Genomic DNA, 72089 nt, shown 5'->3' with positions numbered 1-72089 from the left:
GTGACGTTGGGTGGATTGTTAACGCTTTGTGATGTTGGGTGGAATTGTTAATCACGTGTGACGTTGGGTGAGATTGTTAGTGCTTTGTCACGTTGGGTGGAATTGTTAATGCTATGTGACATTGTGTAAAGTTGTTAATGCTTTGTGGCGTTGGGTGGAATTGTTAATGCTTTGTGACGTTGGGTGGATTTGTTAGTGCTGTTCAACATTTGGTGGAATTGTTGATGCTTTGTGCTGTTGGGTTGAATTGTTAATGCTTTCTGACGTTTGTGGAATTGTTAATGCTTTGTGAAATTGGGTTGAATTGTTAATGCTTTCTGACCTTTGTGGAATTGTTTATGCTGTGTGACGTTTGTGGAGTTGTTAATGCTTTGTGACGTTGTGGGGAATTATTAATGCTTTGTGACGTTAGGTGGAATAGTTAATGCTGTGTGACGTTGGGTGGAATTGTTAACGCTTTGTTACTTTGGGCGGAATTGTTAATGCTTCAAAATGTTGGGTGGAATTGTTAACGCTTTGTGACGTTGGGTGGAATTGTTAATGCTGTGTGACGTTAGGTGAAATTGTTAGTGCTTTGTGACGTTGGGTAGAATTGTTAACGCTCTGTGACGTTGGTGGATTTTTTAATGGTTTGTCACGTTGGGTGGAATTGTTAACGCTGTGTGACTTTCAGCGGAATTGTTAATGATTTGTGACGTTGTGTGGAATTGTTAACGCTTCTGGCGTTTTGTGGAATTGTTAACATTCTGTGACGTTGTGTGGAATTGTTAATGCTTTGTAACGTTGGGTGGAATTGTTAATGCTTTGTGATGTTGGGTGGAATTGTTAACACTTTGTGATGCTTGGTGCAATTGTTAATGCTGTGTGATGTAGGTGGAATTGTTAACGCTGTGTGATGGGTGGAATAGTTAATGCTTTGTGATGTTGGGTGGAATTGTTAATGTTGTGTGTCATGGGTGGAATTGATTTCGCTTTGTGACGGGTGGAATTGTTAACGCTCTGTGACGTTGTGTGGAATTGTAATGCTGTGTAACGTTGGGTGGAGTTGTTAACGCTGTGTGACGTTGTGTGAAATTGTTAATGCTTTGTAACGTTGGGTGGAATTGTTAGTGCTTTGTGATGTTGGGTGGATTTGTTGAAGCTTTGTGACGTTTTTGGAATTGTTAATGCTTTGTGACTTTGGGTGGAATTGTTTACGCTGTGTGACGTTTGTGGAGTTGTTAATGCTTTGTGATTTTGGGTGGAATTGTTAATGATTTGTGACGTTGGGTGGAATTGTTAACGTTTTGTTACGTTGGGCGGAATTATTAATGCTTTGAGATTTTGGGTGGAATTGTTCATACTGTGTGATGTAGGTGGAATTGTTAACGCTGTGTGATGGGTGGAATTGTTAATGCTTTGGTATGTTGGGTGGAGTTTTTAAAGCTGTGTGTCGTTTGGTGGGATTGTTAATGCTTTGTGACATTAGGTGGAATTATTAATGCTTTCTGACGTGGGTGGAATTGTTAACGCCTTGTAACGTTGGGCGGAATTGTTAATGCTTTGTAACGTTGGGTGGAGTTGTTAATGCTTTGTGAAGTTTGGTGGAATTGTTAATGCTTTGTGACATTTGGTGGAATTATTAATGCTTTGAGATGTTGGGTGGAATTGTTAATGCTGTGTGACATTGGGTGGAATTGTTAATGTTTTGTGACATTGGGTGGATTGTTAACGCTGTGTGATGTTGGGTGGAGTTATTAACGCTTTGTGAGGTTGTGTGGAATTGTTAATGCTTTTAGATGTTGGGTGGAATTGTTAATCACGTGTGACGTTGCGTGAGATTGTTAGTGCTTTGTCACGTTGGGTGGAATTTTTAACGCTGTGTGACGTTGGCTGGAATTGTTAACGCTTTGTGACGTTGTGTGGAATTGTTAACGCTCTGTGACATTAGATCGAATTGTTATTGCTTTGTAACGTAGGGTGGAGTTGTTAACGCTTTGTGATGTTGGGTGGAATTGTTAATGCTTTGTGATGTTTCGTGCAATTGTTAATGCTGTGTGATGTGGGTGGAATTGTTAACGCTGTGAGATGGGTGGAATTGTTAATGCTTTGAGATGTTGGGTGGAATTGTTAATGATGTGTGATGTTGGGTGAAATTGTTAGTGCTTTGTGACTTTGGTGGATTTGTTAATGCTTTGTGACGTTGTGGGGAATTGTTAATGCTTTGCGACTTTGGGTGCAACTGTTAATGCTGTGTGATGTTGGGTGCAATTGTTAATGCTTTGTGACGTTGGGTGGAATTTTTAATGCTTTGTGACGTTGTGTGAAATTGTTAATGCTTTGTAACGTTGGGTGCAATTATTAATGCTTTGTGATGTTGGGTGGAATTGTTAATGCTTTGTGATGTTTGTGGAATTGTTAATGCTTTGTGATGTCGGGTGGAATTGTTAATGTTGTGTGATGCTTGAGGAGTTGTTAATGCTTTGTGATGTTGGGTGGAATTGTTAATGCTTTGTGACGTTGGATGGAATTGTTAATGCGTGGTGATTTTGGGTGGAATTGTGAATGCTGTGTGCCGTTGGGGGGAATTATTATGCCTTGTTTCGTTAGGTGGAATTCTTAATGCTTTTTGACGTTTTGTGGAATTGTTAATGCTTTGTGACGTTGGGTAGAATTGTTAACGCTCTGTGATGTTTGGTGGAATTGTTAATGCTTTGTGACGCTGGTGGAATTGTTAATGCTTTGTGATGTTGGGTGGAGTTGTTAATGCTTTGTGACGTTGTGTGTATTGTTAATGCTTTGTCATGTTGGGTGGAATTGTTAGTGCTTTGTGACGTTGGGTGGAATTGTTATTGCTTTGTGACGTTTGTGGAATTGTTAATGCTTCGTGACGTTGGGTGGATTGTTAACGCTGTGTGACGTTGGGTGGAATTGTTAACGCTTTGTGACGTTGGGTGGAATTGTTAACGCTCTGTGACGTTTGGTGGAATTGTTAATGCTTTGTAACGTAGGGTGGAATTGTTAACACTTTTTGACGTTGGCTGTAATTGTTAACACTTTGTAACGTTGGGCGGAATTTTTAATGCTTTATAACATTGGGTGGAATTGTCAATGCTTTGTGCTGTTGGGTGGAACTGTTAATGCGGTGTGACGTTTATGCAGTTGTTAATGCTTTGTGATGTTGGGTGGAATTGTTAACGCTTTGTGATGTTTCGTGCAATTGTTAATGCTTTGTGATGTGGGTGGAATTGTTAATGCTTTGAGATGTTCGGTGGAATTGTTAATGCTGTGTGATGTTGGGTGAAATTGTTAGTGCTTTGTGACGTTGGGTAGAATTGTTAACGCTGTATGACGTTGATGGATTTGTTAATGCATGTCAGGTTGGGTGGAATTGTTAACGCTGTGTGACTTCTGGTGGAATTGTTAATGATTTGTGACGTTGTGTGGAATTGTTAAGGATTTGTGATGTTGGGTGGAATTGTTAATGTTGTGTGACGTTGGTGGAATTGTTATCGCTGTGTGACGGGTGGAATTGTTAACGCTCTGCGACGCGTGTGTGGAATTGCTAATGCTTTGTAACGTTGGGTGGAGTGGTTAATGCTGTGTGGCGTTGGGTGGAATTAAAGCTTTGTGACATTGGCTGTAATTGTTATCGCTTTGTAATGTTGGGTGGAATTGTTAATGCTTTGTGACGTTGTGTGAAATTCTTAATGCTATGTAACGTTAGGTGGAATTGTTGATGCCTTGTGACGTTTGTGGAATTGTTAATACTTTGTGACGTTGGGTGGAATTGTTAATGCTTTGTGACGTTTGTGGAATTGTTAATGCTTCGTGACGTGTGTATTGTTAATGCTTTGTCATGTTGGGTGGAATTGTTATTGCTTTGTGACGTTGGGTGGAATTGTTAATGCTTCGTGACGTTGGGTGGATTGTTAACGCTGTGTGATGTTTGTGGAGTTGTTAATGCTTTGTGACATTGGGTGGAATTGTTAATCGTTTGTGACGTTAGGTGGAATTGTTAACACTTTGTAACGTTGGGCGGAATTGTTAATGCTTTGTGATGTTGGGTGGAATTGTGAATGCTGTGTGATGTTGGGTGGAATTGTGAATGCTGTGTGCCGTTGGGTGGAATTATTATGCCTTGTTACGTTAGGTGGAATTGTTAATGCTTTGTGACCTCGGGTGGAATTGTTAATGCTTTGTGACCTTGGGTGGAATTGTTAACACTTTGTGATGTTGGGTGGAATTGTTGATGCTTTGTGACGTTTGTGGAATTGTTAATGCTTTGTGACGTTGGGTGGAATTGTTAAAGGTTTGTGACGTTGGGTGGAATTGTTAATGCTGTGTGACGTTGGGTAGAATTGTTAATGCTTTCTGACGTTGGGTGGAATTGTTAATGCTTTGTGACGTTTGTGGAATTGTTAATGCTTCGTGACGTTGGGTGGATTGTTAACGCTGTGTGACGTTTGTGGAGTTGTTAATGCTTTGTGACGTTGTGTTGAATTGTTAATCGTTTGTGACGTTGGGTGGAATTGTTAATGCTTTGTACCATTGGGTGGGATTGTTAACGCTGTGTGACGTTGGGTGGAATTGTTAATGCTTTGTGATTTTGGGTGAAATTGTTAACGCTGTGTGACGTTGGGTGGAATTGTTAACGCTTTGTGACGTCGGGTTGAATTGTTAACGCTTTGTGATTTTGCATGGAATTGTTAACTCTTTGTAACGTTGGGCTGAATTGTTAATGCTTTGTGATTTTGGGTGAAATTGTTAACGCTGTGTGATGTTGGGTGGAATTGTTAATGCTTCGTGACGTTGGGTGGATTTGTTAACGCTTTGTAACATTGGGCGGAATTGTTAATGCTTTGTGATGTTGGGTGGAATTGTTAATGCTTTGTGACGTTGGGTGGAATTGTTAACGCTTTGTAACGTTGGGTGGAATTGTTAATGCTTTGTGACGGGTGGAATTGTTAATGCTTCGTGACGTTGGGTGGATTTGTTAACGCTTTGTTACGTTGGGTGGAATTGTTAATGCTTTGTGACGTTGGGTGGAATTGTTAACGCTTTGTAACGTTGGGTGGAATTGTTAATGCTTTGTGACGGGTGGAATTGTTAATGCTTTGTGATGTTGGGTGGAATTGTTAATGCTTTGTACCATTGGGTGGGATTTTTAACGCTGTGTGACGTTGGGTGGAATTGTTAACGCTTTGTGACGTCGGGTTGAATTGTTAACGCTTTGTGATCTTGCGTGGAATTGTTAACGCTTTGTAACGTTGGGCTGAATTGTTAATGCTTTGTGATGTTGGGTGGAATTGTTAATGCTGCGTGACATTGGGTGGAATTGTTAATGCTTCGTGACGTTGGGTGGATTTGTTAACGCTTTGTAACATTGGGCGGAATTGTTAATGCTTTGTGATGTTGGGTGGAATTGTTAATGTTGTGTGACTTTTGGTGGAATTGTTAATGCTTTGTTACGTTCGGTGGAATTGTTAATGCTTTGTGACGTTGGGTGGAATTGTTAACGCTTTGTAACGTTGGGTGGAATTGTTAACGCTGTGTGACATGGGTGGAATTGTCTGGTGCTTCCCTATCATTTTGAAAGTTTTGTTAAATGCACAGTGTCCTTGCCTTAACCTAGTTCACACAGTTTGCTTTGTCCTGTATCCCCTACCTACCCTAGAACCGGAAACACTTTTTTGTATTTGTTATAAATGCATCCCTTTCCCCTCCCTATCCCATCTTTCTTGCCACATTTGGTTGATTTTTTCCCAGCTTACACACTTAACCTCGGCTTTACTGATACTAATGTGCATTTCTATATTTTCTTTCTTTAACGCCCTCTTTGCCAACTCATCCCCCAATTTATTAGATGTTCTTCTGCTGATTCAAATTTCTTTTGCTGTTATAGCCACCCCAAACCCTGTCACTCCTGTTTCAGGTTCTTTAGCACCATCAGTAGAAATCTGAGTATAATCACTATATTTTTCATCACATGACAGTTAAATGCACTTACCAAATCAGTTTTATATTTTCCTTTCCTTTTTACCTGGAACAAATGCCTGTCTATGTCAGGCCATACAAGTTTCCATGGAGCTACAGGATAAACTACTGAAGGACTTATCCTTAGATCAAGCATTCTTCATTCTTTAGCAATATCATTCCCTACCCAACTACAGTTATCGCTCTGAAACCTCCCATTTTCCCAGCACTCCTGCAACACTCCTTTTGCAGGGTGAGAATCACTGTGACTCTGCAAATTAGCTCAGTAGTTTGTCATCAATTGCATCCTTCTTAGCTCCAAAGGCATTACTCCCATTTCAACCTGTAGGGCTGATACTGGTGATGTTTTAAAAGCCCCACAGCACAATCTCAAAGCCTGAGCCTGAATCACTTCCAGTTTCCTTATAAGAGACTTAGCTGCTGATCCGTATGCTATATTTCCATAGTCCAACACAGATCTTCCTGAAGCCGCATACATTCTCTTCAACGCTGAACAACTTGCTCCCCATTCCCTACCTGTCAAACATCTCATCGCATTTATTACTTTTTACATTGCTCCTCAACTTTCCTGATATGTTCTGCCCAAGTTAATCGTGAATCAAATATAACTCCCAGAAATTTAAGTGATCCAACCCTTTCTAATTCAATCCTATACATCCTTAACCGCTTCCCTACCTCAATTCTTTTCCTGGTGAAAACTACAGTTTGAGTTTTTTCTACTGAAAATCTACATCCCCAATCATAACCCCACTCCATCGCTTCATCATTTGCTCCTTGTAGATTCCTGACTATATGCTCCATGTTCCTGCCTCTTTTCCACAAGGCCCCAACATCCGAAAACAGTGACCTACCTATATCCACTGGTACCTTTGTGAAGATATCATTAATCATAATGATGAAAAGTAACGGCCTAATCCTACTCAAACAAGAGGAATTCTGCAGATGCTGGAAATTCAAGCAATACACATCAAAGTTGCTGGTGAAAGCAGCAGGCCAGGCAGCATCTCTATGAAGAGGTACCGTCCTGACGAAGGGTCTTGGCCTGAAACGTCGACTGTACCTCTTCCTAGAGATGCTGCCTGGCCTGCTGCGTTCACCAGCAACTTTGATGTGTGGGGCTAATCATACTACCTTGAAGTGTGCCATTTCCCACTATGTACTGTTTCGATAATTCTGATCCAATCCAAACTTAAATGTTTCTACCAAACAAAAGTTCTTTAATCCAATTAAAAACTCTCCCACCAACCCCCATCCTGTGCAGTTTAATTAACAATCCTTCCTTCCACATCATATCTTAGGCTTTTTCAATGTCAAAAAAACACTGCAACTACTGACTCTTTATTTGCTTGGGCCTTTCTTATTTCAGTCTCTAACCTTATCACTGAGTCCATGGAATTCCTTCCCTTCCTAAAACCACTCTGGTAGCTTGCCAGCGTTCCCCTCTTCTCAAGCTCATATGATAACCTTTCTGTTATCATCCTTTCCATTGTCTTACATATATTTGATGTTAATGCAATTGGTCTGTAGCTAGTGGGTTTTGACGGATCCTTGCCAGGTTTCCTTATTGGAATTACTACTGCTTCTTTCCATGCACTTGGTAATCTTCCCTCCTCCCACACTCTGTTATAAAAATGCAGCAATTTCAAGAGCACTCCTTCTCCTAGATTTTTAAGCATAACATAGCATATCAGATCTTTCCCTGGGGAGGTTGGTCTCGACCTCTTTATTGCTCTCACCATTTCTGCCAATGTAAATGGATCATCAATTATATTATCTGTTTCTTCCCTCCTGTTTAACACACCTAGGTGTTGATTCATTGTTCTTTCCCTTCTCCTTCTCCCTTCTTACAGACAAATTTTCTAAACTGTGTATCTGTACAAATGACTTGGCCATGATCTCAGCCTTATCCCTACTGGTGGCTGCTGTTTTCTCCTCATATTATTACTGGATATTCCCATTCCCTTCTACCTACCCCCATCCTCTTAATCATTCCCCATACCTCTCCCACAGGTGTTGTTCTTCCTATTTTGTTGCAAAAACTCCTCCAACTTGCCCTTTTAGCTTGACATATAGTTCATTTCACCACTGCCTGTGCCTTCTTATACTGAATCAAATGCTGCATATTATGGGTGATTGTAACTAGCCTGAATGCTCTATTTCTGTTTTTTACAGCCTGACAACATTCCTCTGTCCACCATGGTACCAGTTTTCTATTCATCTTATTTTTATTCCTGGGTATAGATCCTTCTGCTGTCAGCAAGACTAAGGAATTGGTTGTTGACTTCAGAAGGAGTAGCGGACCGCACGACTGCATTTACATCGGTGGTGCACAAGTGGAACAGGTCAAAAGCTTTAAGTTCCTCGGGGCCAATATCACAAATGTCCTGACTTGGTCCAACCAAGCAGAGTCCACTGCCAAGAAGGCCCACCAGCACCTTTACTTCCTGAGAAAGCTAAAGAAATTTGGCCTGTCCCCTAAAGACCTCACTAATTTTTATAGATGCACCGTAGAAAGTATTCTTCTAGGGTGCATCACAACCTGGTATGGAAGTTGTCCTGTCCAAGACCAGAAGAAATTGCAGAAGATCATGAACACAGCCCAGCACATCACACAAACTAATCTTCCATCCTTGGACTCACTTTACATCGCACACTGTCGGAGCTGTGCTGCCAGGATAATCAGAGACATGACCCACCCAGCCAACACACTTTTCGTCCCTCTTCCCTCCAGGAGAAGGCTCAGGAGCTTGAAGACTTCTACGGTCAGATTTGGGAACAGCTTATTTCCAACTGTGATAAGACTGCTGAACGGATCCTGACCCGGATCTGGGCCATACCCTCCAAATATCCAGACCTGACTCTCGTTTTTTTTGCACTACCTTACTTTTCCTTTTCTATTTTCTACTTATGATTTATAATTTAAATTTTTAATATTTGCTATCGATTTGTACTCCAGGAAGCGCGAAGCACAGAATCAAATATCGCTGTGATGATTGTATGCTCTAGTATCAATTGTTTGGCGACAATAAAGTATGAAGTATAATTGCTGAAGTCACCTGACTGTTTAATTCATCTATATTTCCAGAATGTCAACCTTTGTCAATGCCTCTTCACTCAACTTTGTGACATTGGTGGAATTGTTAATTCTGTGTGACATTGGGTGGAATTGTTAATGCTGTGTGACGTTGGGTGGAATTGTTCTTTCTTTATTAATCTTTTTCATTGATTTAAAAGAAGCATAAATACAATCAAGAGGAGAATTATCTCAAATATATATATTATATTTTATAAATATACACAAATTTAGAATTTGATGGCTGCAACACACTCAACAAAATTTGGGACAGAGTTAAAATAAGATTGAAAAGTGCACAGAATATTCAAGTAACATTGGTTTGGAAGACTCCACATTAAGCAGGCTAATTGGTAGCAGGTGAGGTATCATGACTGGGTATAAAAGTAGCGTCCATCAAAGGTTCAGTCTTTGCAAGCAAGGATGGGTCGTGGCTCACCCCTTTGTGCCAAAATTCGTGAGAGAATTGTTAGTCAGTTCAAAAGGAACATTTCTCAACACAAGGTTGCCGAGAATTTAGGTCTTTCAACATCTACAGTACATAATATTGTGAAAAGATTCAGAGAATTCAGAGACATCTCAGTGTGTAAAGGGCAAGGTCGGAAACCACTGTGGAATGCGCGTGATCTTCGAGCCCTCAGGCGGCACTGCCTAAGAAACTATCATGCTACTGTGACAATTATAGCCACCTGGGCTCAGGAGTACTTTGGAAAACCATTGTCACTCAACACAGTCCGTCGCTGCATCCAGAAATGCAACTTGAAACTGTATTACGCAAGGAGGAAGCCATACATCAACTCTATGCAGAAATGCTGGTGAGTTCTCTGGGCCTGAGCTCATCTCAAGTGGACCAAAAGACTATGGAATTGTGTGCTGTGGTCTGATGAGTCCACATTTCAGCTAGTTTTCGGAAAAAACGGGCATGGAGTTCTCCGTGCCAAAGATGAAAACGACCATCCAGATTGTTATCAGCGAAAGGTTCAAAAGCCAGCATCTGTGATGGTATGGGGGTGCATCAGTGCCCACGGCATGGGTGAGTTGCATGTATGTGAAGGTACCATTGACTCTGAGGCGTATATTAGGATTTTAGAGAGACATATGTTGCCATCAAGGCGACGTCTCTTCCCAGGACGTCCATGCTTAATTCAGCAGGACAATGCCAGACCACATTCTGCATGGCCTACAACAGCGTGGCTTTGTAGACACAGAGTGCATGTGCTTGACTGGCCTGCTGCAAGTCCAGATCTATCTCCTATTGAAAATGTATGGTGCATCATGAAGAGGAGAATCAGACAATGGAGACCACGGACTGTTGAGCAGCTGAAGTCTTATATCAAGCAAGAATGGACAAAATTTCCAATTGCAAATCTACTACAATTAGCATCCTCAGTTCCAAAATGATTAAAAACTGTTATTAAAAGGAAAGGTGATGTAACACAATGGTAAACATGCCTCTGTCCCAACTTTTGTTGAGTGTGTTGCAGCCATCAAATTCTAAATTTGTGTATGTTTACAAAATACAATTAAGTTGGTCAGTAAAACTATTGAAAATCTTTTCTTTGTACTTTTGTCAGTTAAGTAAAGGTTCACGTGTATTAACATATCACAGATTTTTTGTTTTTATTGCATTTTGGAAAATATCCCAACTTTTCTGGAGATGGGGTTTGTATATCAGTAACAGCACACACCGAGATTAAGATAGATATTGTCAAAATCATAGATATTGTTAAACTAGTATAAAATATATAATAAAAAATGAAAATAGCAATTCTCCTCTTAACAGTTTACGAAGAGAAAAGAAAAAACATTGAGTTTTAAATGAAGCAAAAAAATCCACTACACTAGATAAAAAGAAACAAAAAAAGGGACTGGGCAGTCCATTTTGAGGATACGACCAAAAAAAAAGAAAGAAAGACTTCCTGATCAAATCTAAAACTACAAAAAAAAATTGAAAGAGTAATAAATCAAATTAAATGATAACATTGAATAAAAGGTCACCAGATTTGCTCAAATTTAAAGGATGTATCAAATGTCGGACTTCTTATTTTCTCTAAACTTAAACAGGACATAATGGAGGAGAGCCAATAAAAGACCGTAGGTGGGTTAGAATCCTTCCACTTCAGTAAAATGGCTTCCTAGCCAGTAAGGTCGCATAGGCTATCATACATTGAGCGGATACAGGAATATTTCCTGCCTCCGATGGGATAATCCAAAAATTGCCGTAAGCAAATTAGGTTGTAGATCCAGATTCAAAACTTTTGATAGTATTTTAAAAACATCCCTCCAAAAGTTATCTAGTTTTATACAAGACCAGTACATATGAGTTAAAGTGGCCAGCTCAGTATTACATCTGTCACAAATAGAATTGATATTGGAGAAAGGTGGAATTGTTAATGCTGTGTGACGTTGGGAGGAATTGTTAGTGCTTTGTGACGTTGGGTGGAATTGTTAACGCTTTGTGACGTTGGTGGAATTGTTAACGCTTTGTGACATTGGGTGGAATTGTTAATGCTGTGTGATGTTGGGTGGAATTATTAATGCCTTGTGACGTTGGGTGGAATTGTTAATGCTTTGTGACATGGGGTGGAATTATTAACACTGTGTGACGTTGGGTGGAATTGTTAATGCTTTGTGACGTTGGGTGGAATTGTTAACGCTTTGTGACATTGGGTGGAATTGTTAATGCTTTGAGTTGAAACTCACATCAGGAAATGGCTGTGTTTTCTCTACGGGCTTTTGTGGGCTGACAAAGTAGATAGAACCTCCCTTCCTTGGGACTAGAGAAAGTGTTTCTTTAGTGAAGAAATAGTATATGTTTTTAGAAAAGTGAAGTTAAAAATCTGACTACAGGTACATATTACACACATGTGACAGCATTTGGGGAATTTTGTCAGAGCTTGGGGACTTTGGTGCAGCACGGATCATACAGAGTAGTGTAATGCTTTACATCGCTTGTGATCAATCGGAAGATCGGGATTCAAGATTCAAAATTGGTTAATGTCATTTCCTGTACACAAGGGTAAAGGAGAACAAACTAATAGTTAGTCTGGATCTGAGGTAGCACAAAAAAGTCACAAAAGATAAAGAACCCAATGATAATAAAAACACAATAAATATAAACATGTAAGATAGCCTATATACACACAGTGATTATGCTGAATATCAATGATTTAGATAATGGAATAGATGGCTTTGTTGCCAAGCATGCAGATGATACAAAGATTGGTGGAGGGGCAGGTAGTGTTGAGGAAACAATTTGGTTCTAGAAGGATTCAGACAGATTAGGAGAATGGGAAAGAAAATGGCGAAGGAAATACAATATTGGAAAATGCATGGTCATGCACTTTGGAAATAGGAATAAATGTGCGGACTATTTACTAACAGGAAGAAAATCCAAAAATCTGAGATGCAAAGGGACTTGGGAGTCCTTGTGCAGAATTCCCTGAAGGTTAACTTGCAGGTAGAGTCGGTGGTAAGGAAGGCAAATGCAATGTTGGCATTCATTTCAATATGTCTAGATACAAGAACAGGGATGTGATGCTGAGGCTTTAAAAGGCACTGGTGAGGCCTCACCTTGAGTATTGTGAACAGTTTTGGGCTCCTCATCTAACAACAATTTGCTGGCATTGGAGAGGGTTCAGGGAGGTTCACAAGCGTGATTCTGGAAATGAAAGGGTTATCATACAAGGAACGTTTGATAGCTCTGGGTCTGTACTCACTGGAACCTAGAAAGATGGAGGAGGGGGAATCTCATCAAACTTTTCGAATGTTGAAAGATCTAGACAGAGTAGATGGGAAAGGACGTTTCCCATGGTGGGAGATAGCCTCAGGATAGAGGGGCATCCATTTATAACAGAAATGCTGAGAAATTTCTTTAGCCAGAGGGTGATGAAGTTGTGGAATTTGTTACCACAGGCAGCTGTTCAGGCCAGGTCGTTGGGTGTAGTTAAGGTAGAACTTGATAGGTTCCTGATTGGGCACAGCACCAAAGGTTACAGGGAGAAGGCCGGGGAATGGGCTTAAAGAAGGCAAAAAATGATCAGTCATGATTGAATAGGAGAGCAGACTTGATGGGCCAAATGGCCTAATTCTGCTCCTATGTCTTATGGTCTAAAGAAAATTAAGTGATTCTCGTCTACACACAAGGTGACTGACAGGAAATAATAAAGTAGTGGTGGAGTTAGTGGGTGGAGGTATCGATCAGGCTTACTGCTCGGGGAAAGTAACTGTTTTTGAGTCTGGTGCTCCTGCCATAATTGCTATGCTGTCTCCTCCCTGCTCAGAGTGTTTCAAACAGTCTACGAGCAGGCTGGGTGGGATCCTTCATGATGTCACTGGATCTTTACTGGCACTTTTCTGTGTATATGTCCTTGATTGCAGGTAGGCTGGTGTTGGTGATGCATTGGTTAGTTTTGACTACCCATTGTAGAGCCTTCCTGTCTATCACAGTGCAGTTTACACACCAACCAGTGATGCAGCTTGTCAGGATGCTCTCTACTGTACATCTGTAGAATGATGTGACTATGGATATGCAAAGGCCAGCTCTCTTCAGCCTCCTCAGGAAGCAGAGACATTGGTGAGCCTTCTTGACTGAGTAGGCTATGTCGTGGGATTATGAGCAGTTGTGTGTGCTGTGCACTCTCAGGAGTTTGAAACTGTTTATAGTTTCCCCCGCTATGACACTGATGTCAAGAGGGATGTGAGTGAATAAGTTCTCCTGAAGTCGATAACTAGATCTTTTGACTTGATGACATTGGGGAAGAGGTTATTTGCCTAGCACCAGGCCTCAAGCTCTTCCACCTCTTCTCCCTAGGCTATCTCAACACTGCTGGTGATGAGCCCCAGCACTGACCTGTCATTGGCAAACATGACTGTGATTGTTGTCTTGTGTGAGCAGAGTGTACAGCAGTGGGCTGAGCACACAGCTCTGGCAGGGTGGGAGGACACCCATGTTGAAAATGATGGGGAGGGAGGAGCGGTTGTGCATCCTGACTATCTAGCTCTGTTTATTAGGAAGTCCAACGCCTGGTGGCACAGTGGTGTATTTCAACCAAGGAGCAGGATTTGTTTACCAAAGTCTGTGGGACAACAGTGCTGAATGCCGAACTGCAATCCAGAAACAGCATCCTGACATATAGTGAGTGTTCTTATTTCCTAGGTGTGTCAGGGCCAGGTGCACAACATATGCTGTGGTATCTGTTGTAGAGCAGTTCTGTTGGGAAACATTGAGGTGAGTGTCCAATATAGCAGGTCTGTAAGGAGATTCTACATCTCCACCCCCCCCCCCACCCCCACTGGTGACTACATGGGTTTCCTCAGAGTGCTCGGGTTTCCTGCAATATTCCAAAGACATACGGTTCAGGGTTAGTAAGTTGTGGGCATGCTATGTTGGCACGAGAAACATGGCAATACTTGCAGGCCTCCCCCAGCACACCGTGTTGGACGACGATGCAAACAAAACGTTTCACGGCATGCTTGAATGTTTCGATGTGCATGTGACAAAGTTTATCTTTAAAGATATTTAATCATTTACATTGGGGAAACAAAAATCCTGTTGCGTGTTAGGGTCAGCACAACATTGTGGGCCGAAGGGTCTGTACTGTACTGTACTATTCTATGTAATATTTTAAAAAGACTGCTCAGTATTATTTGTTTTTATTTGCTCGTTGTCTTCTCTGCAAAATTGATGTTTGTCAATGCGTCTGTTTGAATTTACAAAAATACTATTGCATTTTTTTTCTTAAAAATACTTGCAAGAAAATAAATATCAAGGTAGTATGTAGTAACATATCTGTACAATTAATTTACTTTGAACTTGAGAACAGAGGAAGTGAATTTTCTCATCAATAGTAAGACATCCAGAAATGTGCATAAAATTGCTGTAGTCTGGGTTAATTTAATCTTCAACAGCACAGCAGTCTTGTCTTTATCAGCTTTTCAAACAAGGTTGTAACCCCGGCTTTATCTGATTTTCTGGCAGGCAACACCATAATGCTTGCATCAAAGGATATCAGCTATGCAGCAGAACTTGAAAGGTACAGTCCATTTGGTTCTACGCCTATCAAACAAGCATGAAAGAGTATTGGAACAGTAACAGCAGCCAGGATTGAGTAATGAAACTTGGTCTAATCGATACTGGACTGAAAATCAAACAACATTCAGGAGTTTGGATTAACTCTGGTGGAAACACTTTTGCCTCGAAACTGGGCTTTTTGGGGTTGGGGGTGAGGGGAGCATGGTTTCCTTGGGATGAGGGTATGGATACAGAGGTTTCCAGGATTGGGAGTGTGTACGTGGGGTGGGGTGGGTTTCCTGGGCTGGAGCATGGGGTACAGAGAATTCCTGGGCTGGAGTATGTGGGCACAGAGCAAGGCTCACAGTCCCTTGACTGGTTCATCATTTGCAGTGACTATGTATTATGGAATTTGATTGTGCCAGTTCATCGTTCTGAATCACCCCACAGACTTTGGAGAGCAGAATGTTTGGTGGCCCTGCCCACTGCCCCCCCCCCACCCCCATGCTGCTATACTGGGGCAACTATGGGGAAACTTATTTAAGGCCTGACTCACCTTGCAGCAGGACTCCAATAAAACTGTTGAAGATCAACTTCGACTTTTAAATGTGAATTGAACAGTGGCCATTTTACCACACAAATTGTGCATGGCTGCAAGACATTATTAGTAATAACATTTTTGCTCAATTTTCTGAATTATTTTACAACAATATACCTACAGACAGCGCCTCAAGATTCAAGGTATCTAATGACAAGCATTTTATTTCAGTTTTCAAATTCTATTAAGCAACAAGGGTTTTGCTGGAGCCGGAGTGAGGAAATCCAACAGGTCATGCAGAGTTAGACTTGCAGCAATTAAGAAAATAACAGGGCTGATTCATAGACTTGATCTTACATGATTGCAGCATCTGCATTTCAATATAAAAACAATATTGGGTCAGATTTAATAGGGTCAGTAATGTATTTTGATCACTTAAACAAAGTTCCAATTGGTTACAGGGAGAACTGAGGAAATCAAAATTCCTCTACAACCTAGTAACAGTCATAGAATGATAGAACACTACAACACAGAAATAGGCCCTTTGGACCACTTGGTCTATGCTGAACTATTAATCTGCCTAGTCTCATCAACCAGACAAAAGCCCTCTATATCCCTCCCATTCATGTAGCTATCTAAGTTTCTCTCAAGTATAAGTTCTGTTCTATAAATATATTTTCCAAATATAGGTGTAATTAAAGGCCATGTTTTCCATGAAAATTACTTATTGTTTTTAGATCCTTCTTTCTTTTGACAGATTTAAATCAATTTAATTTTCATTGGGAGGAGATTAACTGCAGACATTCTGCCAACTTAATGTCTAGGTCCATAATTGGGAAGAGCTAGTTTCATTTCAGTGCTGTAGAATTTTCTGTAAAGATCCAATAATCTTTCTGTCTTCATCTGGTTACTTTGTCTGTATTTCTGAATTGTCCTCTTTTGTTTGATTGGTTTATGTATTCTGTTACATTAGCTTGTAATTAAATTAGCAAAATGATGAAACAGTATTGATACAAAAATAAAATACGATGGATTCTGTAAATCTGAAATCAAGACAAAGTGTTGGGAAGTACTCTGCTGGTCAAGCATTACCTGTGGAGAGAGAAGAATTGTTAACCTTCAGGCAGAGGTGAAAGTAAACAAACTGCATTGGTACACATACTGGGAGGAAAATTAAGCAGAAATAAGTAAAATTTACCATGTTCCCCTGTATGACAGTATCAGAAAGTATTCTAATTTACTTTCACTTCTGCTTTCAAATCAAAATTGGAATAGTTTTATTAAGTTGCTATTGCCCATACAGCAATACTTATTAAACTGGTGCTGTTCTGCTCTAGAAAATGTGGATTTCCAGGTGTCGGCCAACAAAAGATGGATCGTATTTCATAAAATTATCCCAAAACTTTAATTGCTAACCTATCAAGTTTTGAGTTTGGTAAATTTAACAACACAAGTACACAGAAAGACAAATCTGACTGCCATTCACATTATAATATGTAGATAAATACATATCTGGAACCAGGAAAAGCTGACTACTTGTTCCTCTTTCGGTCGATATTAAACATAAAAGTGGATCGTTTGGGCTTTTAAAATTTTAACTTTACCTGACTCTTAAGTCATCTGATTTTAAGAGTGAAGTTTCACTCCATAATTCCATGGAGTTATGTATCCAATTGATGAGCAGAGGGTGAACGTGCTCGTGGTAAAAGTGCATGGAGCTGTAAGCTAGATAGCTCCAACAAGGTTGACTGCAGCTTTGTTCAGCCAGACACATAAATACTTATGTATCAATATTATGATGACAATGAAGCAATCATTTAAAAATGGTTTCTTCAGCTTTGTAAACCAGCATTGTCTCCAATAATCCATTTATCTGAAACCACAAGAATACCATAACAAATGTTCCTTGAATGGGAGCCATCTTGTCTGATATGACGATCTGGCAACAGAGCACATCCCACGCATAAATGATTATTAATAGCGCATAATAATTCCCACAAAGTAAACCATACAGTTGTGGATGTTAAGTTAAAAGTTTTTAAAATTGTGAACTGTTTGGGAGTAATTTCTATGGGCCAAATCTTATATGTAGAAATTAAATTTCAGATAGAGCTGGCTGGGAACACAAGCCACATGGTAGAACAGAGGAAAACTTTAAAAATAAATTTTTCATGATGCTCATCAAAAGTATATTCCAGTTAAAAGAAAAGACGGTAAGGGTGGGGAGAGCTAGTCTTGGATAATGAAGGAAATACATTAAGGCATCAAACTACAAACTCATGTATACAAAGATGCCAAAAAGTATTGGAAAATGGGAAGATTGAGAAAACTTTAAAAAGCAATAAAGACCCATTAAACACCAAAGAAAGGGAAGCTAGATTACAAAAATAAACTAGTACAAAATAAAGAAATGGTAGAAGTTTTAATAATTATATAATATGAAAAAGGGTGGCTAAAGTCCCTTGGAAGATGAGAAAAGGGAATTAAATATTGAGTAATGAGGAAAAGGCTGATTGTCTAATTGGTGGCTGCTATTTGCTTTGAGTTTCATCTCAAAATAGTGCAGAAGCAACAATTATTTATAATTTTAATGCTTTCATATTCCTGGCTGTTTTAACACAATAATGACATGACCAAGAGCTACTGGGTTAACTTGATTTAGTACACTCTTGCATGATGCAGCAGAGACATGTTATCTTGATGAATGAGAATCATGGCACTGTACAAAATCATTTCTAATCACAGTTGAATTTTCCCCAGTCAGACCATTTTCACATTAGTTATTGTTCTGCATTTTGAGTATAATATTGTTTCCACTCAGCTGTCCCATCAGTTCAAACAATCCAATAACAAATGTACTGAGCCCTTCGACCTGCATTATTCCCTGTGTTAACACATATTATTGAAGGTATTTGCTACTACTAATCTGAACAACATACTTGATCTGGAAAGTGGACATAAATACTTTGTCTAGTTAATAAATATTTGGGACTAACGGAATAACAACGCAGATAAAATGATGGAGATGTATGACTTTCCCTGAAATTAATGATCTGCTAACGAAACCACATTCTGAGAAATCCATATTCTTTTCTGAAAATAGAGCATTGCTTCAGTAGACAGGGAGTGAAGCCATTATTTTAGTTAACTCAAGGAAACTGCCAGTTCTTCTCCAGAATTAATGATGTGATGCTACAAACCATCATCTGGATATTCTTTCAAAACTGCATATTCCCATGATTTTGTAAGTGGGTAACTGAGTGCAAAGAAACATTAAAAATAACAGTCTGCCATTGAATACTAAGTCATGTTCATTAGTTTCATTGTTCACTGCAAAGAAATATGATTTTTAAACTAAGAATCTCAGCTCCATGTTGCCCAAAGATTTTGGCTATAATCACCTGGTTATTTGTATTTGCTTTTGCATGTACTTTCATGGGAGAACTGTGGCAGTTTTGGTATGAACAATACTATACAAACAATGCTGGTTCTCAAACTTTGAAGATATTTTGCTATTGAGCAGAAGGCCCCTTCAGTATAGATTACAGTGAGGGATTAGTATGAGTCATAATCCAACCTGCATGATCAACTTTATCATGACTGAAGTCACATCAACAGCCAGATAAATGCTGCTGGATAATTACCTTGTGCACATTCAGTACTCCTGCCTTTCCTGGTGTATTATCAACTGTCCTTCTGGTCTCCCTCCTGGTAGCTCAATAGTTAAGTTGTTTGACTGGTAATCCAGAGAACTGAACTAAAGATCCATTGCTTGAACAGCAGAATCCATCATAGCACCAAGGATACATAAATTCATCTAATTAAATAATCTGGTGTTAAAATAGAATGCTTCTGTTTGATAATGAAATTGTTGGATTGCTGTAAATATCCACATGGTTCACTTATGCTTTTGAAGGAAGAATGTTTGTAATTTTTATCTTACTTACTACCTGTTACGCCGCTGGTGTTTAGGGTACCAATGAAGGTCCTCCACCTCAGGCAGTGTTCAGGGCTTCCTTCATCATGTCAGTAGCTTCCCCTGGTTTTCAACACTGTCAGTCATGCAAGTCCTCTGTGAGACTCAGGAATACCGTAGCACTCAGTTGTAGAAGGATTCTTCATTTGCTGTTTCCGTTACACCTCTGTTTTACCAGTCAGGGTTGTTCCCTGAGTTGAGTTGCCGAACCTGGAGGACCGGTGGACCACTCTTAGTGTAGCTTCTGACATTTGACCTTTGTGGCAAGGGTGACCCTACCAAGAGTTAAAGCACAAAATCCCAACTCCAGCTGACATTGGTGTCTGGGTCATTGAGGCATGCAAGCCTTCAAACCATGATAAGGTTGTGGTCTTCTTGGAGGATATTTATCTGGTGCCACATATAATCCAGATATTTGGAAAGTGGTTAACTGTTAACAAACCTCTGAAGCATCATTTAATTCAAAGCCAATTGCTAGTCATATCAACAACTTCCACTAACTTGTGATCAAATTTTAAAGTCTCAATGGAATTTTGCTTCTTTTATCTTTTTTAAGACTCACTCCTTTAGTCCTCTCACTCCTTGAAGTAAAATTGAGTGATCAGAGAGTTAGGAAGGAATACAAAAATATGAAAGCGAAGGCAGAAATCTTCAGCAGAAATAAGGAGAAGCTGATTTCATATGGAGTAGCTTCCATTATTGCTACTTTCTGTACCACTTTATAGGTCTATTATTATTACTAATAATAATTTCTATTATCATTATTTCCTAAATCCAGAGGGAGAGTAGGGAGAAATCATCAAATGCAATTGTATTGAGCAAGCAGAGTTTTCACGAAGGCAATTTAACAGCTTTAGTTTGCAGTTGTTTTTCGAAATTCATACATATTTCCAACAGGTCCCAATCAACATACCATAGACAATCAATGTACCATGTGTGATCAGTACACTATGCACATCAATATACAATTGCAGTCACTGTACCAAGTAGAGTCAGCATACCACGTGCAATAGATACATCACATGGAATCAGTATGCCTTATACAGTCAATGGTCCATCTGCAAACAATCCATCATTTATAATCAATCAATATATCATGTGCAATGGATATACCATGTGCAATCAATCAATATATCATGTGCAATGGATGTACCATGTGCAATTAATCAATAAATGATACAAAATTAATGCTTAAAATGAAAAAAATTCCTCTTATCTTTAAGTTCAAATGGGTTAATAATTTCAAATACAGGAAAAGAAAGAATATTTGTAAATTATTAACATAACCAACTTAATTTATTTTAAACCTTAGGAATTGCATGAAGCAGATTTTCATCATTAATCTGAAGGGTCTGTGAACCCACTACAAGTTTCAAAACATAGCTAACTAAGGCAAGAATAAAAGCACTTGAGGAAACTAAAATATTGCAGCAGAATGGGAAACATTGCCAAAAAATGCTGGTAATGGATGTTAAACTCAAAAAATTTCATTTTATTTCTTGGATTACTGTGAAATTTATGCTGTTCCCCCAGCCATACCATTTTATGGAACAGTAACAGCAACATGGAACTCTCTTTACTCCCATTTTGAATAGTGATATGAGAAAACAGGAAGAGTATAGACAATGAGATTTACAATAACAATCACATTACAATTATTTTGTGACTAACTTTTTTCATACAGGAATTTAAAAGCAAAAGAGTATGCAGATCAAATGTGCTTTTGCCGAACCAACTACAGAGCTGGGAATACTGTAAGAGTGTCATACACTGTTAATATTAAAATCATCAAATATTCATTACTACTTATCGCTTGAGACTAATCACACTGGCATTGTGAACCAAATAGGTCTCTTCAGCTAAACTCATTTTATAATAACAAAACAAACATTAGAAGTAGAAGCAGGAAAAGGCTTTTTACCTCAGCTCAAACCATATATCTGATGATCTCTCAATACGTAAAAAATATAATGATCTCAACTTAAACATACACAACAATTGAACCTCCACAGTGTTTTCGACCATCTTGTTGAGCCAGTGAGGTCTTGCGATCCAGAGTTATAGGGGAGGCTGAATAGGTTAGGACTTTGTTCCCTAGAGTGTAGATGAGCTTTTATAGAGATATACAAAATTATGAGGGGTATAGACAGGGCAAATGCAAGCAGGCTGTTTCCAAATGTTGGGTGAGACTATAACTAGACATCGTGGGTTAAGGGTGAAAGGAGAAATGTTTACAGGGAACATGAGGGGGAACTTTTTCCACTCAGAGGGTGGTGAGAGTGTGGAATGAGCTGCCAGTAGAAGTGGTGGACGCAGGTTCGATTTAAACATAAGAGAAGTCTGGATATGTACATAGATGGGAAGGATATGGAGGGCTATGGGCCTGGTGCAGGTCAATGAGATTAGGCAGAATATTAGTTCAGCATGGACTAGATGGGCCAAAGGGCCTGTTCCTGTGCTCAGGTGCTCTAAGAGTCTATATGAAGTTTCTCTTCACTTCAACCCTGAATGCTTGATTCCTCATTTTGAACAGTGACCTCTTAGAACATTTCAGCACAGTACACAATGTTGAGCTGACCTTTTAACCTACTCTAAGGTCAACCTAACCCTTTCCTCATACATAGCCCTCCATTTTCTATCCATCATATGCCTATCTTAGAACTTCTTAAATGCTCCTAATCTATCTGCCTCTACCATCAGCTCTGGCAGTGTGTTCCTGGCACCTACCACTCTGTAAAAAACCTACCTCTGACATACCCTCTGTTCTTTCCTCCAGTCCACTTACGATTATGTCTCCTTGCATCAGCCATTTTCACCCTGGAAAAAAAGTGTCTGACTGTCCACTGGATCTATGCCTCTGATTATCTTGTACACCTCTATCAAGTCACTTCCAATGCTCATTCACGCAGAAAGGAAAGGCCCTAGCTCACTCACCCTATCCTTATAAAGCATGCTCTAGTCCAGGCAGCATCCTGGTAAATCTCCTCAGCATCTTCTCTGCAGTTTCCACATCCTATAATGAGGTGACCTGAACTGAACACAATATTCCAAGTATGGTCTAACTAGAGTTTTATAGAACTGTAACATTACCCCACAGCTCTTGAACTCAATTCTGTGACTAATGAAGGCCTTCTTAACTTCCCTATCAACTTACGCAGTAACTTTAAGGGATCTATAAACATTGACCCCTAGATCCCTCTGTTCCTCCACACTGCTCAGAAGCCTGTCATTAACTCTGTATTCTACCTTCAGATTTGACTTTTTGATGTGAATCACTTCACATTTTTCTGGATGAATCTCCATCTGCCAATTTTCAGCCCCACTTCTACATCCTGTTAACCTCCAGAATATCCACAACTCCACCAACCTTCATGTCATCTGCAGACTTACGAACCCACCCTTCTACCCACACAGCACCCTCTCCAATCTCTCCTTATAAAGATACCCTGTTGCACACAGCATCCTCTGCGCCCTTTCCAGTGTAATCATGTATATTCCATACTATGGTCGCACAATATTTCAGATGTGGTCTTACCATTATTCTAGAAAGCTATATCATAACCTCTCTACTTACACATTCTGTATGTAATGAATGGGAATTAGCTAATAATGGGAATCATCACGTGTCCATTCTTCTCTGTATTTTCACTTGCACGGATCCTTGAATTTGCACTGCATGTTCCCTCTGAACTTCAGTATTCAATACAGCCCTGCTATTCATTGTGTTTCTCTGATCCTTCCCAAAATACACCATCTCATGCTTAACAGGATTAAATTTCTGCTGTTCCTCTACCAACCTTACAAACTGATCAATATCTCCTTGTAGCTCACAACTATCCTCCTCACTATCAACAACCCCACTGAACTTTATTCAATCTGACAACTTTCTAAGCATACCTCTTATATTCATATCCAAATGATGATGGCATATAGGAAACAGCAAGCACAAGGCTGGCGATTTTGATATTTATAACAGAATTGGTAAAGAAATGCATTGCTTAGGCATCGATACGATGCAAGGAGTCTTCCACCATGTGCTCAAATGCACCAAAGTCATAAACTAGTTCCTCTTAAGCAATTTCAAGGCTCTATTACAATTACACATGGAGGCATTCTGCCCCAATGATTTGTTGAATTGTAAAGGTATACTAGGTGCAGCTAGAAAATGTAAAAGATGCATCTTCAAAGCACATCTCAAAATCAGGGCAGCAGATAGCCTTAGGGATCTGCCAGTGTTGCTGCATTAATAGCAACAACCACATTTCTCTCCTTTCAGGAACCCATATGATGCTTTGTTTTGACAGGCAACCTTCCCTTCTCTGAAGTGTGTCTCTGCAGATCTCAGAAACCTGGATAGTGGGTCCAAATGGACAAACTATTGCCCTGCTACAAGTACTAAAAAAAAACTGCTGCTAGATACCTTGCCCTCACTCAGCTCTCATCAACATTTATCCACATACAGATGGCTGCATTCAGGGAGATTTCTGCTTGTGACAAAATGCGAGACTCAACTCCTCTCTGAATTTGATATGAATCCTTTCATACAGGAAAATGTCCCCTTCAGTTTATCACACTTAGAAATGTGATGCAGACCCTAATCTTCTGATCCTTTAAACTTTAGCTTTAAACTATGGTCATGTATACAGTTTATTTTTAAAACTCTAGATTATTTCAAATACATTCTTCTTCTAGTAATGTTTAATGGCGGTTGGCAGACCAACGTAAGGTGCATTACCGCCACCTACTGAGCACCATTCAAGCACACCAAATACTTTTCTTCCAGAAAGGATTGCTCCAGCTTTCCTTTTATATTTGTGTCACTACGACTGCTCATAGAACTATAAGCATTAAATCCCCTGATCATTAGCTAACCCCATCCCATTGTAGGGTTTAAAAAAAGGGGAAAGGAAAAAAATGGAAAAAAATTAACTATCTTTCTCTGACTATTAGCATTCCATTGTAAAAAAAAGTCTTAGTATTTACCCTTCCTTATAAAGCACTATTTTCTGCAGCTTTGAATACAATTTTATTTTTTTCTACCCTACTTTTAATTTGTGCTGTACAATTTATCACATCTGCCTCAAAAATAACACATTTTAGTTTATCAACAAATCCCTTGTTATAAAATCATGCACTGACTCAAATCTATGTGTATTTGGAATATCAATAGGTCCCATTGGCAGTCCACTGTACTTTCTGAAGGGACTCTGCATATGATATGCCCATTTCTACCCAGATACACCATGCAGCCACAGCTCTCTGAAATACAGGACAGCCTGCTTAAGCAGAGCTATGCTCCTCTCTACAATTGCTACAGTTTGGCCTAATGCCCTCTCCATAATCACCATAATCATATTCTCCACCACATTTACTACACAGCTTTTTATCTGTTACAGATAGCTGCTACGTGACCAAACTTCTGGCACTCAAAACATCACTGAGGGGACAACATATAGATTTGAACCATATAACTTAAATTAACCCTATCTGGCAACTTTTTTCATCAAATTTAATCAACACCAATTAGCTATCTATTCTTACTCCACCACAAAACACTTTTAAATGTTAAGACACTACAACATTTCCCCTGACTAAATTGTTTTTAACTTGATCCATGAATGTATCTAGAGGCACTCCCAAAGCCATTATCATTCAATATAATTTCTTGGTGTTATTTTCCTTCTTCCTACAGCTTTTAACACCAAAGCTTTCTCACATTACTTATCATCTTTACAAACCACTCAGAGTGTCCCATCTCTTAGAGGTCTTGCACCCACAATACCTCCTAATGCTCCCCCCCCACCAATTCCTAGTTAATCTAATTGGATTGATATCAGAAACAGGTCCACATTCAAAACTCAGCAATACCTGAAACTCTTCCTTCTTATATCTAAACCCTGTCTACAGTCTTCATCACTAACAGTAAACCACAACAAACCTCAATTCAGTGCTTATTTTTCTGTTTCCCTGAAACCTATTATTTGTCATTCTCTATACAACTTCAGTCACCCAGTACCATCTCCTATTCACTGCTTCCATTTTCTTCACACATCCTGACATCTCTACCCCCACAATCTTCAACTAAACTATTCTATGTGTCCTATATCTACCCTACATCCCTATTTCAAATAGAACTCAGCTGAAAATCATTTGGAAGCATCTATTCAGACATGCACGTGATGTTAGTAAAGTCTATTGACCTTAATCAATTAACTGGAGTGTATTAAATGCACCAGCTGCAGCTCATTGTGAACTATCTTTGACCTCTCAGCTCAGCAACCCAGAGAACACTCCCGGAGTCAATTTTGAGTTCTATAGCAGAACAAGAACTCAGAGTTACATCTGAATAAGGAGAAAGGTGTTGGAAATATTGAAAGGGACAAGTAAAATAAAAAGAGGAAATATTAAAGGGTTTAGTAATTTAAAATGTATAAATTGCAAGTCTGGGATGAAATATATTCAAGATTGTTAAAAGAATCAAAGAAGGACAATATAGAGGCTTTTGAACCACAATCCATCCCAACTACTAGTATGATGAGGGAAGATAGGTGGATAATATTATACCATGGTTCAAAAAGGGAGGAAAGCATTGACTGCATAAAAGTAAGCCATTTGATCTTTGACCACAGGCATGTTATTGGAATCAATTTGGAAGGATAGAACAAACTTCCATTTAGAGCCTAAGATATAAGCCATATGAGAAGGTATCAGCCCATTAAGTCTGCGAGTCTACGCTGCCACTTGTAAAGACGCAGATTAGTGAGTGAGTGTCAAACTGAAGTTAAGTAAAAGTCATGTGCGGCTAACTTGATTGATTACTTTCAGGCTTAAATTGGGGACAATGCATATTGTGTGATCTACATGGAGCAAGACTTTAGACAAAGTGTCAGGTGGCAGGCTAGTTAAAATGTAAATGTCATTTAAAGTAAAATTGGATAGCTATATGGACAGGAAAGGAATGGAGGGTTATGGGCTGAGTGCAGGTCGGTGGGGCTAGGTGAGAGTAAGCTTTCGGCACGGACTAGAAGGGCCGAGATGGTCTGGTTCCGTGCTGTAATTGTTGTATGGTTATATGTTAAATGGTTATATGGTCCTTGAGATGCACGAGTGAAATCTTTGGGCTCAAGGTTGATAGGAAACACCTACTGGCAGGTTTTTTTTTGTGATGGGAAGGCTTATGTGGGGTCCCTAAAGGTTTGGAGGCTGGACTCTTGATCTATGTACAATTATATTAATCTTAAACATAAGAGAAACAACAAAAAAGGTCGTGGTCAATAGTTTTAGAGAGATGGATGCTGATTTGGGCTGAAAAAATGGCAAAAGGAATTTAAACCAGAGAAATATGAAGTAATGTATTTGCAGAAGCAACACACAATAAATAGAAGAATACTGTGGGGAACAGATAGACCTTGGAGTGTATGTCCACCGATCCTTAACAGTAATGACACGATGTTAAGGAAATTAAAAACAAAACATGTGGGTGCTTTGTTATATTTACAGAGACATAGAATGTAAGAGCCAGAATGGCATTTACTTACAATAAGAGTTAGATTACAGCTTGAGTCAATGCATTGTTCTGGTCACTACATTACAGGTAATGTGATTGTGCTGACAAAGGTGCAAAGGAGATGTATATGGATGTTGCCAGGACTGGTAAACAGACTATAGCTATGAGGAAAGATCGGATGGTCTGTAGTTTTTTCCTTTGGGATACAGGAGGCCGAGGGAATTGGACCAAATCCCTTGCAGGGAAATTCAAACTTTGCTTTTAGCACTAGGGAGGGTTGGTGGCGGTGGCGGTGGCGGTGGGGTGGTGAGGGGCATTGGTACTCAAGTGCAAAGTCGGAAAGATCACATATTACATGCAGAGACACACAGCACAGAACATGAGTGCAAAGCTAGCAATAAGGATAACATGTTTACAGAAAGGGGGCAGATAGGACCACCGACTTAAATTGCATCCATTTCAATGCACATAATGTAACAGGCAAGGTGGACAAACTGAGGGCATAGATTGCCCCTAGGGACTGGGATATTGTGGCCATAATGTAAGCATGGCTGGGAGAAGGGCTAAACAGGCAGCTCAGTGTGCCAGGATACCAGTGTACTAGGCTTGACAGGAACAGGCAAGAATGGAGGGGTTGTTGCCTTTCTGATAACGGAGAACATTACAGCAGTGTTTAGAAAGTATATTCACGAGGGATCATTTAATAAGGCCATTTGGGTAGAACTTACAAATAAGGATGGGATGGTCATCTCGGTAGGCCTTTCTCCTTGGTGCTTACTGAGGAGAATATCATAAATGCCAAAGAAATTAGGGGAATAAGTAATGACAGTTTGGATCATATACCTGTTATAAAGAAGGAGGTAGTGTAAAGCACATTAAACTGAGCATATCCCTCGGGCCTGACCAAGTGCATCCCCTGACCTTACAGGAAGCAGGGGAAGAAATCACAAAGACCCTTGTAGAGATTTTTGCTGGTGAAGTTCCTGAAGATTGGAGGGTGGTTAATGTTGTTCTATTATTGAAGAAGTGTAACAAAGACAGGATAGAGAGTTACAGGCTGGCGAGGAAAGTTACTGGAGGGAATTCTGAGGGACAAGATCTACCATCACTTGGCTAGTCAAGGGTTGATCATGAATAGTCAGCATAATTTTTTTTTTGTGCAGATATTTTTTGGAGTTTTTCAAAGAGATAACCAAGGGGACTCATGAAGGTAAGGCAATGGATGTTCTCAGAATGGAACTTTGACAAGGTCCCACATGGCAAGCTGATCTGGTTAGGTTGCACGGGATTCAGTGGGAGCTAGTGAGGTGCATTCAGAATTAGCTCAATGATAGATAGCAGAAGGCCTGCGAGCATTGGGGTGCCCCAGCTGATAGTGTTGGGGCCTCTGTTATTCAATATTTATGTGAATGATTTGGATCCGAATATGCATGGGATGAATAGCAAGCTTGCTGATGAGGGAGTTTTGTTGATAGTGAAGCAGCTTACAATAAATTGTAAAGAGATCTTGATCAGTTGGGGTGATGGTCTGAGGAATGGTTTTCCATTTCACCCATATCTAAGTGTGAAGTGGTGTGTTTTGGTCAGTCAGACTAGGGCAGGATTTATATGTGAAAGGTGTGGCACAGATGTATATTGTGGAACAGAGAGATTGTCAGGAAACGTAGTGGACACTTGACCCAAATGCAGAGTAGCAGAGACAATTATCAGTAAATGATATTTTACTACTAAAATGCAAAATAACATGTCTCGAGGGGCCACATGACAAAGGAGAACAGATAGTTAACATGACCAGTCAGCAAGGTAATTGAAGGCTTGAGCAATTGGTTGAGGTTGGCTGGTTCACATAAGTGAATGTCTCAACCCACTATCAGGGGTGGATAAGCGTGCCCAACGAGGGTCACCATTTGAAAAAAACAGATGGTAAGGCACAACAGCAAGTTAGTGCAAGGGGATTTATTTAGCGCCAGGTGGAAAAAGTGCAAAAGCTGCCCAAAAGTTGTGAAGAAAATGTTTACAAGTAGACAAATGAAAAAAAAATGCATGTTCAAAAATTTACGAATATACAGAGGCTTTCTCTATAACACACTTTGTCTTTAACTTTCCAATATAACTATCCATCAGCCATCGAATACAACCTCCACACCTCTCTAGCAAAGCCAGACTGAGGGTTTAAATCTGCCTCCACCTGGCCAAGAAGGACCAGGAAATTCTACTGTTGGTCTGGGGGTGGGGTTGGTAATCATTATTTCAGATGCAGAATTGGAATATTTTAAACAGGGTTTCTAACATCTTACAGTTTTATTCCACAACAATTGCCTTAGTTAAACCCATAGATCAGTGTCCCCATGCTCAGATGAATATAAAAGAATAATACATCCCCACCATTGATGTTGCCTGTGTAGGGTATAGTGCCTCTGCTCCCACTGACTCAGGCATTATTTTAGGATCCCCCAAACTGTCCCTTGGGGCTGTCCTGCTGTCTACAATCTGATGTAGTGGTGTGAGTGAAAATAACCGAAACTGTTTGGAATCCTTATTTTTATGAGTCATAAGCCAGTAAAGCACATTAACTGAAGGGATTGTTTTGATTGGCTAAGCTAGCGATTGATTTACTGTTGGGGTGTGTAAATGGCGAACTCCCAAGACCCACAGAAAGGGAGGCCAAAGTGAGTGAACTACTGGGAAAACTAGACCAGGGCCAGAATGAGAAGGAGTGACTAACCAGGCAAAGGGGCAAGGTAAATGGGAGAATTAGCATTGCCAGCCTGTTCTGTCAGGTGTGACAAGGACTGTGGATGAGAGCTGGGTTTAAATGGGCCGCAGGTGGTGAGTTGAAAATGAGTGGCGGGTGGAGACGGGGAGGTGCCTGCCTGTGCAAGCCTGACAGGACACACACCCTCCTACAGTTGGCACCCGACTGCCCGGGTGATCTGTTTGGGTCTGATGGAGCTCTTTGACAAGTGATAGATTTAAAATGATACCATACCCTTCCCAGTTGACCAGGTACTGCACACCTCACTGAATCCATCAACCGGCGATCCGTGTGTACTAGACGACCTTCCACCATGCTTTGTTCTGGAGCTGCAGGCTCAGCTGGGTTGAGTGATCCATGGAAAACGGGCTTGAGGCAGGACATGTGGAAGGCAGATGTGATCCTGAGGGATGGTGGTAGCTGGAGATGCTAACTGACTGGGTTGATGCAATGGGTAATCTTGAAGGGGCCAATGAACCAAGGTGAGAGCTTGTGTGAGTCAGTGTGTAGGGGTAGATCTTGGATAGACAGCTGGACACGATCCCTAGTCCAGAGTGGTCTGGCTGGGCACTGATGACGGTTAGCCTGGCAGTAGTAGGCATGGTTGGCAGCAAGGATAGTTTTCTGTGCCCTCTTCTAAACATTACGGCATCAGCGAACCAGGGTCCTAACAGACCATTACTCCTCCGTGGGAACCACTGTGGGTTGGTAGCCATGAAGCACTTCAAAGGGTAATGTACCTGTGGCAGAGGAGGTATGTAAATTGCAGGGCAGTTTGGCCCAGAGCAGATATTTCTTCCATGTGGAAGGGTTAGAGGTAGCTAAGCATCACAGAAACTTCTCCACTAATTCTGACTGTCGGTCGGCCTGCGGGTGACAGCCAGAGGACAAGTTCACTGAGGTGCAGAATTCTTGTGAGAAGTAGGAGATAATTTGTGGGCTCCCATCCAACAGAATGTCCTGGAGGAAGTCATGCAGGCGAACTACATTTTGGAGAACCAGTTCCGCCGTTCCAGTGGCTGACAGAAACTTAGGGAGAGCAGACAAGTGAGTCGCCTTGGAGAACAGGTCCACCACTGTCATGAGTGCAGTGGCAAAACTGTGATGAAATCTATGGCGATGTGGGACCAGTCATCGAGGAATCAGCTGGGACCACAGTAGCCTAGACAGCTGCTAGTTGGAGGAATTAGTGTGGAGACATTGCGGGCAGGCAGCACAAACTGATGTAGATTTGTGATCATTGTAGGCCGCCAGAACTGACGTCACAGAAAATTCAGGGTCCACCATGTGCCTGAATGGCTGGGGTGGGCCCGCTGGAGTGCTTCAGAATGCACGCCCACCAGCACATGCATGGGTTTGTCAGGTGTGTTAGCCAGAGCAGTCTTGTGTTGTAGGGCCTGCCAGATCTGATTCTCAAGGTCTAAGATGATTAGGGCTAGAATCTCAGAGGATAGGATGATAGGCTGAGGGTTGATCTCCATTTCAGCTGGATGAAACTCTCCAGACAGGGTGTTCGCCTCAGTATTCTTTGAGCTGGGTTGGCAGGAGATTGTGAAGTTGAATTACTCAAAGAAGAGGGCCTACCAAGCCTAATTTGGTGGGTCTGTTGTATGGATATGAGGTTCTAGTCATCCATCCAGTTCAGGAAGGGGTCAGTGCTTCCCATTAGCTAATGTCTCCACTCCTCCAAGGCCCATTTATTGGCAAGTAGCACCCTGTCTCCTACTCCATAATGGTGCTGTGTAGAGTTCAACTTCCATGAGAAGAAGGCACAGTGGTGTGTCTTTTCATCCAGTCCTCACGGAGAGAAGATGCCCACGTCAGATGTGCCCACCTCTACCACAAAAGGTCTGGAGGGATTCAGTTGGGGGAGTGGTGGCGAAGAGTCTCTTAAATTGTTCAAAAGCATGGTCCATGGCAGCAGACCATGAGGTAGATGATTTGGTAAAGAGGTTGAGAGGAGAAGTGACTTGGCTGCAGTTCCTGAGGAAATGGTGATAGAAGTTGGAGAACCCCAAACAGCACTGTAGCTGTTTGAGGGAGAGTGGTTGGGGCCATTCAACGACAGCACCCACTTTCTCTGGGTCCATGGGTTCCCATCCACTGCTCGGATGGTTGAAAACCCAATGCAACTCAGTGGTTAAAATCTTCATATTTATTGCGAATGGTTGTGTTATTGTTTGTTAGTGACGGCCCAGGTCAGAGCTCACCCAGTCAAGAGGGAAATAGCAAAGGCAATTTTGGCTCAGTCTGTAACGTACAGAGCTGGCTGGAGCTCGAATTGTAAGATGCACTGCAAATAGAAGTTGTGGCATTGGGCTTGGGATCCATTAAAACGTTTGGGCACTGGAATCTAGGGCTCTGAGAGAGGAGGTTGACTGGCATGGGGTTGCTGTATCTAGACGGAGAGTTGGTTGTGAGTGGGGAGCAGATGGTCAATGGTTTCCTGTTGCTATGGGATTGTGCGCTCCTGTCAATGGACAACTTCCTTTAGACAAGGTACTCTGTGTGGTCAATCACTGGTTCACTCATCTTGTCAGGAATTGTAGAGAATGCTTGACTCAAATGCAGAGCAGTGGAGACAATTTAGCAGTAAACAACATTTTACTGATAAAGATCTAATTAACAAGTCACAAGGGGCCAGAAAACAAGAGAGAACAAATACCTAACACAACATGGTTGAGGCTGGCTAGTTTGCATTAATGAACAAGGACTGTGGATGAGAGCTGGGTTTAAATAGGCTGCAGGTGATGAGTTGGAACCAAGTGGCAAGTGACTCCTATTAGCTGGGTGGAAACAGGGATGTGCCTGCCTGTGCAGGCCAGGCAGGAAACCATGAGTACTAGTGAAAGTGGCTACTTAAGTACACAGGGTGGTGACAAAGGCGTTCAGCATGCTGGCCTTTATCAATCAGGGCACTGAGTTTAAAAGTAAGGACATTATGTTGCAGTTCTACAAGTCACCGGTGAGCCTGAAGTTGGAATATTATGTCCAGTTTAGGTCACACTTTTATTAGAATGATATTGTCAAGCTTGAGAGGGTGCGTAAGATTTGAGGATGCAGACTGGACTTGAGTGCCTGAGACACAGGGAGAGGTCGACCCCACTGGATATCCCCTGAATGCCGGAGAATGAGGAATGAGCCTCATAGATGTTTATAAAATCAAGAGGGATAAAGTAGATGATCATAGTCTTTTCTGAGGGTTGAGGAGTCCAAAACTAGAGGGCACAAATGGCAAAATAAGAGGGGAGAGGTTTAGAAGACCAGAGAGCTAACTTCTTTGCTCTGACGGTAGGGTGTACTTGAAATGAGGAAGAGGGTACAATTGCAATATTTAAGAGGCATTTGGTTAGGTATATGGAGGGAAAGAACTTGGGGACAAGGCCATCTATGACTGGCTGGGGGGATGCTGTAGTTGCCATGGACCAGATGAGCTGAAGGGCCTGTCTCCTTCCTGTATTACTTTTTGATTCTATGCACTTTAATGATGAAGGTGCTTAAAAGAGTAAAGAAGAAGAATGTTCTTTTACTTGGTAGTGGGTAAAGATCTAAAGCAGTCAGATCAAAGGGGAGACAAGTAATTTTTATTCACCCAAAAAGTGCTAGGTGTCTGGAGCTGCATAGCTGAAAGAATGGCTGAGGTAGAAACTCTCACCACATTTAAGAAGTACTCCTATGTGCACTGGAAGAGCCGCACTTGGCAGGCAATAGATTAGTTACCATAAGGGGTGATTAGGTTGGATGGCTCTTAGAGCTGAGTAGTTTTACGTAGTGCTCAGGAACAAGGAGAACAAGGAGGTCATGTGCATAAATCATTGGAAGTGGCAAAGCATATTGGTGGAGCATTTCACAAAGAAAATAACTTTTTATGTGGAAACCAGGAGGTTGTGTTGGATCTTTATAAAACATTGGTTAGGCCAAAATGGATTTTGATCACATTCAGGAACCATGCGAAAGTCATAAAATGGCTCTAGGAATGAGTACTATCAGTCCCGAGGTTGAACTAGAAAAGTCAGAGTTATTCTCTGTTGAGGGGGCAACTTGAGATGAACTTTGATGGAGGTGGACAAAACGTGATGGGCTCAGGTAGGACAAAGAGAAAGAAGCTACTCTTATTTGCAGATGATTTACGAACCAGTGGATTCAGATTTAAACTGATCATAAGAATTAAATAGACTTGGATGCAAACTGGTTAGACAGAGAGTGCATATGATTGGTACTTACTGCCTATAAAAGTTATGGAGCCAATCAGATGTTTGAACAAATATGTGGCTTGGCACATCAAGGAAAATAATTTTGAGGGCTCTGCTGAAAGGTGATAAAAGTCTGACTGACTAGATTACTCTACAAAGAATGAACATCAAAAAGTTGGCTGAATGATTTCCTATTGTGCAATAACTATTCTACTTAGTTTCTCACACTATTAGACAGCACTCTCTTTCTCCAGCTTTGTGAACACATTATTCTCTTTAATAACCTATCTTTATAAATAACTTTCCATATAATAAGTTTGAAACCAGCAGAAATGGGAAAAAACTTTACAGTGAGGTTATATTAAGTTTCATATGCTATCTCTATTTCAGTGCTATATTAGCCTTAAAAACATCACTTGAATATATATCAGAAAAAAAATATAATTTAGCATATTATAATGGAACTTTCCAAATGATTACTCAGTATACAAGTTAGGAGTGATGGGAATGGTTATTCAATTAAGCAACCTATTGAAGTCCTAAATGAACTCCATAGAGAAGTAAACTCTAGAGTCAAACAAATTGAATTTCTAAATAACATCCATAATAGTTGTTTATATGTTGACATTTCATTTTACCTGATCAGCACAGTGAAGAATTTTCCCACGCCATGAAATTTGACTAATGAACTTGATGCTGCAAATGTCTTCTGTCGAGCCAGACACATGGAGCATATCAACGCCGAAACTAAACTGCATTTCAGCTGTGTTTATACTTAGAACATGGACCATTGCATATTTTTTACAGGACATAATCACAAATTGTTTTGCTATACTTTGCTATATTTGCCAGGGCAACATTGTGAAAATCGGGGGCCAATTTGCATCAAATACAATTGATCATAAAGTAGGATTATTTGTAATACTGCCCCAGTTAAAATATTAGTTTGAATCAAACAGTTAGATTTCCAATGGTTATTTTTGTTCATATTTAACTCAACGACTTATATTGGAATTATCCTTTATCCTTGACTTGTCAATTCTTTCAACTGTTATCCTAAAAAAAAACTCCAGCCTTTTTTCTTCATTCTAGTCACTTTTTTGTATTCATCAATGATAAGTGTGAAAAATAAAGATATTAGCAGAGCAGGGAGAGCTTGTGGAATGACAAACTTATTATTCAGAAGGAACATGGAAAGAGAAAGGGAATGCATATCAGATACATGCCACTTCAAAGTCTATTCCTCTATCTGGTGAAATGTATTTTTAGAATAGCTTTTTGAATGTTGAATTGATGGGGTTGAGAGTTCTGGAAGGATTAAATTTGATCCAAAAGTCTTGGTAGGGGCATAGAGTCATAGTGTTATACAGCACAGAGACGGGACCTTTGGTCAAACTAGTTCATTCTGACCAAGGTGCCCTGCATGAGTAAGAGGACTCAAAATTCTTCACCCTTATTTTTCATGGTGGTTAGTGTAATGCTATTACAGAGCCAGCTGTAAGGTTGGGGATCAATTCCTGCTACTGTCTGAGAGGAGTTTGTACATCCTCTCATGACGGTGCGAGTTTCCTCCGGGTGCTCTGGTTTCCTCCCACAATCCAAAGACGTACAGGTTACGGTTAGTAAGTTGTGGGCCTGCTATGTTGGCACTGGGGGCATGGTGGCCCAGCACAATCTTCGCTGATTTGATTTGATAGAAAAGACACTTTTCACTGTATGTTTCGATTATACATGTGGCAAGCAAAGCTAATTTTTTAAATCTTAATTTATGACCATAACCAAAAAATATTCGTATAGAAACTTCAATATTTTCAACTTGATTGTCATGCTTGCAAAGCACATTTTAACTGTAGTCAATGCTGTGACATAAATGCTACTCTCAGTTTTCGTACTGCAATACTTACAAACCCAACAAGTTTAAAACATATAGACGATCAGGTATTATTGGTTGAGGGATATGAGTTCCTTAGAGTGAGGGAAACTTCTGCTTTGTTCTTGGAAGAGTGTTGTATGGTCATAAACAAGACAGAGGAGACTGAATTAACCAAAACTCTCGCTACTGGGAAGCATGCTGCTCTATTGAAGCAAAGATTTAGAACATCGGAACTGGAGCACAGGCTGTCTTTCCTCTTTGTTCCTGAAGAGGGCTCTCCAGGAGGCTGGCAACCAAAGGACTCATTGCCTGGCTAATTTTACCCATGTCAGGAAAAGCGAGTTAGATTAAGGTCGACAAAAGGAATGTCAGAATAATCAGGGGCTACTCTGATGCACATCATGCAATATGAAACATGTAGTAAGTGGTGACAGCAATTAATATCTTTACTGACTATTCTACTTTTAATAGAGATAGACGAGGGGTGATTGATAAGTTCGTGGCCAAAGGTAGAAGGAGTCAATTTTAGAAAACCTAGCACATTTATTTTTCCTACATTTACACACTTAGTCCAGCGGTCGTGGAGCATACGGATCCCTTCTTTGTAGAAGTCAGCGTCTTGCACCTCCAGAAGTGGTTCATAGCAGGGGTGATTGATAAGTTCATGGCCTAAAGTGGAAGGACATGAGAAGAAACTTAAAACTTTCTTCACTTTCATTCAGAGTTGAACTGCACGTGCACGTAATGAAAGCTGTATAACTTCTCTCCTTCTACCTTAGGCCACGAACTTATCAATCACCCTTGCTGTGGACCACCTGGAGGTCCAAGATGCTCTTGTTACATGCACGTGCAGTTCAACTCTGAGTAAAAATGCAGAAAGTTTGAAGTTAATAACTCATTTCCTTCTACCTTAGGCCACAAACTTATCAATCACCCCTGCTGTGGACCACTTCTATGAAGAAGGGATCCGTATGCTCTGTGACCGCTGGACTAAGTGTGTACATGTAGGAGGGGACTATGTTGAAAAATAGATGTGCTAGATTTTCTAAAATTGAACTCCTTCTACCTTAGGCCATGAACTTATCAATCACCCCTCGTAAGAGATTGTAGATGCTGGAATCTGGAGCCACACAAGAGGTGCTGACAGAACTCAGCGGCTCAGGCAGAATCCATTGGAGACAAATGGACAGCAGATCCTTCAGGTCAAGGGGGTAGTCAGTGTAAAAAGGAGGATGAAAGGAGTGGAGCAAGAATTGGCAAGCGATAGTTGAATCAGGTGAGGGATGTGATAGGAAGGTGAGGGTAGGAATGATGTCAGAAACTGGGAGATGGTAGGTAGAAGTGACGAAGGGGCTGAAGATGATGGAACAGGATAGGATTGTGAAACGTGGGATAAAAGGAGAGAGCTGGCAAGGGGAACCACTGGGAGGATTGTGTGGGTGATGGGCCAGTGGGGAGAATAGGGGAGAATAGGGGAGGGGAAAGACTCAGGGTGTCTTTGCCAATTAAACTGTTACAATTACATTTTAAATGTAGTAATTTAACAGAATACTTACTGTATGCGTCAGCATGAATTTCAGGTTTCTTTTTCATTTTTGAATGCATCCTGACATTGGGATAATGAGTTTTGTTAAACAACAAAGAAGTCTTTGCAATTCACAGACAAAATAAGTACAAGCCTAAATCAGCCTTCTCCATTGAAATTTATCCATTACAACACATCTATAATACAATGCCCAGTAAAGTAAAACACATTGGAAACTACACTGAAATCTAAGGGAAGCTTTGATAACAGCGGAGAAAGTCTTCTGACAACAGAGCACTGGCCTTGGGAAATCTGTGCTGCAGTATTCATGGGCAATTCAAAGCAAAGGGATTCTGTCTGCTGAACTTGTATAGGAAGTCCATTGATATCAATGGATGAAATCATCTGGCAGAGAAACGTTTGCACAAGCTTTTAATTAAAATCCGACTGACTCAACATAACTGAAGCCAAACCAAACTTAATCTGTGCTGAAGGCTAAGAATTGTTCTGATTCTCAAGCCCAGTGCACATAGTCGGGGTTGAAGCTGGGTAACCAGGATCAGAGTGAAGGCTGGTAGGGTACGAGGCTCCCCCGGCTCAACAGCTAAGGCTTCCTCCTTGGTGCCCACACCCCGAGAGTCCATTCCTCCGAGAGTCAGTTCAGAACTGCCTCCCAGTCTCTGCTCCCCCTCTCGTCTTACCAGTGCATGGAGGCTCTTTGCTGGTTACACTAACACTGGTAATGAAGTCAAATGACAATAACTCTGAGCATCAAAATTACAGAAACTGGAAATCCGAAGTAAGACCAGAAAATGACCAGGAGATCAGTTAATAGCCACAGAAAGAGAAATAGAACCAATGCTTCACGTTGAGACTTCTTCATATTTTTGTAAACAACTGGTTGGTCTGGCTTGACTCTGGCCAGGGTTCTTACAATTTTATTTAATAAGCTGTATAAGGTTTGGATCCCTAGGCACCTTGCTTTACCTGTGTTGCATTGGGGGCAGGAATAACAAATGTCATAACTCATCCAAGCGACAATAAAACACTCTGAAGTGTTAAGCTAAGATGAAGGGGTATCCTTCTAACGGAATACTTACAGTCCCCGGTCCTCAACCCTGTGTTCACATAAATGAGTATTACTATCAGGGATTTTGATCAATTTAACTGAAAAATTTTATTTGCAGAGTAAGCAGTTGACGTTTCAGGCTGAGTCCCTTCATCAGAACTTGATGAAAGGTCTCGGCCTAAAACGTTTTCTCTTTTTCCATAGGTGCAGCCTGGCCTGCTGAGTTAGTTTCTCCAGCAGTTCATGTGTGTCCCGTAGTACGATGCTACCTCCACTATACAGTAGGAAAGGTGTTACCTGGCTGATGTGCAGTATTAGATTTATGCCACACGTACCCCACAGTGTTGCGGTAAAAATGTTCCACTTTAGTCCCATCCGACCACAAGACCTTCTTCGACATCTTTACAGTATCTTCTAAGTGATATTTTGCAAAGTCTTTGCAGGCAAGGATATGTTTTTTTTTTAGCCAGAGCTTCTTCCTTACCGCTCTTCCATTAAAACCCTTTTTGTGCGAGGCCTTAGAGATTGTGGAGCCATGAACTTCATCTCCAGTTGCAGTCACTGACTTCTGCAGCTCACTCAGAGTGACGGTTGGCATTACAGTAGCTTTTCTTACAAGCGACACTCTTTTCTGGCAACTAAGTTTAGAGGGATGGGCTGACCTAGACAGTGTGGCTGTAGTTTCATATTTTTCCACTTTTTCACGATTAACTGCACTAAGCACCGAGGTATGTTCAGTGCCTTTGAGATAGTCTTGTATCCTTCCCTAGATTTGTGCTTCTCTGTTAGCATTTCCCTGATTTGCCTTGAATGTTCCTTTGTTTTCATTTTGGTTTGGTCTGTTGAAAATCTACCATATTACTGGACTTACACAGAGAGGGGTATTTATTCAGGTGATCTTCAAATTTTCTACATCAACAAATTGGATGAGTTGGTAAGGTAGTATACAGTTTTGCACCTAAGGAAAGTTATCATAGTAGTTACAAAGGGGATGAAAACTTCTTCAGCCTCACAATTTTAGTTTCTAATTTTTAACAATTTGTTGACTGGTTTTGGAATTTTTCTTTTGATTTGAGATAATGCACATCTGAGATTAGCTCAGAAAACTCTGCTTCAATATATTTCAAATTTACATAATGGGACTGTAAAATGTGAAAATAGTTGTGATGGCTGAATACTTTTTCAAAGCATGGTACAAATATGTAACTACTTACTCCCCATTGCTGTATGAGACTACAAGTTATTGTTGGATGAATAATGATAGATGAACGAATTAGAAACAACTGACTTGTTTTGTTAATGTGAAGGGATGAAAAGGGGAATGAGTCCATGTTATTCTATTTTGTTTTCAGAGGAACTGGGGTAATATTTTTTTGAGCTTGGTCTCTGCATTCTAGCACAGCATAGTGAGGTAGACAATAACTTTCTCTCCTGCCCTCATCATTGTGTCTGAATTCCAATTCCAAGCTAAGATAGCAGTCTATCGCATCTACTATACTAATAGCATTTTCCCCAAGTTTTCACACAAGGAAGAAAAATCAGTGTCAAGTTTTATCATTCATGTGCCTCCTTACTAAGAGTTAAGCTGAGACTGATCACTCCATCTGACAGCCAGAAGAGGCTGAAGGGACATCATGCAGTTACAGTTCCAATCCTAAAATGAGTTGATGCACACTGTTGCACAGGCTTTTTAGAATCTAGTAGCTCAGTTCCCGGATTTTCCAGGGCCTAATAATATTGCGGTGGCTGGTGTCCAAAGGTATCTAGTGCAGTCCATGCTTTAGGATAAACACAAGATGTGTTGGAAATCTTCAATGGTTATGAACATCTGTGAAGTGGGAATGAGTTAACATTGCAATTCATCGGATCTGGAAAAGACTTCGGTCATCACATGCCTCTGTTCTTGCCCTGCTCTAGTGCTACTTGAGAATGGGCCATAAGCCACTCTGGAATTATCTCTGTCACTGTAGAGCAAGATACCATTAGCAGGGAAATATTCCAGTCTTTGAACAGTAATTACAAGCACTCAAACAGGTTGAAGAGAAGTATAAGGAAGTTTCATGGTGTTAGAAAAGTTAAATTCACATTGAGCGCCATTGTATAAACAGAGAATATGAATAAATACACACTTCGTTGCAGTTACAAAGTGTGTTCCTACTTAGCGTTTGCTTATTCATTCAGATGCCATTGCATGATGGAGTGAAATAATGTCCTTTCATTTGTTGGGCAGAGACAACAAAAGTCAACTGTATTACAAAAATACGTTTATCATGATGTGATTAGCTCTGATGCTCTTTTCCCAAGTGACTGACAACTCCTTACAGATGGATGGCCTACTCTGTTTGTGTGTTCACTGCTGTCCCACTTATTTTCAATGGCACCAACAGAATTAAGGCAACTCATGGCTTCTGTCCAATTTCACTGCCCCAACGTATTCTTGCACCAATGATGAACAAGCAGTGCATTGAAAATGGTATAGAATTTGCACTTTAGTTGTTTTGAAGTACAAAATTCATATGTACAGCATTCATAATGATCATATGCAGAGCATATTCCTATGGAGATATTTGCAGTTATTAGAGAATTACATTGTTTCTGATGGTTCCCCTATTAAGTATCACATTTAGTCTATGAATTGCTCCTGTACCAGTACGAAAACAAAATAAGATATTATATTTCTAGGCATTTGATGAGCTTAACTATGAAGAGGCAAAATGTCTTCTAGACAACACAGCAAGTCCAGTTGCCTTGATTTACAACCGCTTGATATACAAATATACAATGACCTGGATGACTGAGAACCTTCAATGACATATAGGTTCATTAAAACCCAGTGAGTGACAGAATATATCAAATAAATGTGAAAGGAACCTCTAACTTTTTTTGGGAGTTAAACAAAATTTATTTTGATGCAAAAAAAAGTACATATTGCAAATACAGCATTATAGAGTTAAGAAGATCCTAATAAATCAATTTGTATGTTTTTGTTTTGGAGATGCATTCCCAAAGCTTTGGCTGTGCTGGGAAAAAACTTTAAAAAATCCCTGTAGCCATATGAGTTTTTCTAAACTTAACTTCCAGATTCATGCAAGAAGCAAAAACTAGATGAGGAAATTACAACAAGGAATCACTGTTTCCCATTATTATACTTCCTGTTTAGTACTGTAAACATTAAAGGTCATCCACACTAAAATTAGTAAATATTGAGTAAGTTTGGAAAACTGACCAAATCGTTGATAGAAATCTAAAACTAACATAGAAATGAGAAATATTTAAGTGAACTCTGAACCATATAAGTTTAATTCTCTGGTCTTGTGCTCTCAGGAGTGCTCTGAACATTAGCAGCATATACCAGATGTGAAGTTTTGATTATTACAGCTAAAAACGACAACAACTTGAATGTCGTGGAACACAATGTTAAATTGTTAATAAGTATTGTGCAACATTTATCCAAGCTTTCAATACAGCCTTCATTTTGTTTATCAGAAGTTGATGTTGTAACATTACCCCTTGTGTTCCTGCAACTCGGAAACTCCTACATTATTGAAAAGGAAATGAGGCAACTCCTCATTGTAGCTCATGTTTCGGAAATATTCTATTATATGGAAGGATTGGCAAGGTGGTTTTAAAAAAAAGGAGAGAAAGAGAAAAAGTTCTGAAGAATTGTCTAAATAATGTCAATTCAAGCCATTAAGAATTACATTGCAAAGATAGGCACTTTGACAAGATTTTGGAGAACTGTCCATATGTAACCGGGTGACCGTCGAATCTTATTCATTATCGTTATAAGTGTACTTAGGCATCCATCCGGGTAACGCTAGAATAGTTGTGCCTTTAAGTGGAGGCGGTGATGTCATTACGCATGTGCGGGATAGTGGGGAGGCCACTTTTGTTTTCTGCAGAAGAAGCTGGTGGGGCTTTGGGATTAAGTTCCTCCCAGAGATACTGGGTATGGTGAGGAATGGTGAGTATTAATTGACGAGATCCATGTGAATTCGTTATGCTTGTTGGTGAATCGAGAGTATTGGTAATTTGGCATGTTTTACATGTGGATGCTTTAGATTTTCACGAGTGAAGGCATCAGCGCTGGACAGCGTGGCTTGTGCAAAGTTCCTCACCGGCCAAGTATGTCAGTCTTCCTGTAATTTAACTACCAGGCAATACCTTGTAAAGGTTGTGCCAAAGTGAACCTTTTGTCTAACTTTTATTGTATCATGATTGATAGCGCATGTAACAGCGTAACATGAATGTTTAGTCTCTGTTCAGCACGTGTGTATGTCTTAGATGAGATGTATTCGCTTACATTTTTCACTGTTATGTATAAGATACAGGGTTGGTGGGATTCTAATGTTGTTTGTATTGTGTTCCTTCAGAATTGCCACTACCGTATTAGTACCGTATTAGTTTTGTGTGGTTTGCTTTATGTATTTTTTATACCGCATTCGCAATTCGTCGATACACAAGGGTGTGGATCGAAAGTTAAACTGAGATTGTAATGGCAGGAACTGGTTGTAAATTCGTTTGTTTTGTTTTGCGATCCTCTTCTGGCACTTAAACATCTAAAACCGATAAAGGAATTAAAACCCGAAAAAGCATTTGCTGTCCTGAGTGTGTACTTTTCCCCAGGCTACAAAACATATATACCAGGAAAAGTTGCAAAAATGATATGGGAAATGTGTATAAGTATAACATGCAGAGAGATTGATGCATCGCCTTCTCATGAGGGAACCTAGTTACAATCTTCTGGCTGACCTGTTAAGGGGTTTGCTGTATATTTTATGAAGAGTTTATAAAATGTCATGGGTTGTACATTAATGCGCTAACTTGGAGATCAGTGCTGTATTTTCATAAAAAACAGAAAATGTCAACTTCACAAATGTGTATCGCACCTGGGAGAGTTGCAGTTGTAAGTTTTCAACTGGAAATTATTGCCATCCTATTAAGAACTCAGTAGAATCAGTCTTATTCCTGCTTTGTGCATTTAAAATATCTGCACAATGGTTCAAATTTCTAATTTGTAATTAATAGTGAATGAATGAAATTCACTATTCATTACATTTACAGTTGTCAGAACATTTTGCTATAATTACAGGTCCTGTCTTGCATCAAGGAATTTATTTTGATATCTGTGTACAAGACAGATTATAGATTATTCCCATCAAACAATCTTATTGAGAAATCCAGAATGTAGAACCGGAGGTGGAATAATTAATTAAATGTTAACTCATGTACAACTTTAAGAAACTCTCATGTGGTATATGTAAGTGAATAAAACTGTACACCAGTAGGCAAGATTTGCCTTGAAAAGCAATTGTTTGAAACTAATTATTATTATAGGCATCTGTTAGACTCATGAGACCATGGATTTGTGCCCTGGAAGGTTTCCAGGGCGCAGGCCTGGGCAAGGTTGTATGGAAGACCAGCAGTCCCCTCTCCATGCCACCGATGTTGTCCAAGGGAAGGGCATTAGGACCCATACAGCTTGGCACTGGTGTCGTTGCAGAGCAATGTATGGTTAAGTGCCTTGCTCAAGGACACACACTCTGCCTCAGCCAAGGATCGAACTAGTGACATTCAAATCACTAGACGAACACCTTAACCACTTGGCCATGTGCCAACACGCAAAACTAATTAGGGTAACTCATATTGTTACAAATTTACTTACTCTTGAAAAGAATACCCCAAAGTTTCCATGTTTGTTAAATTGATATTGAGCGGATAAGTAGCATGCCTTTAATGCCAAGTTTGCTGGTATGTGCTCAGTTCACATGTATTTCGTTAATGAATAAACTGACAAGGCAGCATCTTCCTATATTCTAATATGCAGACCATCAGAAATTGCTCGGTGATATATGCTGCAATAACAGCAAATACAGATAGGCTCACTATTTGTGTCGCTGCAAAATTTAGAATCTAAGATAACAGGGTAAGAAAAATACCTATATTCTTTGTTCAATATGGGAAGGATGAATTAGCTTTCTGAAAACTGACAAAGTAATAAAAATTACATCTGATAGCGAATGGAATGAGCTGTTGTGGAAGAGTAATAACAGAATTCCCAAAGGTTCTGCTCTGGAACTGTACTACTCAGAAATGCTCCAAAAAGTCATATTTATAAAAGTTCTTGACATCAAGTTAAGTTGCAATGTGATAAGCAAGGGAAAGATTGACAGAATTCAAAGGATTTAATAACAGGAAAGGATGGCTAAATGGTGGGTGTATTTTAATACGTATCAGTGAACATTATGGAAAATGAAACAAGCAGCATGTAATGTGTATGCACAATAATTGGATGTCTCTTTACAGAAAAAAATGAAGTGGATTTCTGAGTAATTACTACTCACTTGATGAGAGTATTTTATCAATGTGAAGCTGTTACTAAACAGCCAACAATGTATTATAATGCCTGGATTTAACTATGCGCTGAGGGAAATTTTATTAACCTTATATGGTTCATTTGTAAACTCAGATCTGGGCATGACATAGTCTCCAGTTCAATTCCTTAAAAAGAATGATAACTCTTTGGAGAGAATACTGAATATTCTGGGTTAGTAAAGCTATGAAAGAGTAGTCATATAATTCACTGGGGAGGGGGTTACATAAAACTGAAGAGTTTAAAAGAGAATTGAAAGATTCCAAACCATTGAAATGCTTGTATAATGTGATATGAACATTCTTGGATTGTTCCCACTCAGAACAAGCAATTGAATACAAAATTAACAGCCCACACTTGGAGGATGAGCATAAAAAGCCACCCTCTTCCTGTAAAGAATTTAATTTGCAGAACATTTTCCCTATAGAAGTGTGGTAATCAGTTCTTGAAGCTGAACTGAATAAGTATTTACTGGAGATTAGAATGTAAAGGCTTAAAGCATTGAGAAAACAAACATGTTCAAAAAAACCCATGACACCCAATACACTGTTATAGCAACACACACAAAATGCCAGAAGAACACAGCAGGCCAGGCAGCATCTATGGAAAAGAATAAATAATTGATGTTTCGGGCCAAGACTTTTCATCAGGTCTCTCCAGCATTTTGTGTGCATTGCCTGGATTTCCAGCATCTGCAGATTTTCTCTTGTTTGTGACACTGTTATAGTTATCTGTTAAAATGAAACAAGTATCAATGCAATGTCTGTACTGTAAGATTCACTTAATACGTGATGTTTAAAGAGTCAACAGAAAATTCAACCAGTTTTAATTTGTTGGCTACTTCTCAGAAGAATAAATGGGTTGGTTTGATTTCAAATAGTTGAAACTGTGTTAGTCATGCAACAGGATCACGGACACCCAGAGCACTTGTTATTTATTCAATTCTTTTTCATGGTCAACTTTCTTTTTCAGAGTTTAAATCTCAGTGGAGATTTAAGGAACTGCTAATTCAACCAAGAAAATTTTCCCTGTTATTTGGGCTAATCAGATTGCTTATAACCCAAAGTTGGCCTTTTGGAGCAGTTTACAATTCCACCCATGTTTAGTTACACTCAGATTATCCCCAGTGTAAATGGTGAAGAAACTGGAACTCACCCTTAACCTTTTGGTAACAGTGCCAAAGACCAGAGAAATCCAGAGATGCTGACTTGGCTGAAAGCTCTGATGAAACAAACAAATGAATCTCAGCATCTGGCCATTTGCTTTGGGATTTATTCATATTTTCAAAGAACTCTTGTTTCAGCACACTCACTATCCATTAAGAAGCTTACAGTATTCAAATAAATATTCAAGCATGACCTACATATGTAAATCTGCCGAAGATTTTCCATCAGATTTTCCCAGTCATGATGACTTTTAGAGGCAGTAAATGAATTTTACCAAAACTTTTGCAACATTAAAAAGGGTTCCTCTAATTTAGGAATGGTATTTATAGGAACACTATAAACACATAGCAGCACTGAAAGAGTCTCTGCAGCCTCGCACGTTCTTGCTGACTAAAATGCCTATCTGGATTAATCCCATTTTGCTGCATTAGCCCATATTCCCCTAATCTTTTCCTGCCATGTTCACGTCCAAATGTTTTCTAAATGCTGTGATTGTGTCTACATCTGCCACTTCCTCTGTCAATTTATTCCATATACCCATCACTTGCCTCTCAGAATTTCTGTCATCATAAATCCATGCCCTCCAGCTTCAAACTCTCCTATGCTTGGAAAGAGACCGAATAACCACCAGTTCTGTGCCCCTCTAAAGGGTCACCCTTCAGCCTCCTGCAGCCCCGAATAATCCCCTTCTCTCTTTGTAAATAAAGCTGTCTATTCCAGGGAAGATCCTGGTGAATTTCTTCTGCATTTTTTTCGCTCTACTACCTCCTTTCTTATAGTGTGCTGACCAGAAATGGACATAATAGTTCAGTGTGACCTGACCAATGTCTAACAGAAACATAGAAAACCTACAGCACAATACAGGCCCTTCAGCCCACAAAGCTGTGTTGAACATGTTCTTACCTTAGAACTGCCTAGGCTTACCCAAAGCTCTCTATTTTTCTAAGCTCCATGTATCCATCCAGGAGTCTGTTAAAAGACCCTATCGTTTCTGCCTCCACCACCACCATTGGCAGCCCATTCCATGCACCCACCACTCTCTGCGTAAAAACATTTACCCCTGACATCTCCTCTGTACCTACTTCCAAGCACCTTAAAATGATGCCCTCTCGTGCTCGCTATTTCAGCCCTGGGAAAAAGCCTCTGACTATCCACACGATCAATAGCTCACATTATCTTGTACGCCTCTATCAGGTCACCTCTCACCCTTCATTGCTCCAAAGTGAAAAGGCTGAGTTCACTCAACGTATTCTCATAAGGCATGCTCCCCAATCCAGGCAACATCCTTGTAAATTTCCTATGAACCATTTCTATGGTTTCCACATCCTTCCTGCAGTAAGGCGACCAGAATTGAGCACGGTTCTCTAAGTGGGGTCTGACCAGGGTCCTCTGTAGCTGCAACGTTACCTCTCGGCTCTAAAACTCAATCCCATGATCGATAAAGGCCAATGCACCATATGCCTTCTTAACCACAGTGTCAACCTGTGCAGCAGCTTTGAGTGTCATATGGACTCAGACCCCAAGATCTCTCCGATCATCCACACTGCCAAGAGTCTTGCCATTAATGCTATTTTCTGCCATCATATTTGACTTACCACTATGAACCACCTCAAACTTATCTGGGTTGAACTCCATCTGCCACTTCTCAGCCCAGTTTTGCATCCTATCAATGTCCCACTGTAACCTCTGACAACCCTCCACACTATCCACACCATCCCCAACCTTTGTGCCATCAGCAAATTTACCGACCCATCCCTTCACTTCCTCATCCAAGTCATTTCTAAAAATCACAAAGAGTAGGGGTCCCAGAACAGATCACTGAGGCACACCACTGGTCACCGGCCTCCATGCAGAATATGACCCTGTCTGCAACCACTCTTTGCCTTCTGTGGGCAAGCCAGTTCTGGATCCACAAAGCAATGTCCTCTTGGATCCCATGCCTCCTTACTTTCTTAATAAGCCTTGCATGGGGTACCTTGTCAAATGCCTTGCTGAAATCCATATACACTACATCTACGGCTTTACCTTCATCAATGTGTTTAGTCACATCCCCAAAAAATTCAATCAGGCTTATAAGGCATGACCTGCCTTTGACAAAGCCATGCTGACTATTCCTAATCATATTATGCCTCTCCAAATGTACATAAATCCTGCCTCCCAGAATCTTCTCTATCAACTTATCAACCACTGAAGTAAGACTCACTGGTCTATAATTTCCTGAGCTATCCCTACTCCCTTTCTTGAATAAGGGAACAACATCTGCAACCCTCCAGTCCTCCGGAACCTCTCCTGTCCTCTTTGATGATGCAAAGACCATCGCCAGAGGCTCAGCAATCTCCTCCCTTGCTTCCCACAGTAGCCTGGGGTACATCCTGTACGGTCCCGGTGACTTATCCAACTTGATGCTTTTCAAAAGCTCCAGCACATCCTCTTCCTTAATATCTACATGCTCAAGCTTTTCAATCTTCTACAAGTCATTCCTACAATCACCAAGATCCTTTTCCGTAGTGAATACTGAAGCAAAGTACTCATTAATTACATCTGCCATCTCCTCCCATTCCATGCACACTTTTCCACTGTCACACTTGATTGGTCCTACTGTCTCGGATCTTATCCTCTTGCTCTTCACATAATTGTAGAACGCCTTGGGGTTTTCCTTAATCCTGTCCGCCAAGGCCTTCTCATGGCCCCACCTGGCTCTCCTAATTTCATTCTTAAGCTCCTTCCTGCTTGCCTTATAATCTTCTAGGTCTCAACATTACCAGGTTTTTTGAACCCTTCGTAAGCTCTTCTTTTCTTCTTGAGTAGCTTTACAACAGCCTTTGTATACCATGGTTCCTGTACCCTACCATCCTTTCCCTAGCTTATTTTAACGTATCTATGCAGAAAGCCACACAAATATCCCCTGAACATTTGCTACATTTCTTCCGTATGTTTCCCTGAGAACATCTGTTCCCAATTTATGCTTCCAAGTTCCTGCCTGATAGCCTCATATTTCCCCTTACTCTAATTAAATGTTTCCCTGGCTTGTCTGTTCCTATCCCTCTCCAATGCTATGGTGAAGGAGATAGAATTGTGATCACCATCTCCAAAATGCTCTCCCAGTGAAATACCTGACACCTGACCAGGTTCATTTCCTGATACCAGATCAAGTACAGCCTCTCCTCTTGTAGGCTTATCTATATATTGTGTGAAGAAACCTTCCTGAACACACCCAACAAACTCCAACCGATCTAAACTCCTTGCTCTTGGGAGATGCCAATCAATACAGGTTTCCCCCGCCATCCGAAGGTAGAGTGTTCCTATGAAACGGTTCGTAAGCCGGAATGTCGTAAAGTGAAGAAGCAATTACCATTTATTTATGTGGGGAAAATTTGTGAGTGTTCGCAGACCCAAAAAATAACCTACCAAATCATGCCAAATAGCACATAAAACCTAAAATAATTAACATATAGTAAAAGCAGGAATGATATGATAAATACACAGCCTATATAAATTAGAAATACTATTCTACAATCATTGCTGTACTGTTCTCCGTAGCGAAAATCTCACGCAAGCGCTCTCGGCAGAAACAGGGCGCAAGCGCTCTCGGAAGAAACACCCTCTCCAGTAACCTTTAATCTATGAAGCTGCCAAATCATACCAAATAACACATAAAAATACACAGCCTGTATAAAGTAGAAATAATGTATGTACAGTGTAGTATCACTTACTGCAATCGAGAAGACTGCGCCGAGCACACTGATGATGGTGTATTAAGCTGAGTCGTCGGAGACTGGGGTGATGCAGTGGACCCAACCTCCAGGCTGCCGACCGATACCGGGCCGTGAAGAATGCAGAGGTACAGTGGTGGCCGGGATGCACCCAGCACATCTTTAAGAAAAATGCCGAAATAAACAAGCTAATTAATTAGGTGCCACCCGGCACGTAAATGTCGGCCCAGATCAGGGGCGATTGCTGATTGCGTCGCCTCTGAGCTGGGCCGACATTTCCGTGCCAGGTGGCACCTAATTAATTAACTTGTTTATTTCGGCGTTTTTCTTAAAGATGTGTTGGGTGCGTCCCGGCTATCGCTGCATTCACTGCGGCAATGTATCGGTCCGCGGCCCAGGGGTTGGGGTGGTGGGACACTGGGGTGTCATCTCATCGTCGCCTGTTTCCATCATGGCAGACAGGTCATCTTCCTCTATGTCTGCCTGCCTCAACGTCAAAGGTCGAGGTTCGTCGTCTGCTGTGGCTGATGTGGAAGGCTTGAAAAATGACAGTATGTTTGACTGCTTAGCCTCGTGCATTTTTCTATCATACAGTTCTTTGTAAGCACTCAAACCATCCTGCAAATATGCCCTAATCCTACGTACCCTTTCAAAATTAAAGTCGTATTTTTCTGCAATCATTGCGGCAAAAATCTCATGCAGTTGCTTCACGTTCAGTTCCTGGATGACTTCACTTTCGGTCCGTTCGCTACTGCATTCAGTTTTGATTGCTATCCTTTCCTCTTCCAATTGCATCAGCTCTTCATCTATCAGTTCTTGGTCATGGGATGCCAAAACCTCTTCAACATCATCTTCCTCAACTTCCACAAGCCAAACTCACTTTGTCCTTACTTCATTCACCACAATCGAGACGCCCAATTGTGTGTAGTTTACGCTAAGTGTAACACCCTTACGAGCTCTTTTAGGCTTTGCCGATACCTTAGAACTCATCTTGCTAATGGCTGCTCACAGATACATGTTTAAGCAATGCCAGCTAGAATGCAGTTCCGGGGGAGGAGCTTGGCTGCTCAGGGCACGCGCTGCCTTTTATCCCGCGCCGCCTTTTATCACACGCTGCCTTTTTCGTAACAGTGAAAACACCTTCTGTTAGCGAAAACAGGTAAATAATATAGGTCTTTCATAACAGCGAGGTTTAGTAAAGCGAACGTTCGAAAAGCGGGGGACACCTGTACTTGGAAAATTAAAATCTCCCACCAAAACAACCCTGATATTATTACTCCTTTCCAGAATCTGTCTCCCTATCTGCTGGTCAAAGTCAGTCCCTGTTACTATTCGGTGTTCAATAGAAAACACACAGTAGAGTTATTGACCCCTACCTATTCCTAACTTCCACTCACAGAGACTCCATAGGCAACCCCTCCATGACTTCCTCCTTTTCTGCAGCCGTGACACTATCCCTGATCAATAGTGCCATGCCCCCACCTCTTTTGTCTCCCTCTCTGTCCTTTCTAAAACATCTAAAGCCTGGCACTTGAAGTAGCCATTCCTGCCCCTGCACCATCCAAGTCTCTGTAATGGCCACAACATCATAGCTCCAAGTGCTGATCCATGCTCTAAGCTCATCCACTTTATTCATAATACTCCTCGCATTAAAATAGACACATCTCAAACCATCGGTCTGAGTGCATCCCTTCTCTATCATTGGCCTATCCTCCCTTTCACACTGTCTCCAAGCTTTCTCTATTTGTGAGCCAATCTCCCTTTCCTCTGTCACTTCAGTTCTGTTCCTACCCCCAGCAATTCTAGTTTAAACTCTCTCCAATAGCCTTTGTAAACCACCCCAGTAGGATATTGGTCCCCCTCAGATTCGAGTGCAACCCATCCTTTTTGTACAGGTCATTCCTGCCCCAGAAGAGGTCCCAATGATTCTGAAATCTGAACCCCTACCCTCGCTCCAATCCCTCAGTCACACACTTATCCTCCACCTCATTCTATTCCTATACTCACTGTCGCATGGCACAGGCAGTAATCCCAAGATTACCGTCTTTGAGTTCCTGCTTCTCAACTTTCTACCTAACTCCTTGTAGTCTGCTTTCAGGACCTCCTCCCTTTTCCTACCTACGTCATTGGTACCATTATGTACCACGACCTCTGGCTGCTCTCCTTCCTTCAAAATATCTTGGACAAGATCAGAAATACCCCGGACCCTGGCACCTGGGAGGCAAACTACCATCTGTGTTTCCTTACTGCATCCACAGAATCGCCTGTCTGACCCCCTAACAATAGAGTCCCCTATCACTGCGGCCATTCTCTTCCTTTCCCTACCCTTTTGAGCCACAGGGCCAGACTCTGTGTCAGAGGCGTGACTACTGTTGCTTCCCCCAGGTAGGTCGTCTCCCTCAACAGTACTCAAACAGGAGTACTTATTGTTAAGGGGGACATCCACAGGGGTACTATCTAGTATCTGACTCCTGCCCTTCCCTCTCCTGATTGTTACCCACTTACCTGTCTCCTGAGGCCATGGTGTAACTACTTGCCTATAGCTCCTCCCTGTCATTTCCTCACTCTCCCAGACCAGACGAAGGTCATCGAGCTTCATCTCCAGTTCCCTAACGTGGTCCCTAAGGAGCTGCAGCTCGACATACCTGGTGCAGATGTGGCCATCTGGGAGGCTGGGAGTCTCCAGATCCTCCCATATCTGATGCTGAGCACAGAAAACCGGCCTCACACATGTACAGTACTTTCTGTTTGTATCTTAAATAGATAACCTTCCTGGCCTCGACCCTTTATTACTGAAGCCCCATTGAGCCAAAGCCTTCCTACTCTGTCTTCCTCTACTCTGTCGCCCACTCCTCTGATGCCTACCCTGTAAAGCTGTCTTCTTTTAAAACTCTTCTTGCTGTTCTCACTGGCCGACCTCTTAGTACAGTTCATCTCTTCTACTAAATATCTCTGACTATAAAAACAAACAAGCTAAAATCCTTCTTCACTATCCTACCCACCCATGTCACTACATTCAGGGAGCTGTGAACTTACTCCCCAGGTTCCTTCTGTTCTGACACTTCTGAGGTCCCTGCCATTTACTCTGCATGTCTGTCCAGTGTTACATTCTATTCCACCAGCTTGCGTACTGAATATTGTATTGGTTTCTGGTAGACCAATACAATACCTATAAAACTGGTGATTTTATTTTTAAGAAAAACCTGAAATTTGATGATAATGTTCTTGAAATAATTGGATTTTCCATAATTAATATGCATCACAGATACTACATTAAAAAAAATAGCACTTCAAAGGGTCCTAGAATAGTAAGACATTTCAGAAATGCAAATACCAATCTAATCTTCATACTGTTGGTCTTCACCATTGTATAGGAAACTATAAACGTTATAAAGTTACATTATATTATCGGACATCCCACCCTGCAAGAACTCATTTCAGGGAGGTAGCACCATCAATTTGTGGGGGGACTTCCGGGAGAGGTTCGATGTCTGCAATAGAGTAGCTCCTTAGCAGCCAGCCAGCTAGTTTAAATAATGTTAGCTATGCTAATGAATGAATGACACCTGTTAAACTCACCTCAACATGTCTTTTTCAGTCTTAACCCACCAGAGGCTAGGGAAAAGTCACTGTTTCAAACAGTGTAACGAGGAACACTGTCATTATTTTGACCACTATTAGGCAGGGGTACACTTTAGTGTAGTCTGGGGTGATGTACGTTTTATATTTTCTTTTGGAACACTCTGCCACTCTGACTTTTTGTGGAACTCTCTCGCTCTTGCTGTTGCTTTCTCTCTATTGCGCACACTCTCGCTCGTGGTCACTCTCACTGGCGCTTGCTTTCTCGCTCTTGCTCTCTCTCTCGCACTTGCTTTCTCGCTCTTGCTCTCGCGCTCTCTTTCTCTCATGGTTGCTCTCACTCGCGCTTGCTTTCTCACTCTTGCTCTCGCTCTCACTTGCGCTTGCTTTCTCGCTCTCACTCTCTCTCATGCTTGCTTTCTCATGCTCTCTCCCTCGTGGTCGCTCTCACTCGCACTCGCTCTCTCGCGCTTGCTTCCTTGCTCTTGTGCTCGCTCTCTCACTCTCCCACGCTTGCTCTCAAAAAAATCAATTTCCGGGACATTATATATAATTTGTGGGCATCAGGGAGCCACTATTAATTTGCCGGAGACTCCCTGAACTTCCGGGAGAGGTGGGATGTCTGCATTATAATGACACATTGTATTCTTTAATCATTTCACCATGCCGTACTCAGTTGAGAAAATTATTAACATTTGTACAGATAACGTGTGTTTCCTTGTGTTTTATTATGATTAATTCTCAGGCTATGCATATTTCTGGCAAGAATTGATGATTTCTGATGGCATTCCAAGGCAGCACAAAGCTTGGCCAGGCACTTCCTGTCACGAACAAAGCTTGCAACAATACCCCATTTTCTTGGTTATTTCTGTGAAGACATTATTTGTCATGCAATACTGTTTTAGATAGAAGATTACTGGTGGTAATTACTTCCAAAGAAATCCTAAAATCGGACATTTTGAAGTAATCATATTGTCATTTATTCTGCAGCTGGACTACTGAAAGCACTTACATTTTCTTACTAAGTTCTGAAGTCTGTTGCAGGACATTCTGAAGTTTCTAACTTGTTTCTATTGATTACAGCAACTTTGCCACTGGTCCCCTGCGACTTCAAGACTTGAAAGCTTCTCAGAATTGTCTCAGTCTTGGGAACAATGCTACTGGGTGCTGCACCAGAGGCAGTGGACGCACAATACCTACAGGGATCCATGCTCCACCCTGAGCCTCCCAGGGACTACCATTTCCAGACATGAAGCTTTTTACAAAGTAGTTTGTGTACTGTAGACAGGCAGGCTGCTCCTCCCACTGTGACCAATCTCATTCTCATCCTTAGCTTCTTGCCTCTGAATCACTCCCAGGGGTAAAATCTAAGCTTTGTGCTGCTATCTGTAAAAACTCACAGATGCCATAGAGTCAATGAAAGGGATCATTTTACTGAAGTTGTACAACATTTTTACAGTACAGAACTTCCACCACAAAAACTGATAGGGAAGTTAAAGCCAACGAGTTCATTGGAGAATTGGACATACAGAGCGTCTGACTGACCAGTGGTGATAGAAACATACAAACATATAACTTATATGCAGGTGTATGCCACCTGGCCCTCAAGCATGCTCCACCATTCAAACTGGTGGCAGGTGATCTGACCACGGTAACCTTCACTTTTTGCTAATCAAACACAAATGCAAGAGATTCTGCAGATGCTGGAAATCTAGACTAACACACTAAAACGTGGAGGGACTCAGCAGATCAGGTAACATCTATGGAGAGGAATACACAGTTGATTTTTCAGGCTGAGAGACTTCATCACCACTGATATTCCTCCCCATAGATGCTCTTGGGGATCGACAGTGGATGACATTTCATTGAGTCTTCACTCAGACTGCGATCATTTGGACAATAGCTCAGCGTTCAGTGAAATCATAGCCTCAGTCCTAATTAACAAGCTCTGAAATCTGGGCCTGTGTACTTCCCCCTGCAGTTGAACTTTTGACTTCCTCACCACAGTCAGTATGGATTAGAAATAACATCTCCTCCTTACTGACAACCGAATGCTTGCATAGTCCACTGCTCTGCTCTCTCTACATCACCACTTATGGCACAACTCAAACACCATCTATAAATTTTCTGATGACATAACTCTTGTTGGCAAAATTTTAGTTAGTGACCAGGAGGCATACAGATGTGAGCGTTCAGCTGGCTGAGTGGTGTCACAACAATAACCTTGCATTCAACATCAGTAAGACCAAGGAGTTGGTTGTGAATTTCAGGAAGGGAAAGTTGAGGGAACTCTCCTCATTGATGGTTCTACAGTGGAAAGGTAATCAGCTTCAAGTCCCTGGGTGTTAACACTTCTGAAGTCCTGGTTCCAACGTATTGATACAATTACAAAGAAGGCATGAGAGTGGCTATATTTCATTAGGAGTTTAAAGAGACTTTGTATGTAATCAGAGGCACACGGAAATTCCTACAGGTGTACCATGGACAGCATTCTAACTGGTTGCATCACAGTCTGGTATGGAGGGGCCACTGCACAGCATTGGGAAAAATCTGCAGGAAGTTGTAAACTCAGCCAGCTCCATCATGGGCACTAACCTCTCCAGCAACAAGGACTTTTTCAAAAGGCAATTCCTCAAGAAACAGGTATCCATCATTAAGTACTCCCATCACACAGGTCATGCTTTGTTATTGCCCCTATCAAGGAGGAGGTACAGGAGCCTAAAGCCACACACTCAGCATTTCAGGAACAGCTTATTTCCCTCGTCTTAAAAAATATAAGGACTCTGCTTTACAATCTTTTGAAGAGAATTACAACATCTCAATGGCCAACTGAGAGAAAAAAAATTGCCTCAGCTGTCTTAAATGGACATTTTATTCCTTTTAAACAGATATCCCTAGTTCTAAGTTCTCCCATACATTCTTCATACCCATCCTATCAACGCAATTGAAATGTTGTTCCTTTCAGTTTGGGAATGCGATGAAGAACTATAGTAGTAGGCAATCATATGAGCGTGTTCAGCGGACACCTGCATTTGATTCTATAAATATGTAATATCATTCTCTATTATTGAGGTAACGACGTACTGCATTGACAATGGAAGGGAAAAGCAGTGCTGAAAGTGGAGTCATCTTGTGACCCTGCTCATTGGGTTTCTTTCTGAAGTGAGCTAGTGTAACAATACTTTCTCAGTCTGCTTCAGACTCTGCTCCTGCTCTACACTGGCTCCCCTCTGTCATTCCTGATGTTGGGTTTAAACTTCATGTCATCAGAAACAGTAAAATCCCAGCACTACTCCTGAGCTGTACCATGTCTGGCTAATACTTTGTTTCCCTCCATCTTTCCCCTTAACAAGTTATCAGAAATTTCAGTGCAATTGCTAAGCTGGAAATGTGAATTGAGTGTTCCCCATTGAGATAACACAGAGTGCAGCAAATCTAATCTTTGTTGCAGTAAAGTTAAATTATAGAGGAGAAATTACAGAACACAAGTTGGAAGAAGCATATTAGATCTGAAGGTACTGCTCTAATTTTAAACGTATAGGTTAGCTGTCCAATATATTTTCCCATGCAATCTTTTACCTCATCCCTTCCCTCTGACCCAAACAATCTTTCCACATGATTTAGAGATTCTTGTGCATTCGTTGATGATCATATGATCTCCTCTACACTGGAAAAAGCAAATGCTGATCAGCTGACTCCTTTGTAGAGCATCTTCATTCAGCTTATACAGGTGACCCAGAGTTCCTGTTGCCTTCCACCTCAATTTTCCATCCCAGTTCCACTCTGACCTATCTGTGGCTTCCTGCACTACTGTAACGAAGCTTAACACAAGTTTGAGGAAGAGCACTTTATCCTCTGTTTGAGCACGTTATAGCTGTCCGGACTCAATATCAAATTCAATCATTTCAGTTACTACCTCAGCCATTTCTGATGTCGGGCATCCATCTGTAAAAGCTGGCATGCCTGATATGTCAGGTATTTCCTACACTTCAGAGCTCATTTCACAGCTCTACATCGCCGTTGCTTTCTCTCTTGATCTATCAGCCACTTTATTGCCATGGCAATCCTGACCCCTATAAGAACTTGAGATTAATTTATTCATCACATATACAGTACATTAAAACATACAGTGAAATGCATCATGTGCATTAACAACCAACACAAGCTAACAATGTGCTAGGGGCAACACCTTCAGGTGTCACATTTTCGGGTGTCCACATAGGATGCCCACTATGCCTGGCAGAAGAACACAGAACACAAAACGCAACATTAGACCTTTGGGTTCCCCAGTCGACTTGCAGACTCAAGGATTCAGCCAGTGATCCTTGACTTCCAGACTGCCGATCGACCTTCAAGCTTTAGTCTTCGTAACCGACCCCAGAACTCGCTGATGATAACAAATGAGAAATGATATACCCCTTGTTCTGTTAAGCCCTTCCCCAGCCTCTCTGAAACTACAATATAACTTGTTTCCTCCACTCTTGATGTACAGCTGTGCTATTGTCTCCTCCAGCTGCATCCAAGTGTGGGTCTTGAGACTCTAGGATCTCCACATCATGCAGGGTCACAGTAATTCCCATCTCCTGCCTCCCTATTGGCCATTCCAGAAACCAGACCACTTGTGGCAATGGCTTGGTTTTGAGGAAAGAATCATTTTAATGGATGGATCCCTGAATTGATCCATAGCTGAGTCCACTGTTGTTTGTCACCTATCAACGATATTGATGGTAATGTGGTAAATTAGATCAGCAAATCTTCAGCCGACACTGAGTACATTGTAGCCCATGAGGATGAGAGGGCTAAAGAAACCTGCAGTGTGATCTGAACCAGCTGGGAAAATGGGCCGAAAAATGGAAGATGGAATTTATTGCAGACAAGTGTGAGATGTTGCACTTTGGAGGGACCAGCCAGATGAGCAGTAAGGCACTGAGGTGTGCAGTAGAACAGAGGAATCTGGAAATACAGATCCATAATTCCTTGAAAGTGCCCTCACATGTAGATAGGGTCATAAAGAAATCTTTTGGCACATTGGCTTTCATAAATCTAAGTATTCGGTACAGGAAATGGGATGCTATGTTGAAGTTCTATAAGGCCACACTCAGAATGGAGGCCCCCACTCCTCACCATTCCCCATCCCCTCTTCCCCCTCCAGCCTTATCTCCTTGCCTCCTTCTGGTGCTCTTTCCACCTTTTCTTTCTTCCATGGCCTTCTGTCCTCTCCTGTCAGACTCCCCCTTCTCCAGCTCTGTATCTCTTTCACCAATCAACTTCCCAGCTCTTTACTTCACCCCTCCCCCTCCTGGTTTCACCTATCACCTGGTGTTTCTCTCTCCTTTTAACTCTACCCCTCATCTTTCTTTCTCCAATCTTGCTGAAAGGTCTCAGACCAAAATGTCAACTGTACGCTTTTCTATGGATGCTGCCTGGCCAGCTGAGTTCCACCAGCATTTTGTGTGTGTTGCTTGGATTTCCAGTATCTACAGATTTTGTGATTATCCAAGACGTTACTGAGGCCTAAATTGAAGTATTGTTTGCATTCTGGTCACCTACCTACAGGAAACGTATTACAGGTCGATCTTCACTAATCCGGCACCATTGGGACCTGAGGAGTGCCGGATTAGTGAAAATGCCGAATTACAGAAGGATCATATTAAGCATAATCAGTACCGGATTATCGAAGGAACCGGATTACAGGTAGTCGGATTAGTGAAGGTCGACTGTAATAAGGTTGAATTAATTCTGAGAAAATTTACAAGGATGTGGCCAGGATTGAGAACCTGGGTTATAGGGAAAGCTTAAATAAGTTAGGACTTTATTCCCTGGAATGTAGGAAAATGAGGAGGGATTTGATGGAGGTATACAAAATTATGAGGAGTATAAATGTAAATTTTTCGACTGGCGTTGGGTGAGACTAGAACATAGGCTAAGGGTGAAAGGTGAAATACTTAAGGGGAAAATGAAGGGAGTTTTCTTTATCTAGAGGGAGGTGTGAGTGTGGAATAAGCTGCCAGAGAAAGTGATGGGTGGAGGTTTGATTTCATCATTTAAAAAAACCTTGCTTCATTTCATGGATGGGAGGGGTATGGAGGGCTATGGTGCAGATGTGGGTGGATGAGACTAGGCTGAATAACAGTCTGACTCAGAGTAGATGGACCAAAGGGCCTGCCTCTGTACTCAAAGACTCTATAACTCCATGCCTATGGCTCTACATGCCAAGTTAATGGCTAAATAATAGAACCTGCCCTAATTTCAGTGATAAACTAGCAGCACTTGTGCTATCTGCCTTATAAGGAAGCATTGCCCAGTAAAATTGCTTGAACATGAACACGAGAAACCAATCATTCAGCAGGAATCAGCATGGGTGAATTACCCAGCACTTTATTGCTGCTTATTATTCGGGGAAAAAAATGAAATGGATTTCTATCCTGTTATATGTTAGAGATGAAGAGCATTTACCTTCAATGTGCACAACTGTGATTGTGCCTTTTGTATTAAATATCAATCCATCTCTATATAACAACCAGTAATTTTATTTTTATAATTCATTTATGAAATGTGGGCATTGCAATCAAATCTAGTGTTAATCGTACATATTTTTAATTGAAAGGTCTGACTGCATAGCGTGTGAATTACAGAAATGTTTTTGGATAAATTATTTCCATGAGTTTCTACCTCTTTTCATAATCTGGAGAGCAATAAATTACAACATTTTAGTACTTTTATTAACAAAGGGCCTTATCTCATAATAGGATTACCATAAGCATTCCATTCACATCAAACAAAAAGTTTTTAGCAAATAAAAGTCCATATAGTGGAAATCTTGGCATTGTAGAACACCAGGTGAATTGCAGTGCATTCAAAACATTTCAAGTATGGATTCTGCAATCTGATACACTACAGCCACGCAGAGTCCTGCGAAATCCAACCGATTTACACACTCTGATCTGCGGATCAGAGCATATCCATAGAATGCATATCATGGAAGGCGTACCAAAAGTGTGAAACAAAACTAAGAAATAATTGTCTCATCTGTGTCTAAATTAAAATCAAAAGGGATTGAAAGAGAGGTGGATATTCAGGGGAACACAGACAGACAATGGGAGACAGTCAGTAGGGAAGAAAGAAGAGTGCTGGTGCGTAAAACGAGAGAGGAAAATGTTTGAAAAAAATGTGAACCAGAGGAAAATACAAGGGGACAGAAAAGATGGGACGTGGAACAGGAGATAAAAATGAGGGGGAGAAGTTTGGGAGGGATGGGAAGAATATGAAAGATACAGGGATGAATGAGTGAAATTGGGTAAAATGGTAAAGAGCAAGTGCATTGAGAGGAGGAAGAAGAAGAATAAATCTGTGTAAAGAGAATAGTTTAAAATTAGAACGCCATGTATTTGATAAAGGGAAAATATTGTCATTCATGGCAATAAGATTTATGGAGGCCTCTTTAATTTGTTTTCTATGAATCTGCCATCAGAAATATTGAATGGCTGCAGATGTTTCAAGCCATAGAGTTGTACAGAACAGAAACAGATTATCCAATCTAAAGATTTTATTGTTTTGATCCAGAATTTTTTGATCATGGAATCAGAACACTAAAATAGATGTTTCAATCCACCACATCATGCTGACTATTAACTATCCATCCATCTACACTAATCCCTTCAACCAACACTTGCCCATCACCTTCCACCCCTTGGCAATTCCATATTTGTCCAGATACTTAAATATTGTGAATGTATTTGCCTCCACCACCCACTCAGGCAATGAAGCCCAAGTTTTAATCTCTTTTTTGGATGAAAGGAATTCTTTCCCAGATCCCCTGTAAACCAGGGGTTCCCAACTTGGTGCCCATAGACCCTTTGGTTAATGGTAGGGTCCATGGCATTAAAAAGGTCGAAAACCCCTACTCTAAACCTTTTATCCCTTACCATAGGTTTATGTCTTCTCATTTTGAAACACCCATTGTGATGGATATTAACTGTCCAAGGCCAGGGCCCTTCCTTTTTTGCCAAGCTCAGCTTCCTAAACATAACAGCTGATACTTCTAGAGATCAAAGGATTAAGTAAGTTAAACTTCCAACCAATATTCTTTGTTTAGCCGCTTGTCATAAACAGAAGCCACTCTTCAATTCTTAATGTTAATGGCAAAGAATAATCATTTGAAGTTGAAAGGAAGCTTTGCAAATAAGCTGTCCATTTAGCACAGGACACTGGCCCACAGAACAAGACTTACTGCTCAAGAGTTGCAGTGTAAGTTCAATGGGGTTATTTATTTCTGCTGGTTTTAAACCAGACATCGCCAGCTGAGTTATTTAGTTCAAGAAAGCTTGCAGATCAGATTGATACGATCACTTATCACATGAAACAGCTGATCTGTTAATAACTGGGAGGTTTGGGTGCTCAAAGAGTCAGCTTCACAGCAGTAATCGTAGGTACCTAGGAATTCCGTTTCCAGCACCTTTTAGACCACCTGTGTGAAAGGTGTCTGGAAAAAAAAAATGTAGGCTTGTGAAGTTACCCAAGTAGCAGAAAAAACAGTATAGATGTAGAGAGCAGTCAGGCTTTTTAGAAATAGTTCAGGAACATCAAGAAAAATTACAGAAAGGCATGATGAGTAGAATTTCTGAGACGGATGACTGGTTATCTGCAGCTCATTGGTATTTTTTTTAGCTTATAAGAATTGCACCTGTGTTTTGGAAATCATGTGTGATTTGGAAATCTTTCTTAAGATAGAAATCCTCTGTGAGTCTTGAATGTGTTTTAAGAATTTTGTTTGGATTTAAGCGTATCACTAAATATAAATGAACTGTATTTAAACTATGTTGTTAACTTGAAGTACTTCTCCTTGGTAAGGAAGTGGGACCCACCATTCAAATTGTGGCTATTGGCAGCTAAATGCACTATGGAGGATAAACAGGGAAATGAACCAGCTTTTGAAGAGTGGGTGGTTGCAGTAGAACTTCCCTTTAGTGAGGGTACTTGTAGAAAGGGCTTAATATCTTTGTTTCAGTTTAGCAGTTCAAGGTCAGCAAACCCAGTACCATCACACCATTACAGGGTAAAGTTTACTGTTAACCTTTTACCTGCTCTTTATAACTTTGTATACCTTTGTCAGATACTCCTACAGCTTTCTCTGTTCCAGAAAAAAATATAGACCACATATTCTCTCATTGTAAGTGAAAAAGCTCTGTCTTATATGCATTAATTCACACTTGTTTCACGTTTCCTATCATAAAGCCAATGTTGGACTAACCTTGGTTCCCAAGGACTCTAAACTTTGGACCTGTTTTACATGTGGGATCTTGATGGATACTTCAGTTCAAATGCACTGCCCTCGTTATCAAAAGGTTTTAGTACAATGTGCTGCAAGGCATTTTGAACCTCAGCACAGGTGGACATGAACGATGGAACAAAATTTGGTGGGTGGTACAGTAGCATAGCAGTTAGTGCAACACTATCATGGTCCCGACGACCAGGGTTCAATTCCACCTCTGTCCGTAAAGAGTTTGTACGTTCTCTCTGCGATCTCACTGGCTTTCACTGGCTCTTGTCTGCTCCCACATTCACAGGACATACAGGTGGGTAGGTTATTTCATCATATAGGTGTGACTGGGTAGCACGTTGGGCTGGAAAGGGCCTTTACCATACTGTATATCTCTAATTAAATGCAAATCTACTCTGATGTCGTGTGCTGATACCGTATTATGTCAGTTATTAAAGCAAGTGGAAAACATACTGCTATATATTATCAGCTTTTAAATAGATTTGAAATTGAAGGGCAATCGAATAAATCTAATATGATATATGATATCCATCTGATATCGCGTCATGGATTATTGGCTGAAATATATGTATGTTATACTGGCAACTGTCTGCACCTTATCCAACATTTTTATGAAATGCCTGTAACTCAATGCCTTTGCTGTGCTACCTTATTTATACTTCTTTCACAAATGAAACCACCAGATTGCACTGCGACCTTGCATTCTGGTTAAATTGTTTCATCATCTCAAATCATAGAAACAGAAGGAGCTGAGTTGTTTGACCCAACTTTTGTTAACAGAGTGAGGAAACTTTGGCATACAACAAATCGAAATGGCAATGTAAAAATAATTTACTTTAGGCCATGACGTAGAGCTGGTTGGAGTAACGAGATAGGCATTTTGACAGTGACCGGATGTGTGGTTGTAGTCCTTTGTTAAAACTTTCAGACTATATTTTTCAAGGTACAACACAACTGAAATACTGCTACTGAAATCTGAAACCAGGATCATTTTTTTATACGTTTGCGTAAGCAGAGGGACAGCTGTTTAATTCTGGATGTGATATTTTTCACTGAAAGAAAATGAAAATATTGAAAAACCTCAAAACAGACAATAATTTTCATCACATCTGAGCAGTCTCCTAAAACCCTTCACAATCAATAAAGTGCTTCTGAAGTGTAATCATTTGTGCAATGCAGCGAAAGCATAGCAAGTAACCTGCAAGCACCAAGACTCAGCCAAATAAAGTGGGACTTAAGCAACATGCACAAAATGCTGGAGGAGCTCAGCAGGTCAGGCAGTGTCTATGGAAAAGGGTAAACTGTCGATTGTTTGGGCTGAGACCCTTCATTGGGACTGAAACTTAGATAGGCTTAGGCATAAATGCTGGCTCAGATATCAGAGGAACTGTCCTCTTTCTTTAATCAGGAGCTGATGGGTCAAGTACCGTTCCAGTGGAGAGTTTAATGTGACAAAATAACATGAAGAAAATTCACAGGGCAAACAGGAGAAAAGGTTACAGCTCATCTCAGCATTATTTTTTAAATGGGATTAATTGAAGACAGAATAATTTATGACAAATAACCATTGAATGTACCTTGGGAGAAGTTGACACCCATCTGAGTCCTGCTAAACGTCATACATTGTCTTTTGCCTCTCTTTTGGCCGGACGTGCAGTTCGTCTCAGGTGAAGAGATGTTTCCCCACCTACTCATGCTCAATGGCTCAGAGACATTATGTCCTGCTTAGACCTTGAAAAGATTCATTATTCACTTCTTAATTCAGACATAAAGTTCCAAAAGGTGTGGGGACCTTCTCTTGAATACTTTCATAATTTCCATTTAGATTAAGAGTTTATCCCTCCTTTTTTTTTCTTTTGCATTTAAATCCCTTACTTCCAATTTCTTTCGGTTAAGATTTAGGGTTTCTTTTGATGTCTAAACATATTATAGCTCAGTTAGTAGGCAATATACCTTCTTTTTATAAATACAGCTCTGTGGTGATAAAAGTCCCGATCAACTTTTCAAAATATCGTAAGGTTGGCTTGGAGTTGGGTAGTGGGAGGTTGGGGTGGTAACTAACTTTATACGATTCTACTATGGGTGCTTTTCCTTAACTGTTATGAACTATATATTTGATATATTTGTTTTGCACAGTATAAAACTCTTTTTTACTTTTTTTTTGTTGTTGCTTTGTAAAAACTTATAAAAAATTAATTAAGATAACCATTGAATATTGACAGTAGGAAATGCTATTATGTAATTATGTCTAAAACGCTCAATATAAAATTGTGAAGGGAAGTTTCAGGTGAAGATCTAGCATGTTGCCATAATAGAATAAATGGCCTAATTCTATGCAGTGCTCTCTTTGACTTTAAAAACCCATGACAGACTTGGTCAGCCAAAGGGATGCAGAATCATTATGATTATTATGCAGAGAGAAGGGGGCGTTTCGCTAATGAAGTCCATGCTGGGTCTTTCTGCAATAATTGTCAATTGCATTCCCTCACCCCTTTGCTGAGTTCTCACACTCATTCTTTTTGTTAGCCATGATTGAATCTTTTCCAACCACTCTAGAGGAATGGCAACATTTTCAAATGAATAATCTCTACACACATCAATCAAAAATGTGCACAACTGGAACATGGGATATAGTTCTGGTCACCACAATATAGAAAGCACATGAAAGCAATTGATAGAGTGCAGAAGAGATTCACCAAGATGTTGCTTGGATTGGAGGGCTCTAATCATTGGATAGACTGATATTATCCTCACTGGAATGTATGGGACTGAAAGGTGACCTTCAGTGGTTTACAAAATTATGAAGAGCATAGAGAGGATAGACAGAACATTTTTCACAGGACAGGTGAGTCTTGAACTAGAGGGCTCAGGTTTATAGTGAGAAGAAAGAAATTTCAAGAAAATACAAGGAGTGTTTCTTTTGCAGATAGACTGGTGCTTGGACAGGAAACGTGTAGTGAGAAACAGATGCAATGTCAGCGAATGGAATTAACACACATAGACATTATGGTCAGCTTGAACGGGGTGAGCTGAAAGGCCCCATTTCTGTGCTGTAGAATTTTATAATTCTATGAAATTTTGAGCAACATTTTAAAGCATCACCTGCAAAGTCATTAATCACCATATTTCGCATTAATTCCAGCAAAATGTTCATTGGCACAGAATTCCTGAATAATTTTTTTTTGGATTGGGAAAACACTATTCTCAGGGGTGAATAGCTGCTCAAGGAACCAATGTCAGTGCTAACAAATCTCCCAATATTGAATGTGCAACTATTATTGATAGAATAATCTCTCAGAAAAATAATGGGGCTTCTCACATGGAACTAGCTTGAATCTTGATGCTTTGAGTACCAAATGGAGATGAATGTATTGAAACCAGAAATAAATGTTTATTTGTAGTAAGTAGGCAATTCTACAAGCATCTTATTGTTAGATGACGTTTCTTTCTAAGAAGGGGAAACAAATGCTATAGATTGTACAGGAACACTGCTTAGAAGATTAACCACAAACTGCTCATCTATCTTACTATGGGAATTAATTTGGGAGTAGGTTAGGAAAAAAATGCAATTACGTTCTAAGGTAATGAATATTTTCATTATTTTTTAGCAGGCAGCAATAGACATGAGAGGTCATTTGTTGGTGACACAGCGCGCAGTTTAAAAAAACCTTGGATGCTTTTCGTTTTTTTTAGTGGGCGGCTGTCAGTGCAGGGTCAATAAAAAGAAAGGAGGTATAAATTTTTCAGCCATTGTTGGAATGGGGTATTGTTAGAGTGGGCCGGCTTTGGCTCAACAGGCTTAGGTAAGCACAGGCGGAGGTTCTAAGTAAGAAAGTTTCTAGTAAGCTTTCTCTTTTGTTAGTACATAGCTAGTGCACTGAGAATAGATCTGAAGGTAGTAGTATGTTCCTTGTGTGAGATGCACGAAATTTGGGAGACCTCCAGTCTCCATGAGAACTAAATTGGAAACAAAATTCATGGAGTTGCAGCTCCTTAGAGAGCATGTGAAGAAACTAGAGCTGCAGCTCAGTGACCTTCGTGTCATACAGGAGAATGAGGAGGTGATAGAGAGGAGGTACAGGGAGGTAGTCACCACTAACTTGTAGGAGGCAGGTTCTTGGGTGACCATCAAGAGAGAGAAAGGGAAAAGGCAGATAGTGCAGAGTACCCCTGTGGCTGTTCCTTTAATAATTATACCGTATTGGATACTGTTGAAGTGGGGACAACCTACCAGAGGGATGCCAAGATGACCAGGTCTATGGCACTGAGTCTGGCTCTCTGCCTCAGAAGGGGGAGGGAAGAAGAGGAACACAGTAGTGATAGGGGATTCCATAATTGAATTGAATTGACTTTATTTCTTACATCCTTCACATAGGTGAGGAGTAAAAATACTTATGTTACATCTCTGACTGAATATGCAATGTGCAAGTTATAGTAATTTGTAATAAATAGTATGTACAGTAAGACATAAAACAGAACAGTAAATATCACATAGAAATACAATTGTGTCAGTGTGAATTAATCAGTCTGATGCCCTGGTGGAAGAAATTGTTCCGGAGCCTGTTGGTCCTGGCTTTAAAGCTGCAGTACTGTTTCCTGGATGGTAGCAGCTGAAATAGTTTGTGGTTGGGTTGACTCAGGTCCCTCATGATCCTTCGGGCCCTTTTTATGCACCTGTCACTGTAAATGTCCTGAATAGTGGGAAGTTCATATCTACATATGCGCTGGGCTGTCCGCACCACTCGCTGCAGAGTCCTGCATTGAGGAAAGTAGTTTCCAAACCAGGCAGAGATGCAGCCAATCAGGATGCTCTCAGTTATGTCCCTATAGAAAGTCCTTCGGGTTTGGGGACTCATGCCAAATTTCTTCAACCATCTAAGGTGAAAGAGGCGCTGTTGCGCCTTTTTCACCACACAGCTGGTATGTACAGACCACATGAGATTCTCAGTGATATGTATACCAAGGAACTTAAAGCTGTTCACCCTCTTAACCCCAGATCCATTGACATCAATGGAAGTGAGCTTGTCTCTGTTCCTCCTGTAGTCCACAACCAGCTCCTTTGTTTTTATGACATTGAGGGAGAGGTTGTTAGAGGAGCAGGAAGCAGATTCTGTGGACATGAAGGAGACAGGTGGTATGTTGCCTCCCATGTGCCAGAGTTAGGGATCTCTTGGATCAATTCAACGGCATTCTAAAGAGCAGAGTGAACATCCAGAAGTTGTGATACATATTTGTACCAATGATATAGGTAGGAAAAAGGAGGAGGTCCTGAAGAGAGAATATGAGGATTTAGCAAGAAAAGTGGGACTCCCCAGTAGCCATGTCTGCACTGCTGCCTATGCCATGCGCCACTGAGGGTAAGAATAGGATGGTTTGGCAGATGAATGTATGGCAGAGGAACTGGGGTGCAGGGGACAGGGTTTCAGATTTCTGGATCATTGGGATCTCTTCTGGGAAAGGTATGGCCTGTACAAAATGGATGTGGTACACATGAACCTGAGTGGGACCAATATCCTTGTGGGCAGGTTTGCTAGTCCAACTGGGAAGGTTGAAACTAACTTGGCAGAGGGATGAGAACTGGAGAGATGGGGCAGGTGGTATACCAGTAGATAAAATGTGTAGTGAGACGGGGACAAATGGCAAGCAGATGATAGGGCAAAATTGCAGTCAGTAGGATGAGCTAAAGTGTAACAGCAGGCCAAGATCAAAAAGGGTGATGAATACAGCACAAAAGGTGTTATATTTCAATGCATGCAGTATATGGGATAAGGTGAATGATCTTGTAGCATGGTTAGAAATTGGCAGGTCTGATGTTGTGGGCATCACTGAGTCGTGGCTGAAAGAAGATCATAGTTGGGAGCTTAACACCCAAGGACTGTGCCCAATCAGTGAGAAGGGAGCACAAGAAGAGAGCTATGTTTTCACCTAGGTTTGCACTCAGGATTAAAAAGGTAGCGCTTTGTGGCAACTTTTCAGAGTTGGACTGCACCCTATCAGTGAGCGGGATTCATTAAAGATGAAATAAAAATAGGGTATAGGCAAGCAGAGCGGCCGTTGTTGAGAGTGGGTCAGTGTTGGAGTGGGTCAGTATTGGAGTGGGTCAGTGTTGGATTGGGCCAGTGTTGAGTGGGCCAGTGTTGTAGTGGGTCAGTGTTGGAGTGGCTAGGGCTTATCGCATTGAGCTGAGATCAGGCTTGGGCGAGGTAGGTATCTGGTGAGTTTCTTTTTCTTCTTTATTCAAAATTCAAAGTAAAAGTAAAGCTCAAAGTAAAACTTTATTATCAGAATACATGCATGTCACCACATACAACCCTGAGAGTCTTTTTCTGCAGACATGCTTAGCAAATCTATAAACAGTAACTGTAAACAAACTGTCTCAAATGCAAATATAAATAAATAAAAATAAATAATGAGTGTGAAATAACAATATAGCGGAGTACTTAAATTAAATAACCATATAACAGAGTCTTTAAATGAGTGTGGTTATCACCTTTGTTCAAGAGCCTGATGGTTGAGGGATAGTAACTGTTCTTGAACCTGGTGGTACAAGTCCTGAGGCTCCTGTACCTTTTGCCTGATGGCAGCTGTGAGAAACGAGCATGGCTTGGGTGGTGAGGATCTTTGATGATGGATGCTACTTTGCCTCAGTAGATGTGCTCAATGATTGGGAGGTTTTACCCGTGATAAACTGGGCCGAATCCACAACCTTTTGTAGGATTTCTGCCCAAAGGCATTGGTGTCCCATACCAGGCTGTGATGCAGCCAGTCAGCACACTTCCCACCACACATCTATAGAAGTTTTTCAAGGTTTTTGATGACATGCCAAATCTCCACAGACTCCTGAGGAAGTAGAGGCACTGTCATGTTTTCTTCTCAATAATATTTGCATGATGGATTCAGGACAGGTCCTCTGAGTTAGTGACACACAGGAATTTAAAGTTACTTACCCTCTTCACCTCTGATGATTACTGGCTTATGGACCTCTGGTTTTCCTTGCCTAGTCTGCAAACAATTCCTTGGTCTTATTGCCATGTAGCGAGAGGTTGTTGTTATTATGCCACTCAGCCAAGTTTCCAATCTCCCTTCTGGTTGCTGATTCATCTCCCCCTTTGATACAGCCCACAGCAGCGGGGGGTCATCTGCAGGCTTGCGTATGGTGTTGAAGCTGTACTTAACCACACAGTCATAGGTGTAAAGTGAGTAGAGCAGGGGGCTAAGTACACATCCCTATGGTGCTCCTGTGCTGTTGAAGATTGTAGAGGAGATGTCTTTGTCAATCTGAACTGACTGGGGTACACAGGTGAAATCCAGGATCCAATTGCACAAGTGGATATTGGGGCCCAGGTCTTGGAGCTTACTGATCAGTTTTGAGGGGATGATGGTATGAAATGCCGAGCTGTAATTGATAAAGAGCATCTTAATGTATGCATCTTTGCATACATCAGAAAGCTCTTTATCAATTACAGCTCAGGATTTAACGTCATTCTTAATTTTGTTAGGGCACAGTTAGTGCAGTGAGAATGGCTCCTGGGGCGTGTTTTGTTCTGTGTGTGAGATGTTGGAATTCTGGGAGAACTCCAGACTCTTGGATATCCATATCTGTACCAGGTGCACTAAGCAGCAGCTCCTCAGGGAAAGTTAAGGAATTGGATAGAGTTGTGGTCACTATCTCCCAAATGAGCAGGAAGAGAAGATGGCAACGTGATGCAGCGTGCGCAGCTGTCCAGTGAAATTACATTGTATCTGTTAAATAGAGGCCATGGACAATTCTGATTTGATGGAGACAGATGTGAGAAACACAGAGGAACATCTGGAGAAATTTCTGAAATGCCCGGTTCGCTGCCGCTGCTCCTGTGCGATTGAGAATCCCCGGAGGGAAGGCCCCAAAATCCCTGGCTTTGCCTGCTGCTGGTGACTGAGGCTGAGGTCAAAGCGTTCGGATAGAGATGGTGCTCGGTATTCGGTGTCGGAGGGCTGGTCGGAGGCTTGAAGTTTTCGGACGACTCAGAGTCGGACTGTGGTCGGGCATGGCAGGGAGAGTTTTCTTCCTTCTCCCGTCTGCATGAAATGTGGGACTTCCGAGAGACTTTGAACTTTTTTACTGTGCCATGGCCTGTTCTTCGTCAAGTTATGGTATTGTTGCACTGTTGTAACTATATGTTATAATTATGTGGTTTTTGTTAGTTTTTCAGTCTTGGTCTGTCCTGTGTTTCTCTGATATCACACCGGAGGAATATTATATCATTTCTTAATGCATGCATTACTAAATGACAATAAAAGAGGAATGCGTGTCCTCATAATCTAATCTAATCTAATCTAAATGCTCTCCCAACAAGAGATCTGACACCTGACCAGGTTCATTTCCCAATACCAGAGCAAATACCGCCTCTCCTCCAGTTGGCTTATCTATATATTGTGGCAGGAAAACTTCTGGCTCTTCCAATTCCATTCTTAAGCTCCTTCCTATCAACCTTGTAATTTTCTAACACTCTAACAGCACCTAGTGTAAAGCACTGCTAATGCAATGATTGTTCTGTAGCAGCAGTGTTTGGGCTATGACTAAAGATAATGAGGGCTTTGGGAGTGTTTTTTTCTTGTTGTGTGCCTGAGTGTGAGTGGTTCGAGTTCTTTTGTTCGGTGGAAGATGGAGAGAGAAGATGCTAGAACAGAGAGGTTGTAGACTGCAGGATGGAGTGGACTTGGAATGGGGCCAGGAGTCGATGACACTCAGAGGATATCGATGGAGGACTAACGGACGGGAAAACCGTGAGCTCCAACGTGCACGTTAGACTGTTCCATTAAAATAGGCCCTTTTTCTTTTTGTTTTTCTTTACTAACCTTATAGTCAAATCAAGAATTACAAAGCTCAATCATTTAATTGCATATGGTGTACTATCTGATATTTCATGGTACTGATTTGTAATAGGGTAACACATCACGCAGCATCCACACAAACGAGATTTCACAGGTTTGGCGGGGCCAGAGGCAGTCTTCCCCTAGACTAACGCCAACGGCTAAACCTGAGGGTTACACTAGTTTCTTGAACCTTTTGTAAGCTTTCTTAACTAGATTTTCTACATCCTTTGTACACCGTGGTTCCTTAACCCTACCATCCTTTCCCTGCCTCAATGGAATATACCTATACAGAACTCCGTGCAAGTGCCTCATTTCTGCCGTGCATTTCCCTGAGAATATCTGCTGCCAAGCTCTTGCCTAATAGCATCATATTTCTCCCTACCTCAATTAAATGTTTTCCCAAATTGTCTGCTCCTATCCCTCTCCGGCAATATGGTGAAGGAGATAAGAGTTGTGCTCACTACCTCTAAAAAGCTCTCCCACTGAGAGATCTGACATCTGACCAGGTTCATTTCCCAATACCAGATCAAGTACAGCCTCTCCTCTCGTTGGCTTATCTACATATTGTGGCAGGAAACCTTCCTGAACACACCTAACAAGCCCCACCCCATCTAAACCCTTGCG

Source organism: Mobula birostris, chromosome 7, assembly GCF_030028105.1.
Source record: "Mobula birostris isolate sMobBir1 chromosome 7, sMobBir1.hap1, whole genome shotgun sequence".
NCBI lineage: Eukaryota > Metazoa > Chordata > Chondrichthyes > Myliobatiformes > Myliobatidae > Mobula > Mobula birostris.
Note: the sequence above shows the minus strand (reverse complement) of the source record.